The 50,938-nt window shown below is 42.6% G+C and overlaps 1 protein-coding gene across 1 annotated transcript; it reads right to left on the bottom strand.

Annotated features, from left to right (window-relative positions):
* Positions 1-5,442: 5,442 nt before the first annotated feature.
* LOC119725091 lies at positions 5,443-41,335 on the bottom strand. Its single transcript, XM_038196453.1, has 25 exons — positions 41,242-41,335; positions 39,817-40,143; positions 37,990-38,322; positions 36,910-37,248; positions 33,856-34,143; positions 30,383-30,389; positions 28,344-28,370; positions 24,348-24,403; positions 19,869-20,187; positions 19,121-19,473; positions 18,131-18,463; positions 14,373-14,648; positions 14,000-14,233; positions 13,719-13,820; positions 13,257-13,384; positions 12,929-13,069; positions 12,271-12,658; positions 9,793-9,983; positions 9,474-9,647; positions 7,896-8,020; positions 7,164-7,263; positions 6,806-6,971; positions 6,622-6,688; positions 6,210-6,492; positions 5,443-5,652 (listed from the first exon to the last, which is right to left on the bottom strand). The coding sequence occupies exons 1-25, from the start codon at positions 41,333-41,335 to the stop codon at positions 5,443-5,445; spliced, it is 5,061 nt and encodes a 1,686-aa protein (XP_038052381.1).
* Positions 41,336-50,938: the final 9,603 nt, after the last annotated feature.

Here is a 50,938-nt window from a genome sequence, read left to right as displayed (position 1 = left end):
TCTACAACCTGGTGAGGCTATACTTTCAAAAAATTAATTAGAATCCCAATTTACCTAATTAACGAAGGGACGAAATAAATTGGCCACACGTGCCGTTGTGTGTTTTTACGAAAGTGTAAATTTCTGCACTCTGTTGGGTTAATAAACTTTCAGTAATAAATACGTTGTAATACAATGAAGCGTTTTCACGAAGGGGCGAGTTTCAGGCGCGTGCAATAAAACGTTTTTACCAAAGGGCAAATTTTAAGACGCCCGCGCAGTGGGGCAAAATCAGCGCAGTGAACCAAAAAATGCATTGACTCAAGCCCGGTTCATACTTCATGCGAAAGCGAATGCGAAGCGAATTTGACGTCATAAAACATTCGTTGCGAAATTCGCCCGAGTTGAAATATGTTCAACTTTTACGAATTCGCAGCGCGAATGCTTGCCCCGACGTCACAAATTCGCGTTCGCTTTCGCTTTCGCGCAGAGTATGAACCGGGCTTCAGACCACAGTATGGCGAAATCTGCGCGTCCTCACTTTAGCGTTTTCATAAAAGGTGCGAATTTGCTAATTGGTCTTTTGGTGGTTTTCACAAACGGCCATTTTTCTTTATTGATTAATTCTGCGAAACTAATCACCCATTTTTTCTTAACGTTTGCTACATTTAGAAAGATTAGAATCTCTTCTTTCCTCTGATACCTAAATTTTGCATATTTTTCGCATTTTAAGTTTCAAATTGTTAAATAAAAAAGGGACCAAATTTAAGCGCGATTATCTCGAATAATGGTTCAGACAATGAAATACTAAATTCGCCTCTTCGATTAATTTTATGTAAAAAAAAAAATGAAGCCCCTTCCAGTTAAACTTTTTTTGTTTCAATTTGAAAACTGATTTCTTTGAGTCTTAAATATTTACAATGTTACAATTTACAATGTAGTTACGACCGGTGTAGCATGCCATGAATTTACGTTTTATAAAATACGGACTCCTTGGTGGTAGTGTAGTGTTCTTCTGAGGTCTTGGATTTCAACATTTATTTGTTGGCGAATTTCCTGCATGGTTTTTGGCACAATACAGCACACCCGGTCCTTGAGGTACCCCAAAAGATAACAAAAAGAGGGGTAAGATCTGGCGATCTTGGCGCCCTTTGTTCAGGTTCTTGCTTGCCGCCATTTTGTCCGTACTTTTTCACAATGTTTCTGCACTGAACTATCGTGTCTTTTACGCTACCTGTTTCATAAACCGCATTGACCATCAAGGCTTTTACAGCAGTAAACTGTGGCATTGCTATATATGACTGCTTTAAAATGTTGTCTTGCAATGTGCTGGCCATTAAATGACGTTAAATATCCCCTTACAATATTAGGAAACACGTGTTGGTGGAGTTTTTGGGCAGTCACAAAGAAAGGCCTGTATCCTTTGCATGCATGGCTGAACATCAGTGAAACTTGTACTGAATGTGGTCAATACCCAGATCGAATGTTGACTAAAGAAAAAACAGACTTGACATGTTCCTGTTTTTATAGGAGACAAGGACTTATCCAAAGGGACTGCATTTTTACTCACCATGTACATCACGCATTTGCCTATATCCTGTATGCTAGTGTCTTGTTTAATATCGTGCATTTACTATTTTAGGTACATACCGATTTTCGTATATATCACGCTTTTGCCAATATCATATATGCTAGTGTCTTGTTTAATATCGTGCATTTACTATTTTAGGTACCATACCGATTTTCGTATATATCACGCATTTGCCAATATCACATATGCTAGTGTCTTGTTAAATATCATGCAATTACTATTTTCTAAGTACTATATATAGCAACTTCCGTCCATATCGTGCATTTACCATTCCTGTATACTAGTGTACTTGTTTGATATCTTGCATTTACTATTTTTAAAGTCCCATACTAGCTATGCTTGTACATATTATGTAATTACTTGTATCCTGTATAGTGTCCTTTATTAGTATCGTGAATTTACTATTTTCTAAGTACCATATACCAATGTTCGTATATGTCATTCTTTACCTATATCCTGTATGCTAGTATGCTTGTTTAATATCGTGCATTTACTATTTGTAAGTACTATACCGATGTTCGTATATATCATGCATTTACCCATATCATGTTTGCTAGTGTCTTGTTTAATATCGTGTAGGCCTATGTACTATTTTTAAGTAAAATGCTGATTTTGGTATAAATCATGCATTTGTATATATTCTGTATCAGTGTTGCAGGACTCGAGTCCAGGACTCGGACTCGAGTTGGACCCAAGTCACATTTTTCGTGACTCGGACTCGACTCGAGTCACATTGGGAAATGACTCGGACTCGGACTCGACCATGATGACTCGGACTCGTGCTTGGTGACTCGTGACTTGAGTCACGTATTTTCATTAAAAGAAAAAAAATCATACCGTTATGTATTTGTGCTACGAACGTAGCATTCTTTTTCACTCCTTAGACAAAACACGGCGCCGCGGAAAATCGAATCTGAGGGCCGCGCATGCACGTCTAACGCCTGCATGAAGAGCACCAGGCCCCGGTTTCATGCCAAAAGGTGTCCAGTATCATAGAAAAGGTATTTTTTGGGGGGTGGGTGGGAATTAAAAAGAAACACATTTTTGATCTAAACAACATGTACACACACAAGGTACACTGTACAAACCGGGATATACTTCAGATTTTTTTTAAGAACATTTGAATTAGTTTGGTTAACAACTCGGTCTCAAACTCGAGGCTTGTGACTCGAGGCTCGGACTCGGACTCGAGGCTTGTGACTGGAGACTCGGAATCGGACTCGACGTTGGTGACTCGACTACAACACTGTTCTGTATGCTAGTGTCTTATTTAATATCGTGCATTGACTATTTTCTAAGTACCATATACTAACGTTGTACATGTATACCATGCATTTACCTATATCATGTACAGTTTGTTTAATATCGTGCATATACTATTTTAAGTACCATATCGATTACCGTATATATCATGCATTTGCATAATCCTGTATGCTAGTGTCTTGTTAAATGTCGTGCATTTACTATTTGTTTGTACCATATACCGATGCTCGTATCATGCATTTACCTATATCCTATATGCAAGTGTCCTTGTTTAATATCGTGCATTTACTATTTTCTAAGTACTACATGTATATAGCGACTTTCGTACATATCATGCATTTACCTATATGGCTAGTGTCCTTGTTTATTATCTTGCAATGACTATTTAATTACTAAGTACCATATACAAATTTGGTATATATCATGCATTTACTTATATCGTGTATGCTAGTGCCCTTGTTTAATATAGTGCAATACTATTTTCTAAATACCATATATCGATTTTCGTTTATATTACTCATTTACCTATCGCGTTTGCTAGCGTCCTTGTTTTATATCGTGCATTGAATATTTTAAGTACTATACATATTTTCGTATACATCCAGCATTTGCCTAAACCATGTATGCTAGTGTTTTTTTAGTATCGTGCTTTTACTATTTTCTAAGTGCTATATGCCGTCTTTGCATATATCATGCATTGACGTATATCCTGTATGCTAATGTCCTAGTCTAATATCGTGCATTTACTATTTTTTAAGTACTATATAATACCGATTTACGTATCATGCATTTACATATATATGCTAGTGTCTAGTTGAATATCGCGTATTTACAATTTTCTAAGTACAACATTATACCAATTTTGGTACATATCATGCATAAACATAATTATATCCTGTATGCTAGAGTCCTTTTTTTAATATAGTGCAATTATTATGTTCAAATACCATCGGTTTTCGTATACATTTACCTATCCTGTATAATAGTGTCCTTGTTTATATCGTGCATTTACTATTGCTGTTGAGATTTTTATATATATCATGCATTTACCAATGCTGTATGCTAGCCTCTAAATATACAATATCGGGGGGAAAAAATAACTATTCCGGTATCAAATTAATCCTTGAGCGCGAGTGGACAAAAAAGGATATCGCGTCTGTGTCCGAAATACCACGTGGCAGAAGGCCAAATTGTTTGTGGGACGCAATATGCACTATATTTTACCTGTTCCACGAGCGCGAGTGGGATAACGAATTTATCTTCAAACAAACTTAAAGATAAAACACGCAAATGGTAGGCTACACGAACTTTTCAGCGGTTATCACATTTTATACAACACCTGAATAAATCCCCGTCATCTGATTGGTGAATTGTAGATCACGTGACATATTATTATTCGGTATAATGCACGGTGCGACCATGCGTTATACCCATGCGTTATACCGTTTCACTTTACGCTTGTTCCATGACGCGGTATTTGCGTGCAAAATGCATGCTGGTACGGTGTGCGCGTTTAGCGTAGCGCGTATTGTTCCAAGAATCCAAAGAGCCAGCGCTACAGCGTTGGGTTTAAACATTTTCGTGAAGGGGTAGTTCAACATCTTTAAAATCAAAATAAATTGTAGTTTATAATTTACCAATCAAATGACGAGAATTTATTTAGGTGTTGTATAAAACAAATAACGAATGTTTTACGTTCGTGCGATGGAAAGAATAATTTCATTCGGTGACAGATTGAATGTTCTATTCCACTCGGCCTTGCCTCGTGGAATAGAACATTCAATCTGTCACCTCATGAAATTATTCTTACCATCGCACTCACAAACATTCGTTATTTGTATAATACGTGAGAGCAAAAGGAACGGCGCGCGCATTTAGGAATAGCGTGATACGCAGAGTGCTATATCAACCGTGCTATTAGGTACACTATCACACTTTTGTTGCCATGGATCCACATATCACAATCGAGGATTAAAGTTTGCTTGAAGATAATGTTATATCACAACGAATTTTTAACATAATGAAAATTATTCCTTGGACAATAGAGCATAACACAAAGGGTATAGTTAACATCTAGGCCCACAACTACTCTATCATAAATCTAACATAATAATTACACACTATATAGAATGGAGTGTTTTTCGCAAAATAATTGTTGATAATATAGTTTATGTTTAAAAAAAGTTATGTTTAAAAATGGTTTTCGATACACTTAATGAAAAGGCGTGTGCAATTAACCATCTGTGTAAACTCAACTTGAATGCAAGGCACATTTAGCCGCGCAACGCTCACAACAGCTGTACAAGAACAATAAAGCGGCTCAAGATTATAATTGGAGCGATCATTATGTGTAAAATGTAATGACAGATCAAGTGATCGATGCTTTATATACATGAAAAACGCTTTGTCTTTTCTCTCATCCATGTGTAAGCTGTAACTACTGTATTATGTCCTAAGACACCCTTGGAAAACAATTATGTACAAAGCAAGTACGAGTGAAAACCACAATCCCAAAATGTAAGTTTAGTTTTTAAACGAGGCACGTAATGAACAAGCAGTGCAGTTTACTTTTGGGTTATAAGTTTGATGTTCCATTTTTCTACTGCAAGTTACTGGTTTCCTGCAATGGAGACATCAAAGCTAGAAGTTTGGATGCTGGATGGTGAAGTAGGAACTGCTGATGTTGAAACCATCTCAGCATCGTTGGACTTTGCAGGGCGTGCGATTGTCAAACGCCGGCCAAGGCAACTCAAGTATGGAATTACGGCAGAACGAACCTCTTCTCGACGAACGCAAAACATGATGAAGACAACCACGCCCTTGGACCAAAAACAACAAAAAAAGGGTTTTTTTAATCTCAAATTTAGCTCTAGATACCATTTTAATTAAGTTAGTGAGGGTTTTCCCGGCTATTTTAAAACTTGCAACACACAAATTCCTTGTATCGATACTTTAATTTCGCCCCCGAACATCGCAAAGCTCAATTCTCAATTTGAATTTCAGAAAGCAACCACTTTGTGACGAAATGTAATGACAACAACATTAAAATGAATGACGAAAAAAGAATTTGCTTTTTCAATTCAACGCTGATTGTTACACCAGATGAATTTCACAAATTTAGGACGAATACATATGTTTATAAATAAATATTTAGGAACGCTAAATATTTGAATTATACTGAACCTTAAATGAAATCTAGTGGTGGCTTTCTGAAATTCAAACTGAAGATTCAGCTTGGCGATGTTCGGGGACGAAATAAAAGTATCGATATAAAGAATGTGTGTGGTGCAAGTGTTAAAATAACCGGGGAAACCTATTATTTTCTGCAACATTTAAGTTAATTAGAATAAATACAAGAATGATTTTCCTCGTTCACCTGCAAGGAGTTGGCCAGACAGAAGATGAGCTGGAAGGCAAAATTGGTCTCTGGTGATCCTTCGATGATGACAAGGAACGCAAAACACCAGGTCAAGCCCATGAGGGCGGAGATTCCCACGGCATTCTGGAGGCGTTTAGAGATCTGCTGGGAGCGAGATGCCTCTCTGACCTTCCGGAGACTGCGCATGACCAAGATGAAGGTGATGATGTTGTGGATGAGGATGACACCAATGGGAGGTAGGAGGCCGAGGTACAGTACAAGACCAGGCTCAAGAAAGCAACTAATTAAATATAAAAAAAAATCCAAATATAGCAGTTTCTGTGAAGCGTTGGCGGAATTTACTGTAACCAATACATTAAAATGGTCAAAGAGAACAGCCGCTGAATACAGACATGAATGTTTTACGTACTAATGCTCGGTGCCGTAGTGATGAGTTGCTGCGGCCAAGGTGATCGTCAGAACAATGAGCGGAGATCCTGGGAACAGTTGAATGGGAAAAGTGTTGATAACTGATATCTAAGCGTAACACGTGTATTCTACATTAAATGTGTTACCAGCACATAAACATGTCAAAACATTTGAACTAAACTCACCCCAAGCGATGAGGCAAGCCTTGAGCATATATCGAGGCGTGTCTTCTGGGAACACCTTCACCGTACTGACGTACATGTTCCTGGCTTCAACGGCCATCCACATCATAGTGGACAGAGTCAAGTAGTGGAGTAAAGCGGCAACAAACACACAACCACCCTCAGATCCCTTCTGTACACAATATCAAAAGTTTAGACATTTCAATCACAGTCAAAAACTAGTCGCTAGTTGTCTCGTCATGGGTCTGCAGTGCTGGGCCAATAGGTTCAATATTACGAATATTAACGATTGAAATAATAACATTTTCTTGACAATTCTCGAGGAAGTAAACATCAAAATGACAGAATTAAAAAAAAATACCTTGGCGTTGTCTACCCCTGCAACGAACACGAAATACAACATCAACAAGGAGAAGCAAAAATGGATGAAGATCTGACGAGATTTGCCGCTTCGTAGCTTCCTGAAATGATAATAAAGTTGGAAATTGTAAATGTAATAGTAGAATAATGACATGTATAGAGAGTTTTTCCTGGACAGTGAACAGTTAAAGAGGTTGTGGAATGCTCGAAGACATTTCTGTCATTTTCGGGTATATGTAGCCTAAGGTAAACAGGACTCCCGATGCAGTGTAGTATACGCAAGTCCTGTTTATTACGTCACGATTTACTGTCGCGACATTGTTTTTGGCTGGTTCTTTAATGTTAGTTCAAGGCATGCATCTGATTTTCAAAGAATAATTGTAATATGAGGCCAGGTGGCAGGGATGTGGTTTGAGCATTATTCTTCACTTAGAGATGAATACGAAGCTTTGGACGAGTATTGGATACACCTGTTGTATAAATCATGACTATTCAAGAATTACCAATGAAGATGATCCGTATGGTTATCGTAGTGTTTTGTTATATTTATTTCTTCATTTGTTAACATGTTGCCGTTGTATCATGAAGAGGGCGCTGTTCAGTGTCACTGAAATCTTACCGCTTTGGCATCCATGTAGGTTTTTTTTCCAGATTATTAAGCAACTTAATATTCAATGGTGAGAAAGGAAACGGTTGGGGTATGATAGCGTTATCAAAAGTATATTAGAGTCACCTGACAGCCAAGTATATAATCAGCGTGATAGCCAGAGCTACGATGGACAATGCACAGCCAACCTTGCTGATGATGTCAAGTGCTCGCTTAGAAGGAGTGTTAGCAGGAGTCTGACCCTTAACATCCTGCAAAAAAAGGCATATAGTTCACTTTTTTTGGAGAAAAGCAGTTCATGTGCAGGGGGCCGAGAAGACTTGAGATCAAATCGGTAATTGCTCGGGCTTAGTCCGCCTGTGCCGCCGCGTACCACCGGCGTTGACTACTGCATACTGTCCCAGGGTTACATGTTGCGCGCGGTTTATATTAACACGTAGTCCGTGGGCTAGGGGGCGGGGGGGGGGGGTCCCAATGCACCCCCAACCCCCCGCCACCGATATTTTGTTATCCTTGGCATGTCCCCAATAGGAAAAAAAGATGTTAACTGTGAACATTTAGGGATGCTTTCTCTCAGGAGCCAACTTATTGGAACCGCCTCTGATTGAGCTTAGATGCCTAAACCTAAGCAGACCTTGATCGATCTTAATCAACTTCAACACAATCTTTATGAATAGCTCGTTCAAACAAATCTTTGGTTGTCATAGAAACTAACTGTAGAGGGCGCTACAATCAAACGAAATGTATATGCAGATTTATTTTGGAGATTATCAGAAAATGTCTTATGTTCAGACATAGCAATTTACTGTTCATATTAAAAGCCACTTCCCACAGTTGGTTTTCGTGACAAACATATTTAAAAGAGCTATTCATAAAAATTAGTTTGATTAAGATCGGTCAAGGTATATGCTTAGTTTATGGCGTTTTGTTTCTTACCCTTCCAACCCTAGTGCTAAGAAAATGCATCTAAGCTAAATCAGAGGCTCAAAAAAATAATAACAGAGGTGGTGGGTTCGAGTGCACTGGGACCCCCCATAGCCCACGGACTAACGCGGGAAAGATCCCTGCATCCTCCGCCCCAACATGCGTGTACGTTGTACGTGGATTTCAATCACTGACTTGAAAAGTCTGCACCCGCGTTTGCACGCCAGACATGGAAAATGCTTGGACGGAAAACTCTGATTGGCTAGGAATCAGGGGATGTGAATATTTATATTACACCTGACATTAGCGCGTCTCGGTGCAAGTACGGTGCGTGTTCGCGTGACTTGAGGGGTGAATGCTTCACCCTGCAACACAGCCTGGAACGAATCGATTGATTGAGAGGACGAAAGCTAATCCCTGGGTTGTTTGGAGTTCCATGCATCATTATATTTTTACAATGCTGGGCTCATAAATGAATAACCGTCCGAATTCATATTAGTCCAGTCGTTAGACATGTCATGCCAGGATAGGAATTAATGTAAACACGATACACAGCGCTAGCGAGCGCCGTGCTAGTGCCTCGTCGGACAAAACACTACTATTTCACTACCTGTCCTCAAGTCTACGGGTTGGGGCTAATTGGTTAAGGAAAAACATTATTTCAATTTTATAAGAGATTTTGAATTTCGCATCGACACATATTTTGAAAAATACAACGATGAAGAGTTTTGAGATATATTTTGCTGGGATCGTAGTGATACTTTTGCTTCTAATACATACCACAAGAATGGCAAAGTTGGTGGCGTGGTAGCAATCACATCGGACTTGCTCATTTGGCGGTTGTGCACGTGCGCAACCAGCTGGTGACCAATCACCAACTCTGTCTTCAAGTTCAAAGTTCCAGGACACGCACTGGATCGTCTCCAACTTTTCAGCCGTTGCATTATCAGGCTTCTGTTAAAACAAATACACAACTAAATGTATCTTTTTTATGGTTTTTAATCATCAAAGTCTGTGTATTTGGGGCAGTGGTACATTATCGTAAACACATTTTGTGGAAAGTCTACACTCCGTTATACATAAACATTCACAAACCTACCTTGAAAATAATCACGACTGGGTCGGATAGGTTGACAAGTTCAACATTCTCCACAGTCAGTGAGACGACAGATCCAGCGACCTTACGAGTCGAGTTATTCTGCCCTTGGTACTCTCTGATTGAAGCAGACTGAAACAACGTGTCGTCAGCATAGACAAGGAATCCGACTTGCAGCTGGACAGAGCTGTTATCTACATTCAAATTGATAAGATGACATCGGTAATAGTGATTCACACAGGGAGAGTGATTAACTAATGCAATATAATCTCCAGGCTGATACAAACTGAACAATTTAATTATCTCGGAAATCAATAGCATTTCTCTGAGGCCGCCGTCGAGTCGACCATGTGACAACCTAGAACAGTTGGCGATTGACTTTCATCTGATGCTGATGCTGAACCTTTGTAGATCTAGCTGCGTATGAGCTACGACCATCGGGAAGATATCAGTTGCCAATTTTGTTTTGCAACCTGAGTATAACGGGAAGTTATTAAAACGATCGGCATCAGTGGACGCTCGAACACATCAAAAGTTGGTATAGCAAAATGTCAACGTCTCAATCGACCTGTGTGAGTTCGATGTCGTGCGCGTATCTGTATATCTTATTGTGAATCGCCGTCGCGGCGTGGGTGACATGAACATGGTTGTAATTATTCTGTGTCGAGATGCCGTTTGTTCCATCATAATCACATGATTTGACAGTATTGTGGCGAAAAACCCCTATGTCTTGGCTAACCGTCGCTCCTCTACCAGACAGGGCGAGCGGCAGTCCAGCTGATACTGTATGGGGTGGTTCGTTTGGAGACCGTATATCGCCGCGCGTAACGACCACACCGGGGAGAATTTGGCTATAGGGACGACAAATTAATGCCAACTCACAAAAGGGATAAGGAGACCAAGTTACTTCCACAGTGTTGGGTCACACAGCGACCCCTTTTTATTTCCCACACGGACTCCTTGGGGAGAGTTCTCCTAAGGGATAGCAACTTCTTCAGTTCAAGGAGGGGAATCCAAAATCACTAAGGGAGTTCCTTAAGGGAAGTCCTTAGGCTCACTAAGTTCCCGGCCAGGCAAGGGAATCCTTAGCAACTAAATTTATCGCAATTAAGGCAGTGATCCAAAAGACGAAATCTTGCCTAAGTGCTCTGAATATCTATCGACAATTATTAAACCCTATTACTTCCCGGAACTCCCGTCTAGAGAATTTACTACCCCCAAATGGTCCAATTAACCAACAGACCCAAATCCGCGTCCCAATGCGTGGTAATCTTAAAACTTACCACGCGACTCTCCTGACAGCACTACGGCTTGTGAACGACACGGAACGCAAGGGGAGGGGAGCAAGGCGGTTGCCCCCCCCCAAAAAAAAGAGAAACAAAAAAGAGGTGCGAAGCCATAATGCTGTTAATATTTTTTTGTTTGGGGGGGGGGGGACGGAAAATGCTCCCCTGCTCACGCTCGGAAAAAAATGATGAATTGAGAATATATGGAAAAAGTAAAGGACTTTGGGGGAAAAATTTGCTTTGCCCTCCCCCTGGAAAAAATCCTGGTGACGCCCATGATGGCACACTACGCAAAGCTAAGACGATGCTTACTCTCCGATCCGGCTCGCTACTGGCCAAAAATGCGCCTAGCGCACAAGTGCACCCTCTCTCAGGGTGTAGACCAGTAGATCGGTCCGAAATTGCCTACGCCGGCCAAATCACGATTTGCATGCCCTCAAAATCTTCAGTATTTGAGCATGCTGTGGGCCACGAACTTGAGGGTTTGTAAAAAATATGGGTGGAAGACGTGCACAGGACTGGGAGCTTGCAGTTCTGTGTAATTTGGATGTAATTTGGACCCTAAAAGCGCTCTATTTTGCAATGGAGTGTAGGCATCGTTTTTCAAAATGGCGATGGGCTTCAGGACTTTTTTCAGGGGTGATCATCTTCAGATGGAAATTTCTCCTAAAAGTCATCAGTTGACCCCCAAAAATTGAAAAGAAAATGAAAGATGATGAAATAAGCTTTAATTTGATGTGTGTCTCGAACACCTTGGAGAGTTGTGAGTATTTTCCCCGAATTTTTGAAGTAGGAGCATTTACCATTGGGGTCTATGGAAGTTTATTTACTGGTCTGTTACCCTCAGCTCCAACACGTACGCCAAAGTATGGAGGGCAAAATGGGCCAAAAACTGAGCACTAAAGCTGCATTTTGCTACAGCATTAAGGCTTGAGTATGACGTTTGTGCTTGAAGCCAACGTTCGTTGCGGCGCAATTTAATAAGCAAAACACAGGTCGACCCGAGGGCGGCTTTAAGGTGAAGACCGTCTTAGTCACGGCTTTTATAATAAGGTTGTCTCCGAACCCATCCTCCTCTTCAACCTGCCCCCCCCCCCCCCTCCGAATTTGTCATTCCCACTCTACCTCAAGAGAGTTTTCTAATGCTTCAGAAAAGCAACTATATATTTTGTTTAAAGCTGATGAAGCTACTTACTGTCAGCTGACCGAATCGAGTCAACGATGTTCCGTGGTAATTGAACCGATGCCACCACATCAATACCCTTAGGGATCTCATAAGCATCCATAAAGGTCTTGATCTCAGTTCCAACGAGTGAACCCTCTTGTGGTGACCCTTGTCCAGGCTGTCGTACAGATACAAAGCTGAGTCCATTTCTTGACTGCACTGGATCCAGACTGACCGCCTCGACGTGAATGGTGTCCTGACGTATACTGACCTGACCTTCTTGTCTCAGAGTCAGGGAGACCTGACGCTCTACGGACTGGATGATGGCTGAAGAGTTACCAGCATTGATATTGGGAGTCTGGGAGTCAGGAGTGTTCATTATGACATTGCTCACGCTCTCCAACACCAACTCAGTAACCTTCAGAAGGACATTTTAAACGTAAAGACGAATGCGTTTACATTGAGACTACCACTCTAAAATCGGACTCTATACAACCACAGCAGACGCTGTTCCACCAACCAGTGACATCATGCGCATATTAGTTGTCTCTCAGGAGACAAGGAGGCCAACAACAACCTAATGAGATTACTTTTACATATGAGTGTTCCCAAGACACTTAAAGATGTTGCCCCTTGACCTTGAAAAGTGATGTAAAGTTATTTATATAAAATGACGAATAATACATACCTGTACGTCTCCTGATCCTGCCCCAACAATGTTCACCAAAATGTTGGAAACCGCCTCCACATCTGCATCCTCAGGTGACGCTGACGTCTGATTGACCAGAAACTCAGCCACTTCAACCACATTTCCTGTACTAACTTCAACCTAGAAGAATAAAAAAAAAACCTATTCAGTCAACAAGAGTTAATAATTGCCTCATGTGATCTTTAACTGTCATATAAACAATGAATGCAAAAAAATTGTTACAATGAATCAAATACATTGTAACAATTTTGTTGTTGTTTGCATTCAATCTCTTTCTATGTTGCCTTTAAAGTACTTAAAGCATTACCTTCTCGACGTCCGCAAGGGTAACCTCGTTCCTATATTCACCACAACTGCTGGGTTCATACTCCTCCCATTGGAAGTACACAGGAGGATCTACAAGTGAACAGTTCCGTACGCCACGAGGTTGACCGGCTAAATGGTATAATAATGGTAGACATCAATTAAACAATACATATTTAATTGATGAGACTTAAAGGGTTTGCATGGTGGTCATTATCAATTAATAGGAGGTTAGGCCCTAGCGGTAACACCATGGGAATAACATTGCTTGGTGAGCTGTGTGGTTCTGATAAGTATCAGTTGGTTTTACTCGACGTTTTGAGCAGTATGTTGTTTGTCACAAAGAGATCGATATAATATAATATAATTAAAGAAATGTTAATAAATGAAGCTTAAATGTCAATGGCTAAATTAATCTCTAACAATTTGTATGTTACTCCAATAAATTGTCCTTGTAAATCTGTACCATTCATTGTCATGAGGGGACATCTCTCCACAGACTTAGCGGTTGACCCCGCTGACGTCACCGGCCACGTGAGATCTTCGTATGTTTCCAATTCACACTGACCTGAAGAAAACCAGATGTGCACTACGTCTCAGTAACTTGTAATGAATAATATCACGTGTTAACTTCTCAGGTACACGTATATGATTGCATTTCATACTAAACTATAGTGCTGAATCAATGCTTTCAGACAATATTTTTGCTGTTGATAAAGTTTGGTTCACGATTAGCAAATTACTGACCTTCCATGGTCACAAAGAAGGAACATTCAAGAGACACGCCATACATTGGAAACTGCTGCTGGTAGCTAACTCTACGAGTTCCTATCAAAAACTGATCACCGGGACTGGCAGTAGAGGTAAAGTTGGTTGGTCCACCCCATCCGGTCAGATCTGGTTCTATCCAGTTTACGCTGGCTTCGTTAAGACCGGGACTGGCAAAGGCAGTTATATTATTTGGGCAGGTTATTCCCACGACTTCAAAGAAAATGGAAAGCATAAATAAGATCTTAGTCTTCATTGTAGTTTTGTAACGACGATGTTTTTACAAAAACTTGTAATATACCCTTATAGTTCAGCAAAAAAAGTAAATGTAATGCATCAGGTTTTCACATACCTGTAACTGTAATTCTAAAATCGCAGATGTTCTCGTTCCCAGACTGATCTCTAGCTGTGTACCTCGCTGTAGATATCCCAACCGGAAATGTACCGTGACCAGCTTGGTAACATTCACCGGGCGGGGTTACCTGGCAGGTGAATGTCACATCGACGCTAGAATTGGAGTTGTCAGAGGTCATCGGAGGCGTCCAGATATGAGACGCCTGATTGGACGATGAGATGACTGGAATGATGACATCATCCGGACAGCCAGAGATTTCAGGTGGTTGAGTATCTGTGGCGGTTGAAAACGTACAAACGATACAGCATGTTAAGCTTTCAGTTACAAGCACTATAGGATAAAATACACCGATACCGTTTGATCAATATTATCTTGGACAGTCAGGGTGATATATTTAATTTATTGAAGTCATTTGGAAGCTTATCTTCCAAAGAAACATACACATCCCGGCTTCCACATGTGATTCTGAAGAACAATCACGGATTAACAAAGTAATTGAATGTTTGAATGTATTCGCCACGAGAAAGTTTAAAAGCCAATCCAACTGTAGGACTATAAGAGATATTACAGGAGAGTAGGTATTATTAACTTAGGGTAACTGGAGGTAGGAATGAACATTTCTCTCTAAACATGATAGTTCAAAGGTTGGAGGGAAGCAAGCACCATGCAAGGAATTCCTAAGGGATGCAGCACTTCGGGAAAAGCTTAATACAATATCATTTCGTTCTCCATCTGTGTATTGCATGAATGAGAACAGACAGGAAGCCGAATTTCTCTCTCAAACACTGCGTATTGTAATATTGTATGAAGTAAGTTATCGGGCTCAATCCGATCACCAACTTAGACTACATATTCGCGTTGGTGATCGGGCAAGGCAATCATTGCACTGGACATTGCCCAGTTAAGGTGTGAATACTTTTCAGAACGGAAAAAAAGGATCACGAAACCTTCTAAAGTCATTTGCGGTAGTTTAAAGAATATATGAGCAATTTGGTAAACATTTAAATTTAAAAAATACTGGATGTGCCTCGAGAGGGCGCCCTTTCGATCGATGACGTCATGATGCTTTCATTGTGCATTCTTCCTCAAACACTTCCATAATTTGTATGTCTGTAGTATAATGCCGCCATTTTCACGTTGTATTCAATTTTGAAGTCAATGTCAAACGATTTGTGCCCAGGAATCCAAAATATTGTCCGAGGCAATGTTTAACTGATACCAACAATGAACTTGGTACTGCATTCATTTAAAAAGTAATAGTGGAACTTATCATATGGATTCCAATATTAAACTTATATCGCTTGTAATTATTGATACCTGATAACGTCAAGATGACGTCACAACATTGATAACATCTTCTGACATAGGTCAAAGTTCAGACCGTAGTTTGGAAGAAATCTTGGTTCCTTTTGATTCGAGGCTTGTTTCTATATTTTGAATTCACCTAGATTTGACCTGTGCTAGCATCATCAGTTGCATTACTAATGTTACTGGCAGTTAAGTTGTCCACATCACAAGTAGCATTAAAACGGTTAACCATATTGAAGACACACTCTAAACAATCCACGGCCGAATTAGACCCAATAATTTTCATGGTCAAATGGCACTTCTCTTGATGTTTTTTTCAAGTCATTAAGGTCTACCTGTTTGAGGCGCTATATTGAAATTGTAGCAACCGCTGCAGTTTTTCTGGCTGTTCCCCGCAACCGAACCGTCCTAATAATTATAAGACTACGTTGATGCTAATAAGGCATAATAAAAAAAACTGGTGAAGATTGCAACCAGTCACGTTGGAATGTTATGTCAATTATCGGCAATGAAGATCCGTTCAAATCCTAAATCAATCACAATTAGAGGTTTGCGTTTGTCTTTGTAACAAACGCAGATAGGGTGATGGGACGCTAAACTTTTCATTTGGTAGTTGTAAATGGTTTAAGCCCCCAAAAATGGAACATGTGAAATTCATTTTTTTTTCGGCTGAAGAATTCTTATGAATTTGAACAAATGCATCCTTTAGGGATTGTTAGACTCCAAACACATTTTATTTACACGTTACTTCCGATTAATAACGTCATCAGTTACAAATGTGCATAATGACTCTGACGTTGAATAAATAACCTCCGAAAATAGCAAAAATACATGAACGTTTACGTGCTGTACGTATTAATGACTCTTGATTTTCGGTTAAATGACGTCCCAGCATTAGGGAACCCATCTTCAATAATGAACTTAATATCATGAATTTGGCAAAAGTAATTCCCAATAGGTACCGAATTGATGAATTTTATTTTAAAAGCCAAAAATTGATCATCTCTTATGTCTCCCTACAATAACTTGCAGACTGATGACGTCATTATATGAAACTTCGCTGAGTAATTATTAATCTGACCAAAGAATGTTTACGGGCAATTTGATAAAATATTGACAAATGTTTTATTATAAAAAAAATCAACTTGTATTGATGTGCCGTAAGAGGGCGGCAGAGCGCCCTTTAGGGCGATGGCGTAATCGTGCCTTTTTGAGTTAATCATCCCTCACTAAATATTTTCTGAATTAGAATAACTGTAGAAAAATGCTTCCGTTCTCAAGTTATTTTCATTTATCATTGCACTTCCGGTAACCACGGAAGTAAAAATCCTGGAAAGTGCCTGGGAATCACAAATGTTGCCCAAACCAAATTTTCATTAAACTGACCGGTACCTAAGACTTCAGATGTATTTTTCGAATAAAGCCACCGGATTAAGTGTTCCAACAGTACTAACAATCATTAGAATCAAAATGCTGTCAATTACTGCGTGCAGTGAGGCTGTTAAGGTCATATACGAGACGTAATTGTGCACTTTTCGATAAATGCTGTTTGCATAGATCTTCATGCCATAATACATTCAGATATGGGGCCATTTGATATCGGACCTTTTGTGACCTTTGAGAAATCAATGACCTTAACACCTATTATAGCTATTTATCAAAGTTACTTTTTTTCAAGACTATGTCATGGGTATTCATGCAATAAAAATGATTTGCAATGTGGAAACATTTCATATACAAGTACCTTCGAGAGGGCAATGACCTTTGTTTACCCTATTCATAAGATTTACTCGTCAAAACAAATCACTCTTCCAATTCTAAATGGTAGGTCTTCATGCCATGAACAGAATTGTCAAACGTGGGGACAATTCATGTTTGACCTCTGCTGACCTTCATTGAGTCAATGACCTTTTTAATACTCTATTCATTGCTAATAATTAGTTTTACTTTTCAAAAATCCACTTTGGAATTACCCAATTGTAAAGGTTGGGATATCGTGCCATAAAAAAAGAATTTTCAGATGCGATGACATTTCAAAACTGACCTCTGGTGATCCTCGACAGGTTAGTTAATTTTGTATACCCTCTTTGTTTCTGCTTATCTGATTTAATTAAACGCCACTATATCAAGAGCTTAGTCTGAACAATGCAAAAGAAATGTATTTTTAACTATATATTATTCTACAGTCTTGTAATGAATTCAGATCGAAAGGTATTATTTATTCATGACCCCAACCTCCATTTCCTATTTTTCCTGGTAAACGCAACATTAAGGCTACAATACAATCAAGGCAAAACAGCCCCTTTATAAGGTAGAATCTGCGTCAAATTCCGAGTAATTTGATTTCTTTTTCCTGGGAAGGAAGGGGGGTGTTCAACAAAGTATTGAAATAAAGGTTGTCAGGATCCCGTAACTGTGATTAATATAAAACAATAGGTTTCTGTCCTAACCTTCTGAAGGAGATGCCAAGTCGCAAGTTACTCCAGCGTCATTATTATGTCTGCAGCCGGAGGTAACATACCATCCACTGTGCTGGCATTGGTCAATACTTGATTCATTGCCATGACATACAACATTGCTCAGGAGAATCGGGCCTGATCCTCGGCCAAAGTGAGCACTGTGCCAGGCCTGGGATGCAGAAGGGTAGCCGAGCTGTCGGCAGATGACATGGGCATCTATGATGGTCCAGTCTTGATGACAGACTGTACCCCAGTGGCATTTGTAGTACACTTCCACTCTACCTTCATTAGGTGCATCCCCTTTCACAAGCCGTACTGAAACTTGAAAAAGGAGAGGGTACAATTAAATGTTCAAGATATAAGCATGATATTCGACTCTCCCTTTTCTATAAAATTACCTCAGGAAGGCCCATGTATAATTCTGATCAGTATTATATTGATGCGTGCATTGATGACTATGTCTGAAGTTTACGCTTAGACGTTAGCTCTTGTGCAAATTTTGAATATATGTATTGCGCAAATGTGTGTGCAAACAAGTGCGCACACGCGTGTACCCGTAAAATGAACTCTCTATAGTGATAAAAAGCGCCCTCTTTGTTGGTACAGTAAGCTTATACGATAAGGATGAATTCCTCAACAATTTGCCAAACGTCATCAACGTATAATCAGCCCTTTGCAAGTCCGTTTATTAGTCACAAAAAATCAATTGTGTCTGTACTATTATCAGGCTGAAAACACTGAGCTATATATCGAACTTATTAGGGGGTTAAACACTGCTTTATTTTTCACGTGACACACAGTCAGCAGCCATGTTGGAACAAACGGTTACTCAAAGAGAGCACTAACAGTTCTTGTTTCCCACGCGTTACTACATGTACAACCTTATATTAATTGTTTTATGAGTGCACTTATTAATACTTTTTTTCATTGTGGTAGAGTATTTAGTTAAACAAAAATATATCAACTCAAAATGCATACCTGGTGAAGAGGTATTGACAATGAGCTGCTCCCCACAAGTCACTCCGGCATCTTCTGTGTGACTGCAGCTGTGATTGAACCACCCACTGTGTTCACATAGGTCTATGTTTGATTCGGTGCCATTGCAAGCAACATTACGCAGGAGAATCGGTCCTGATCCTTCACCAAAGTGACTACCTTGCCAGGCCTGTGATGCAGGAGGGTAGCCGAGTTGCCGACAGATGACGTTGGCATCTTCAATGCTCCAGCCATCGTCACAGACAGTGCCCCACTGACCATCGTGGTATATTTCTATACGACCCTCATACGGAAAGCTGCCATTGGTGAGTCGAACTGGAACTGAAAATAAAACACTGAAAGGTTAATTTGCAATTAAGGTTTTTAGTAGAACCTTTGAAAACCAATTAAATTTTAAAGCAGCGCATGTTGGTAAATAAGCATACACTGCCAAAACAAAACCCCGTAAAAACACTTTCGATTCCTTGTAATTTTTACGACTGTTTATTCCGTTATTGCTAGACCCGTCCCAAAAAAAGAACGAGCCAGGGGTGGATCCAGGGTTTTTTGGCGGGGGGGGGGGGGCATCAGTAATCGCTGAATAGTGTACATTTACCCCCGTAACTCAACTGGCTTTTGAATTTTGTGCACAGGCGGACATTATTAGCAGTATAATGCGTTTGTTGGCGTAACAGTTTACAACCCCTCACTATCAACCCCACAGTAGATCAACTCACCAGGTTTGGCAAACATCTCGTTACATTTTACTCCAATATCGCCGTAGTAATACCAACAATCGAGGTTGTACCATCCAGTATGATCGCATTGGTCAATTCTTGATTCACTGCCACGACATTCAACATTGTCCAAGAGAATCGGTCCTGATCCTTGACCAAAGTGAGCCCTCCGCCAGGTCTGAGTTGCAGAGGTGTAGCCGAGCTGTCGACAGACGACATTAGCCTCTTCAATGCCCCAGTGACTAGAGCCACAGATAGTACCCCATTCGCATCGGTAGAATACTTCCACTCTCCCTTCATGCGGCGTGTTCCCATCAGCAAGACGGACAACCACTGCCACGGAAAACAGTATTGCAATGAAACAAGACATTTCGAATCAATGATACAATTAATGGAATTGAATGATAAAAATAACAAAGTGCTAACATGCATGTGGGGGACATCCTATCAAGAAGTTTGCATATTCTACAGATGCTCATGCATATCGGACCAAAAGGTTAAATTCGGTCCCCGAGTTGTTCATGGAAGCTTATTCGTTTCTTTGTTGTATTGATCTGTTGTTTACGCAGTTATTCCTGCTCTCCGAAATCTTCATTCAGGTTTGAGGGTACCAAACTGCTGGGTCCACATGTTTGTGGTAATCGGAAATATTTGTGTGCAGTTTGGTTTGAAGTTTTGGAAATTATGCCATCGCCAGTATAATTGCATGTATATTAATTTATGTATAGGTATGTTAGTACAATTATCTGAAAGTGCCATAGCCTGCAAGGGTGGTGGTTACCACATGCTTTTAAAATGTCATTCATTTAATACCTTCTCAAATGCGCAAAAACCTCCTCTGGAGTATACTCGCAATATATTTGGTCAAGGACAGGCGATACAGAACTGGTCCACTTCTGTTAATTGTGTCATTATCTGGCTGGCTCAGTTGAGTTTGGATCTGCGCTCCCGCAGTACTGGCTTGATTCTGCCATCATTGTGTTGGCCCTGAATCGGTCCAAACCCGCTGTGCTTCTAGTTGTTATTGAATCATGTACTGGCCCGGTTTTGCGCCATGTCCAAGCCAATACTGGGCAAGTATAGTTGCAGCTAACATTGCATTTGCCTTCATCCAAGGCCCAGTACACACGAGACTGACATTACACTGACTCAGTGCCGGCTCAAGACTGGCCCGATTCTGGCATCATGTTTTTGTCCAGGATCGGTCCACTACTGGCTTTCTACTGTTTGTTATGACATAATGTACTACTACTCGCCCGGTGTTATGCCATGTGCAAGCCAGTAGAACTCATGCTAGGTCGGCAGTCTACCTATATAGGAGAAGGAGAACTCTGATCGCAAACCAGGGCAGGAAGAGCTCGTCAGTCTTGGTTGACAGTCTACCAGGTGCCGGGTATGGTCTGTCTATCTGCACATCTGGAGGAAGAGAGACTTGATCTCCAACGGCATGGGCGGAAAAACGGTGGACTTTTCACCCCAACGGCCAGCATGAGAGGCGGAGAGACTTGGCGAACCCCCGTCTTAACCAGCTAATGAAAGACAACGATGATGATGACAAAGCTATTTCGACACAAATCTTATACGGCTGCCAGCTCCGGGAGTGAGCAGGAGCACAGCTGCGGGACCCGGTGCCCGTCCCAACGGGAATAATGCTTCCCCAAACCCATCTGGGAGGGGAGAGGCTGACGCGTGTGGTGGTACCACAGCAAACCTTTTGAGATGTAAGAAAGATGTAATTGTGGCAACAATGAAAACCCGGACAATCAGGGAAGTAAAATATCAACAAGAATTGGCACACAACATGAACATTCAGAATATTTCGATCACGGGCATCAAGGAACATCGAATTATTCACAAAGACCCAACTGAGACAGTGGTACACCACAAGATCGGCAACCGGTACCTGGTGACGTCATCAGCATGGCGCAATGGGGGAAGCAGCTTGTGGCGGAGTAAGAATAGCGATGAGTTCAAGAGCAAAGAAGGCGCTAACTGGAGTGAAATCGTTCTCCGAAGGAGTCATTATGGCAACATTCCAGAGCAATCCAGCCACTACTATCATATCTGCTTATCTGCTTACTCGCCCACCAGTAAATCGACGGAAGAGGTGACGAATAGCTTCTATGAGACACTCAGCGATGCGATCCAGTCAGTCCCTGCACACATCTTTCAAGCTGTTCTCGGGGACTTCAACGGACGGTTTGGAACAGACGATGTGCCCCGCTCATTCCATCAGCAAACCAATGCAAATCGCGAGCGACTTTTTGACTTAATTGAAGAATATGCACTGATAGCTGCCAACACTCGCTTTCGAAAGCCCAAGAAGAAACTCTGGACATGGCTCTCACCCCCAGACAACAACCAGGAGAAACACAAGCAGCAGATTGACTTCATTCTCGTAAGGAGGAAGTGGAGGGACAGTATCAGAGATACCCAGGCTTTCAACTCCTTCGCTAGCGTGGGTCAAATCACCGTGTAGTCTCGGCCAAGGTGCGACTCAGTCTGCGAGTACCCAAGAAGCAGGTGAAGAAAAAGGTCAAGTACGCATGGAAGGCTTTGGAGTGTTACAAGAGGTATACACAGTGGAATGGATAAACCCCTAACATGCACATCAGGCCAAAAGGTTAAACTCAGGTTTTGTTGTCTGTATATAGTTTTCCGGCTCTCTCAAGTCATCTCCGTTCAGGTTGGATCTTTGACATCGTGGTCTTGGCTCGATCAATATCCCTAGGGTGTGGACCATGCAGACGACAATACCATGGTTTGGAGCTGAAGAGCGGCATCAATGACAGGTCCCTCTTGAGGAGTAGGAGCTCTGACGTAAGCACGACACGCCCAGGTCATGGCATTTAGTACCTCTGATTAAACATTAATAAAAGTAGCTCAGAGCCTGTAAATGAGCATTACGTCAACCTGTAGTGCCCGCGTAAATAATTAACTTACTTCTAGAGTGACAAGCCAGCAAGAACATTCATTCGCAAAGTGTGATCGTAGCATTCCGAAGATTGTAACATCCAACTCTCACCCGATTATGCATTGGCGAATCCAGCGGGGTGAGAGGGTATTGAACCCCCCCCCCCCCCATTTTTGCTAAAGACTGCCATTTTGTATACAAGTGCCCTTTACACCACCGGGTTCCCCCCCCCCCCCATATTTCCAAAGAGTGCCTTTTTTGTAATCATGTGTCATTCTTTTTGTTTTTTAACAAGTGCACTTTTTGAACCAGCGGCCTTATTACGAGAACCCTTTTTGGAATTTTTCGCGAACTTCAGCAATGTTGCCACCATGAAGAGCGCCGTCTATTGTCCAATAATGTCCATGATCGTCTGGTTTGAACAGCGCCCCATGGGAAGATGGTACAAGCCCCCAGGAGGAAAAACCAAGTCTACATTTCAGCACGGACGGATGTGCGATTACCCTTTCACGAACTGGTTACCCCTCCCCTCCCCCCCCCCCAAAAAAAAACCCAGAAAACAAACAATCAAACAAAAACAAACAAACTTGCTACGACACGTGCACTGTAATGGATTGGTTCTGCGTACGTTATGATTTCTGGCATCATTATGTATTGGCAAATAATCGGTCCAGTAATGGTTGTCTTCTGATTCGGGTCACGTCATCACAAACTGGTCCGGCACCGCGCCAATGTGCAAGACTGAAGGCCAATTCTGGCAGCAAGAATTGGACCAGTTCGTGAGTTGTACCGGTAAAACGGTATGGGGTCAGTTTTGATCCAGTTCGTGTGCTGGAGATTAGCCCAAAAGGATATTCTTGCAACATTTAACATCTGCCACATAAAAAGAAACAGCTCAACCAAAAAAATAAAAATAAAAATACCACTGGCACAACCAAATAACACCAAATATGGAGCTTACTTCCTTCCCACCTCTCCCCCCCCCCCCCAAAGAAAAATGCTCAGTCATATCGCTTTATCACTATATTATACATGTTTGCCTCTCAGTTGTATTACTCTTCGAGAAAAATCTCACTCTGTTCCATTTTTGGCAGTATTACTTTACTCGATAAATTGGAGCATAAACAATGAACTAGGCCTACATCAGATACATTTTTTTGTAATAGCTAAGTAGGGCCTACAGTCTAAGTTTGCTTCACACAATCTTTGAATGTGTCTGAAAATACAATACACCTCGCATTGTTTTCACTCACACGGCACGAAGTGAGTAATTTTCAAGTATTCGATTTTTTATCTGAAAACGTCTTTTCTTTCCCAGTTGATGTAGCTGTCCGTTACTACAGCTATTCCCTGGGTATATGTACCAGGTTGGTAGGTCTGTGTACATGCACATTTGGATTAGGCGATTTCATTGAATTTGTGTTCTAGTATGTTCTGGATGATCTGGACTACCCAATATGGCCCTTACCTAAAACGTGACACCTTGACCTTGTTGAATTAAAATTTATTTAAAGTTGCTATACCGTTTGAAGTTATACCTGTGTGAATTGCATTAACTTATTGAACACATCAACTTTACCCGAAGAGGGGGTTGTTACATCACACGTCACTCCGACATCATAGTAATGACCGCAGCTTGACATCAACCATCCCCTATAGTCACACTGGTCAATGCGAGATTCATGTCCATCACATGCAACATTTACGAGGAGAACCGGCCCAGACCCTTGCCCAAAGTGGGCGTTCTGCCAGGCCTGAGATGCAGAAGGGTAGCCAAGTTGTCTACAGACGACATTGGCTTCTTCAATTCTCCAGTTGGAACCACAGACGCTCCCCCATTGGCCTCTGTACTGCACCTCAACTGCACCTTCACTGGGTGCGTTTCCATTGATCAGACGCACAGTGACTGTAATAGAAAATGACATAATAAGGACCAAAAAAATTACCTTTGAGAGGTTACCAATAACACCTAATATTATTTTTTTTTACCAAAAATATGACAAATTTTCAACGGTAACATTCTCAGCGGCATTATATTTGTTGCATCTAGCCCATATAAAGCTGGTATGTCATTTTCTGAGTCCAATGGCGGCCATTTAAGAAAAAACAACTAGCGGCCAGCTTGAAAAATAGCCCGGTCGGGCGGCAACCTCGTCCCAAGGGTGTCGAGCAGTACGCGCCCACCACTACCTGCCCTGTCACCCTGGTATTGGATCATTTGCATGTGCAAGATTTTTGCACACGTATGCAAATGAGGAATAGTCTGGTGCCTGCCTGTACGTTACATTAGCGTTTGTTTTTGTATGCGGTGTCTGGGGTAAAAACACCATCAATTCGTCGCGCCGTGAGTTACGAAAACACGATTGTTTTCGAAGTTAAAATGTTACAATCTTATCCCGCCAATATGCAGTGTCACATTTCATATTAATATGACCAAATTGGAAAGGAAAAGAGCGTTTTTGAGAAGGCGTGGACGTTATAATTACAATGATCGTGAAAACACGTAATGCACGTTGGAAATAACAACACCAACTACACGATTTAAATCCATTACAAGCAAATTGCTGTACCGAATCAGGATACAAAAAGAAAGTTTCCTATCTTTGGAAACGAGGTTAGAAATAAAGTAAGCACTGGTACGAGGTTGGGTGGGGCGGCCATTTTGGAGGAAAAAATACCAAGGACCTCCCGCTTCTTCTTCTTTTAAAAAGGTAGGATGCTAAACATGTTTTTTTTTTTTTTTAGGCCTTATTAGGTGGAATTTGCGTCGAGGAGATGAACTTTTATAAAGAGTTTTCCTCGTTTGTAATGTAGGACAATGGTTCTAAGTATATTGATGGTTTTGTGATTCACGAGAGGGGGCTATTTATTACAACATGATCCTGTGGGGTGATGATCTAAATATAGCGCAATGTATCTGGGGCTAGAAAGCTCGTGATCTCGGGTCAACAGAGAATGTCCAACATGTGCTGTCTCACCATAGAGCGTTTTCGAAATGACTGGCTTTGGCTTTGTCTTCGCTTAATGACATTTTAGGCCCCAACTTTGGGGACTCCAGCTGCATTTTGGTGCCTGTTATGCTTCAGGAACATTCAATCGGTTGTTATGAAGATAAAAGTTGGAATATTTTTGTTTCAATTGCCTCTCAGTAATTCAGAAGGAGGAGGCAAAGCCGGAGCCGCAGCCGAAGCAAACGTTTCGAAAACCCCTATAGACATCAGAGGAATCCGGTTCGCTAGTGTGACGTCATCTAAACTTAACTAGAAGATTCTGACTATTCCTAATGAATCTTAGGTCAGGTAGCCTTCGGTAATACATTGTATTACCATTTACCTCCCGACTAAAACAGGCGGCATTCCTCCTTTTTCCAAATATGTCCGAAGTTTGCTGAACTCATTTCGTCGACAATCGGATAGCGCCCGAGTATGTCCCAGTCAATATACGGTTTTATTAACTGTTAATTTCTCATTTAAAACTTTACAAACTAAGTTGATAATTAATATTTATTGCTTTCAATTAGAAAACTTGAAATTCAACGACGACTTTGGACATCAAATATACTCGGATCGTTCATACGAGGGGCGAGTTTTTTTCTGCGTCATGAACTATTTTGTATTTGACGAACGTTACCGGGATTTTCCAAAAGTCGGCGTGGTCTCCATTCGGCTCTGCCTGCTAACAATGCTATTTGGGTGCCTTACTGAAGATTCCAGGTCAACATTAGTCAATATTTTCTTACAGAAATATCAAACTGTATCATCATAACTGTATGATATTTTGAAGCAAGTGATCTTTTAAAAAATTTGATCGGAACTATATTCAAAAGCTATGTGATAAAGCGAATTCGGAAGCGAAACCGAGCTTTGAAAAAGGGCCGTCAATGTCGTCATACATATTTTTAGCCACGGCGACTGCCTGACCTTCGCCCGTTCCACCCCCCCCCCCCGCCCTGCAAACAGTACGCTGGGATACTCTGATGAATTCACGCTCTGATTGGTTAGATTTTGCGCGAACTGTGACCTGCGCGTCATCACGGTCATGACTCTGCAAGGTTTGAAACGGCCGTTAAGACTGATTTATTTAATCTTTTATTCCAGTTTAGAGATTTCGTTTTTGTTGAAAAGCGTAATAATGTAGGAAATTCTGTAAAACTTATCTGTGTTGTAGATTTACAATTCCCATCACTTGCTCAGGCTCCGTTTCGAATCACGAACGGTCGGATTGCAGTATGCAACGCTCAAAATTTTGTCCACATGGTCCGCAATGAAACAGAAATAACATCCGGTATGGAATGTGCGCATGGGGGAAGTTTTTGGATAGCATTTGCGCACATTGTCTTACTGCGGTCTTGAACAACTGCAGCCAGATGCGTTATACATATAGGTCATAGGCCACTTCCTTCACAAGATTCTGTGAAGCTCATCAGCGTATTCCAGCGTCATGTTTGCAGGGCGGGGGGTACGGGCGAATGCCTGACCTACAATTTAGACGTGAGGGTCGGGAATAATTGTCAGGTCTGGGAACCAGACAAGAATGGAACCGGAAGCATAATTTTATTCCTAGGAGGGTTAGGGGCAATGTCATGAATAATTCATGTTTATCCATGAGAACGGACAATGACATCAACAGCATTATTGTTAGTTACTCAACTAGTTACAATACATTAAAGCATTTTAAAGAACGGTTGTCGTCAAGCTACCACACAGTAGCCTAGTGGATAGCGAGATGAGCTATGGAAACAAAGATCCCTGGTTCGAATCCACGTCGTCGATGCTCATTTTCATCAGCTATTTTTCTTCTCCAAATTTATCAGTGAGATAATTTTAAATTAAAGGGAAAATAGAACGAGAACCTTAGTCTGGCAATGATTCAAAAGAAAATCTGAATTATTCATGACATTGCCCCTAAGGCCAAAAAAAAAAAAAAAGTCGGTCTCTGGTCAGCGCGCGCGTCGATTTTAAGCATGCGCGTCGATTTTTTTTTTCCAAAATGTTCCGCGGTAACTCCAACAGCGCCCTCTATTTCCGCACCTCCTCAATTTGTTTTACCAAAGAGCACCAAGGAATGGGAAATTGCACCAAGGCAAATGATCGAAAGCACCAAGGCAAATTATGGAGGCCATCAATGTACACGAGGACACCAACAAAGCAAAATAGTACCCACCTTGTCTGTACAATCCAAGCTGAAGAAACAAAAAAAAAGGAAAAAAAAAAAAAAGCCGCGTGGCCGCGTCAATTCCGGAACGTTGGTCTGACCAGAGACCGAATTTTTTTTTTTTTTGCCTAACTCTCCTAGGAAAAAAAATTACGCGAACCGGAAGCTAACGCAGATTGGGTGTTTATCACAGTGAACCTCAATAAACCTCACGGTGACAAGTGATTCCAAGACGTTAATCAATTAGTTTATTCCTTTAGCACACTTCAATTATAATGTCAATGCGTCACCATTCAATAATTTATACAATGATAAACCTCACCGTTATGATAAATTTAGGTAAACCTCGCTGCTAGAATAAACACTGATAAACCTCGCTTTGATAACGAGCACTAGTAAACATCGCTCTTAGAATAATCACTAGTAAACCTCGCTGTAATAATAAACACTAGTAAACCTCGCTATGGTAATGAGCACTAGTAAACCTTGCTGTGATAATTAGCACTAGTGAGCCTCACTGTGGCTGAGGGGTCAATTAACTGCACCCCTGATAATTATCTTGTACAATTATAATCTTCGTACGGCTCTTTGGTCAACTGCACCCTTTATAATTAGCTTATTCAATTATGATCTTATGCCTCTGGGGTCAACTACACTCCCTTATGATTAACTTATACGAGTATAACTCACAGCTTCGGGGTAGCTCACTTCAGATAAACCTCGCTTGGGTATACCTCACTTATATCTTTCGGGGTTCCTAGTTTATCGAAATAATGGTCGTCTGCACCAATGACTTAAATAACGGGCTAGTGTTCTTTCACTTAGCACAAAATAACCCTACTGAGGTCTACAATAACAGAATAGATTTATAGTTTTATACAAAACAGTCCTTGCTACTTGCTCGACCAGCTAATTACACACACGGGGTAGTTAGTAACGTTAAATAACCCACCCAATGATAATAATACATTTGTAGTCCTCTGAACGTTCACCCAGTAAACCTTCGGAAACTCAGGCTTCGCAGACTTTACAGGACCGCTATCAACCGTATCTACGCCAAAGTTGCACAGGACAACTGCATGCAGTGGCGTAGCCAGGAATGTTTCAGTGGGGGCGCTGCAGCCACGCCCGGGCCAATTGGCATTGATCAACGGCAGACAGACCTTCCGAACAGTCTTAGCTACACTACTTCCAGCCTACGGACTCACAGGGCAGCTATACCGCCACTACGCCAAATGGCACAGACAACGGAAGACAATCCTTAAGTCTGAACTAAGTCTAACTGACTGTTTCCCCAACCTTCAGATTTACTCCGGATCCGACTATTATCCTAACTCAGGCCCTATCTTAAATAATCCCAACTTCTTAGCAACACTCCACCCCAAATCTTATTATTAGATAAGACCTTAAAATAAAAAGGGATGTAAACAAAACGTCCAGCTTTACTGACCGATCATACCAGGGCGCACGCTGGGTTTCTCTCCCGCTCCGGTAAACGGTATCTCAGTAAACACTGGCAGCTCACGAGCGAATTCTTCGCTAAACTCGTCGGAATCTCACGAAGGAGCTTGCTCATTGAAGTCTCTCCCAGGAGTGCCGAACCCACGCCAAGCCACGAGGCAATCGCCCCAGATCACGCCGAATGCACGCTGCTGATTGGTTGTCCCACAATATCTAGCGCTATAAACACGCGGGCTGACGTAATGGTTCTGAGGCTAGACTTGATATCAGTCTACATATACCCCTGTTTCGTTACACTATTAATTATACATGTATTTGTTTTTAAATCAGATCCGTTTGTTAAACATGTTAACTCGTGCATACAAATTGCATAAACAATATTTTTATCGTACTTTTATTAGGAATAGTTTTAATATATTTCCTACTGCTTTTTTGTTGTTGCACTTCGCAAACAAAATTCCAGTTATTCAGGGCCTTTATATGCAAAAAGATTCTTTGAGAATTAATTTGATCATTCAGCTGACGCAATCTTTAATTGCAATTCGCCGCCACTCAAGTTACGCCTGGGCATATGCCAGACCGAGACATTTAACTATAAGGTTTTCAAAATATTGGCGATAGAATTTGGATATAAAATATCCATATTCGAGAAAACAATGTTTTTTGGTAAGAAAGCTTTGATACCTCGGCATTTTGTCCCTGCACGTTTCTCTGTTCAGAGAGACAATTCTCTGCACAGTGAATGGCGCGTGCGTACGAGCTTCCGATCTAGTTATTTATTCTTCTGATATCTATGGGTCTCACAAGTCGCCGTTTTTGGAAGTTGGGGAAGAAAACAGCATGGCGTCTTTGGAGTAGTCCTGTCGGGGAAGCTCACCAACAGAGTTAGCCCAACTGATTGAAGGAGATGCCTATAATCACCACAACTATGCCTAACTGATGGAGTCTTAATTATACTTGAGTTTTAATCATATTGAAACATAAATAGGGATAAAATACTGATAACCTGTAACCTGTGTTTCAGAGTGTTTGTGCATCAGGACAGTAGTCTTGTTAAGAGACCCCGACAAACCCCGTGATTAATCCCACGAATCAAATACTACAGTAATATAAATCAACAGAGGGCGAAACTCGATACATGTGTAAGGGGTGTTCTTAAAGGGACACTAGGTCTTGGAACAGCCCCATCGAGCTACAAAACTCACTTACATTCTCTGCCGCAGAACAACTCATGCATGCCTTCATATCATCCAGATTAGATTTTTGCAATAGCCTACTTGTAGGTCTTTGTCTTCCACAACATACGTTGTGGAAGATAACACGTCTTCAACTTGTCCAGAACTGTACCGCTCGCACACTCACAAGAACGAAATCATCTTCCCACATAACACCCATCTTGCGCAAACTTCATTGGCTACCAATCCAGTACCGCATCCATTACAAAATTCTCCTTCTTACTTTCAAAGCTCTTCATGGCTTAGCCCCACGGTATCTGAAGGAAATGGTTAAACATCGTCAACTGAAACCAGGTCTGAGGTCGTCATTCAATATACTGTTTGTCCCGAAGACTCGTTTGGCGACCTACGGAGACCGTGCATTTTCCAGCTCTGCACCGCGTCTCTGGAACTCGTTACCAGACGAGTTAAGGGCAATACACCAATTATCTCTCTTCACACGCCAACTAAAGATCAACCTCTTCAATCAGTTTCTCTCTCACACATAATGACCTCTACCTTCACACACACACACACACACACACACACACACACACAGACTTACGTTACATACCTTGGGTGGACATTGCTTTGTTTTCGTGTAGTTAAGAAAACTCGGTACAAAAAATAACTTTACTTAAACTGTGAAAACTTTTTTAACCCAATAGTGTTTCTCTTCATTCTGCTACAGATAAACCTAACCCAAAAATGCCTCTAAACCTGTTTTCCAGAAAGGGCAAAACCTTATGTGGACACGGCTTAGTCCACATAAGGTTAACACAACCTGCATTATGTGGACCTCTTTTGTTCACAAGTCCACATAGGGTATGTAACACAAACTCACACACACTGACTTTTCATTGACCGGCGCCTTGGAATGACTATTATTGTCAGATACTGTGCCGCCTTACAAATGCTTTGTTATTATCATTATTATAACGCTTTGAACGAGATGATGATAATCGGAAATAACATTTAAAAGTAGGATATAAACATCCACACAACTATCCTTTCAAAACTGGGTGTTTTTGTGTTATTCCTGTATTATGCATGCGAGAACGAATTTCGGGGTCCACTTTGCGACCCCATAAATTCGAGCTGTTTGGATGCTAGTTGTGATTTCATTCGTACGCGTGAAGTGTTCGCCTTTTGCGGACGTTGAAGAAACCACAATTTTTTACATTGGTGATTGGTCACCGCGTGCAGCAGTTCCCGAGACACACAACCTGTATAGCGTACACTGAGAACGACACGAACAACGTATTCGTACTCCGTCGTGTCCGATGTAAACAAGCAGGGTTTTTTCGTCTTTACTCGGGAATGGTAAGACATTAGGTTGGTTTCCTTTCAACCAGATGTTTGAAATAGGCTAAGTACACAATACAAAACATAAAATTTTAGGGGAGTTCAGGACCTAGTGCCCCTTTAAGAGGAACATGAAATAAAATTTTGATTGCATGATGTTCCTAACAATATTTTGTGTATGGCGGTGTTTATTTTCTGGGATAAATGGGGGAAAATAATTTTGTGAACATGTTTGGTCAAACTACTCCGCCCCACAAAGGGAAGCTTCATTAACATAAAACTTCGCGAGGGGTATGACGCAAATCAAGGGAGAGACTTGCCGCGCTGCGGGGGGCACCGGCATTGCGGCGTGCATCATAATACATAATTCCATGTCCCTAGTTCCTAATTCGTTCCTAGTTGTATAAATCTCTCTCCGCCGGACAGCAAATGGTGGCACCCTTCATTTTGCAAATGTACTATGTAAAAGTTTGCTGACCTCAGGCTCCTCACCGCCTGCACAATCTTTCTCAGGTGAGCACGTCAAATTTTGATTGTATTTTTTAACCGAGATTTTCCATATGACACAGTGACGTTATACATTTATTTTTTCCAGTTTAACCGCTTATGTTTATAGATCAAGGATATTGTTCATTTTATGTATAGTTTATTGTTAAAAAGTGTGATTTTATAGTTTGAAACTTGTCTCACGTCAAAAGTTTGGTCGTAAAGTTGTCGTGTGCAACGCATGTGCAGTGCGTTTTTACGTGGAGTAGGGTAATGTGTCGTTAGCGCACCAAAGTGTGGAAGCTACGGAAGCGTATTGAGGACATGACCGAAGAAAAAATTCTGGCCCACTATTTCGCCCGGGCGGATTACTATTTCGCCCGGGCGGATTACTATTTTGCCCAGGCGCATTACTATTCCGCCCGGGCAAAATAGTACTTTGCAAGGGCGAAAAAGTAATCCGCCCGGGCGAAATAGTAATTCGCCCGGGCGAAATAGTAATCTGCCCGGGCAAAATAGTAATCTGCCCGGGCGAAATAGTAATCCACCCGGGCTAAATAGTAATCCGCCCGGGCAAATTATTGGGCCAGAGTTTTGTTTTTGGTCATGTCCTCAATACGCTTCCGCAGTAAACAGTGTTTGGGTGTAGAATAATATTTAATCACAATGTATTACATTGGTGGTTGTGGCGGGTTGCATGGATGTCGCTAGCGATGATGGACTTTGGGGCAATGTGTGTGTATTTTCTGTGTATGATGAATGAGCGATGCTCCATGCTGGGCCCAGCGATGCGTGTTTGTGTCCCATATCCGTTTTGCCTACCGTTTCTATGGCATCCTTGCGACCTGCGCAATCTGGTTTAAAGATTTAAGAGAAGAGATTCCAGAGGATTGATGGTTTAATTGATGGATTGAATTTATTGGAAGGAATATTTATCGCTGCAGGAAGACAAGTTTAGTTGAGACAAATTACGACAAAGGGAATTAGAGTATATTGGAGACAGCTTTTCTTTTAGTCAATTTTGTTTTCATTAATATGCATTAGAAATGTACGGAGTCACTTTTAATTTATTTATATTCAACTGTCAGTGATAATTGCATCAAAATTTGTCTAATTAATAATTTTCTGTATTTTTGACCGCCTGCACAATATTTCTCAGACTTTTGCATGTCCAGGTCCATGTGCAGCTCCACAATAAAACCAGCCCCGGCTGGAGAGAAATCCTAGAAAGAATCTGCAGTGCCTACCTTTAACCCAGTTCATCTCTTCTCCCCCGCTCGGCCCCCCTTACACATGTATCAAACAAAATAACTTCTTTTTTTAGATTTTGAGGTGGATATCCTGACTTGCTGACTTAAACAAAAAGTAAAGGTAGTCATGTAGCCATCATTGCTGAATAATTAAAAATAATACAATCTTGTACCTCACCTTCTGGAGATGTTAAGTCGCACGTTACTCCAGCGTCACTATAATGATTGCAGCCGGAGGTAACATACCATCCACTGTGATGGCACAGGTCAATACTTGATTCATTGCCACGACATGCAACATTGCTCAGGACAATTAAGCCTGATCCTCGGCCAAAGTGAGCACTGTGCCAGGCCTGGGATGCAGAAGGGTAGCCGAGCTGTCGGCAGATGACATTGGCATCTCTGATGGACCAGCCATTATGACAGATTGTACCCCAGTGGCATTTGTAGTACACTTCAACTCGACCTTCATTAGGGGTATCCCCATTCACAAGACGTATTGAAACTAGAAAGAGAGAGACAGTTAAATTGAAGAGTTAAGATACCCATGATAAATGGTTGCTTCTTTTTTTGTCGAATATTACGTCAGGAAGGCCAATATATTCTGTTCTGTAAATGGAGACATGCATCTGCATTGCTGACGAAGCCTGATGCTCACGTAAAGACGATATTAGACTTGGTGCCAAGTCAGCTATTGTTCACGTACGGACGGTACCAGTTACTGGTTCCACGCACGCAAAATATCACTGTAATGCGCGAAGCCTGGTTCCCAGACCAAATGATGCTGACTTTTGATGTTCAATAACCGACTTGGCGAGAACATTTTCTATTTTCTACACAACCCATGGGAGTATTTTAAATCGCTAGCGAATTCTATGCGAGCACTCTGATTGGTTCAGATTCCAGCGTGTATTCTAGGCCACTACGAGGGTCTGTGCTTTGTGTTGTGAAATCCAAAATTCGTTATAGGGGATACACGACTCATATAAATCAAGTATATCACAATGATAAATTTTATTTCTTTACACAATTGACCAAGCTGAGTGATTCGGCCGTTAAAACGTCGCCCCATCTGCAAACATGTCCCATCGTATTGAGAAGAACTCCCCATGTAACGGAATGAACGAGTCCTCATTTGCATTGCGGTGCGCCATTGGATCTCACCGCAATAATGCACTGCATATGTATTGCGCTTCACGCATATATGAATAACGGTGGAGAACGTAACCTTCAAGTCGTTAGATATGTTGCAACCCGGCCGATTAGTACTAGTCTCATACCAACCGCGCCGTTCGAGTTCGACTGAAGTTCACGGACAAAATACGACTATCTGACGACTTGTATCAAGTCTAAGACGATAATGGATTTTATCTAAACTCAGAATAAAATTAGAGCTATGTCTGTTCGATGAACAGAACATAGGGCTTTTCCGTATTTTTTGTTGGGTGGGGGAGTTTTGTCCATATGCAAGAAGATACCGTAGTTGCAGGACTAAATTCTTCACATGATAGGACTTTAAAATGTACACTTTTTAACATGACGTCACATGTCCCGCGATGACGTCATCGTAACAACACTTGTCAATGCACATGTTTTCATTGTGGTCTTGATGTGCAACACGTTTGACGTAAATCCCGTGAAAAAAGGTGTAAAATTTTGTAAGCGGAATAAAATCTTAAATATTAAAATAAAATCATAAAAATATCAACTGATAACGTCATGGTGACGTCATTTCAAATTGTGCATACTTGTGACATTGTTTACCTATCCACAAAGTTTCATGGCGATGGGAACTTCTGTTATATGTGTTTTTGAAATTCGCGTTTTTGATGACGTCATCGTGACGTCACAAATTTAAAAAAAATTGTGTATATACCTGTTACCTAACAAACCGTATACAAAAGGAATTTTCAATTTTGCATGTTGCGTTCGTGAGATACAGCTTCAAAGTCCAAAAATTCAAAAATTCATATAAAATCGCACGATAACGTCATCATGGCGTCACCTCATTTTTTATCTATAACAAATGCTGGTCTACCGACATACCGAGTTTCAACCCAATCGGACTTACTGTTCTGTAGATATAGGACTTCAAAATATGCACATTTGTGATGACGTCACATGTCCCATGATGACGTCATCGTAACAATACCGGTCAGTGCACATATTTTTTATTGTTGTCTTGATGTGCACCAAGTTTGACATTAATCTAATGAAACAAAGTGTAAAATTGTGTAAGTGTAATACAATTTTAAATATTTAAAAATCATAAAAAAATCAACCGATGACGTCATGGTGACGTCATTTCAGATTTTGCATACTTGTGACACCATCTACCTATCCACCAAGTTTCATGACGATGGGGCCGTTCCTTATATTTGTTTTCAAAAATTGGCATTTTTGATGACGGCATCGTGACGTCACACTTTTTTCTAAAACTTACCTGAGGTAAGTTTCATTGGAATAGGACTTTGTTTCAGGTCAAAAGTGGGTCACACCAAAAACGTGTACAAAGTCAATGGGATTTGGGGTGGACCCAAAAAGATCAATAAGAAGGGAAAAAATCAGAACAAAAACAAAGGCTTTTCCGCTGTTCAGCGGAAAATCCATTAAGTCGCGCGCAAACGGGTGTACACACAGGGGGTACGTGTCCCTTTCAATGAGCTCTAAAGTTGGTGCATGGAACCCATGCGACATGGATTATGTTTTAATGGCCAATTCACCAAACCTGACAACGTAGTCATGTCAGCCCTTGGCAAGTTCTTAAAGTAGTCACACAAATGTACATGTGTTTGTCCCTTATTTCTAGGCTGAAATGCACTGAGAAATGACAAACATAAATTTTGTAGTGACATATTTGGGTGCATTATTGTCCACGTGATTCAACGACTGCAGCCATATGTTGGATTTACCAAAAGAGGGCACTAACAGTTCCGGTCTCCCACACAAAAAAAACCGCAACTTTGTTGTCAAACATACTTCAATGTAAATTTAATCTGGATTATAGAAGACCCTGTTAATTGTTTTCAGCAGCATGGTATTTCATTGGGATTTATGGTTACTTGAAAACGTGGATTATTTTGCATTTGTCAGGTTTGAGGCAGTATTGTGTATCAACAGCAAGATTATCTTGAAAGCTACTTTGAAGTTACCTTTCTTTGTTGGTAAGTATACAACCGCGGATTGTGTGATGAGTTCATTTAAGTAAGAATTGTTCATTATGGTAGAATAAGGTGCACATAGTTTAATAAATAAATCAACTCAGGTATACCTGGTGAAGAGGTATTGACAATGAGCTGCTCCCCACAAGTCACTCCGGCATCTTCTGCATGACTGCAGCTGTGATTGAACCACCCACTGTGTTCACATAGGTCTATGTTTGATTCAGTGCCATTGCAAGCAACATTGCTGAGGAGAATCGGTCCTGATCCTTGGCCAAAGTGAGCACCACTCCAGGCATGTGATGAAGGAGGGTAGCCGAGTTGCCGACAGATGACGTTGGCATCTTCAATGCTCCAGCCATCATGACAGACTGTACCCCACTGACCATCGTGGTATATTTCTAAACGACCCTCATACGGGAAGCTGCCATTGGTGAGTCGAACTGGAACTGAAATTCAAACACGTATAGGTTGATCATCAATCAGGTTTTGCCCTTCACCCGCGTATAAACACTGTGTACTCAGTGTGTTACCTCCCGAGTGATAGTTGGGGAAAAATACCCACGTGGGACTAGAACCCACGACCTCCTGCTTTCTACTGCAGACGTCTCACCACTAGACCACCGAGCTTGAGGGATAGGTTGGCAAAACCAAATATTTATTTACATCACCCCGACGCAAAACTCTATCTTATGAATACTTATAGGTTGAGTTGACATTGAGGTTTAAAAACAAACACGCACTATACACAAATCCTGTAAAAACACAGTTTTCCCCCATATACTTTTTATGACGTTTTACCTTTAGTCCTCTCACCGTCCCAAGAAAGTACTTGCTACAGGTTTTTCACTAAAATGTGGTAGCCTGACGCATTTTTTTAAAAAACCAACGGTTTTTTTTAAATGCGTGCATGCAAGGTTCGCTTATTATAAGTGCGTAATTCAAAGCCGATGATTGTGCTATCACAACCGCAATGCTTCAATATTGCTGGTTTTGGAGAGTCATGCGTCTACTCATGCGGTGTTGACAAGCAATAGGTCGACGCAGCGTCAGCGTTATTTAAAGAAATCCGTAACTGACCGACATTTTACTTTATTTTGTTGGCAACCTGTTTTACAGTAAATTTACCGAAAAGACGGACAAGTTTTCCGAGTCAATCTGGATTCTTTTGTTAAAGGCGATCAACCTACCAAGATTAGGAGAGGTCTCGTTACATTTTACTCCAATATCATAGCGGTGATACGAACAATCGTGATTGTACCATCCAGTATGATCGCATCGGTCAATGCTTGATTCACTGCCACGACAAACAACATTGTTCAGGAGAATCGGCCCTGATCCTTGACCAAAGTGAGTATTCCACCAGGCCTGATTTGCAGAGATGTAGCCGAGCTGTCGACAGATGACATTTGCCTCTTCAATGCCCCAGTGACTAGTGCTACAGATAGTACCCCATTCGCATCGGTAGAATACTTCCACTCTCCCTTCATGCGGCGTGTTGCCATCAGCAAGACGGACAACCACTGCAACGAATCACAGTATTGCAATGAAACACGACATTTTGAATTAAAATAGACCAACCCTAACCCTCATCCCAACACTGGCCCTTACCCTAATCCTAAGGATTTTAAGGAACATAAGTATTGGGGAACATCGGGTAGACCCCTTGACATGCACATCAGACCAAAAGCCTAAACTCGGGTTTTGTTGTCTACATATAGTTTTCCTGCTCTCTCTAGTCATCTCCGTTCAGGTTGGATCTTTGACATCCTGGTCTTGGCTCGATCAATATCGATCCCTACGTGTGGACCATGCAGACGACAATACAATGGTTTGGAGCTGAAGAGCGGCATCGATGACAGGTCCCTCTTGAGGAGTATGAGCTCTGGCGTAAGCACGACTCGCTCAGGTCATGGCATTTAGTAATCTGATTAAACATTAATAAAAGTAGCTCAGAGCCTGTAAATGAGCATTACGTCAACCTGTAGTGCCCGCGTAAATCATAAACTTACTTCTAGAATGACAAGCCAGCAAGAACATTCATTCGCAAAGTGTGATCGTAGCATTCCGAAGATTCTTTTTTTTCTAAATTGCACCATCCAGCTCTCACCCGATAATGCATTGGCGAAGCCAGCGTGGTGAGGGGAGGGGTGATGGGGTATTTAACCCTCCTCCCATCAATATTTGCTAAAGACCGCCCTTTTGTATACCAGTGCCCTTTACACCACCGCATCCCCCCCCCCCATATTTCCAAAGAGTGCCTTTTTTGTCATCAAGTGCCATTCTTTTTGTTCACTGTGCACTTTTTAAAACAGCGGCCTTTTAGGAGTACCCTTTTTGGAATTTTTCGCAAACTTCAGCAATGTTGCCACCCTGAACAGCGCCACCTATTGTCCGATAATGTCCCTGATCGTCCGGTTTGAACAGCGCCCCATTGGAAGATGGTACCAGCCCCCAGGAGGAAAAACCCAGTGTACATTTCAGCACGGATGTGCGAGTACCCTTTTCACGAACTGGTTACCCCTCCCCCAATCCCTCCCCCTCCCCCCCCCCCAAAAAAAGCCACTGTCATGGATTGGTACTGCGTACGTTATTATTGCCAGCATTCATTATGTATTGGCAAATAATCGGTCCAGTACTGGTTTGAATGTGTCTGAAAATATAATACACGTCGGATTTTTTTCACTCACACGGCACGATTTTCGATTTTCGAAGTATTCGATTTTTTATCTGAATTTTTTTTCCCCAGTTGATGTAGCTGTCCGTTATACTACAGCTATTCCTTGGGTATGTGTACCAGGTTGGTAGGTCTGTGTACATGCACATTTGGATTATGCGATTTCATTAAATTTGTAATCTAGTATGTTCTGGATGATCTGGACTACCCAATATATAATGGCCCTTACCTAAAACGTGACACCTTGACCTTGTTGAATTAAAATTTATTTAAAGTTGCTATACCGTTTGAAGTTATACCTGTGTGAATTGCATTAACTTATTGAACACATCAACTTTACCCGAAGAGGGGGTTGTTACATCACACGTCACTCCGACATCATAGTAATGGCTGCAGCTTGACATCAACCATCCCCTATAGTCACACTGGTCAATGCGCGATTCATGTCCATCACATGCAACATTTGAGAGGAGAACCGGCCCAGACCCTTGCCCAAAGTGAGCATTCTGCCAGGCCTGAGATGCAGAAGGGTAGCCGAGTTGTCTACAGACGACATTGGCTTCTTCAGTTCTCCAGTTGGAACCACAGACGCTCCCCCATTGGCCTTTGTACTGCACCTCAACTGCACCTTCATTGGGCGCGTTCCCATTGATCAGACGCACAGTGACTGTAATAGAAAATGACACAAATATGACCAAAAATATACCTTTGAGAGGTTACCAATAACACCAAATATTATTTTTTTTAACAAAAAAAAATTAAAATTGTCAACAGTAACATCATTCTCAGTGGCCTTATATTTGTTGCATCTAGTCCGGACAAACACATTTAACAGCTTCCCCTGAGTGGGTCTGTGATCGGTCTGACTGGGACTGGGCTAATTACGCACAATAAACCAATTGCCTTATTGCCGTATTCGGAAGTGCGAGTACTCGTACTCGTACTCGTACTCAGAAGTACAAATACTCGTACTCGTACTCGGAGGTACAAGTACTTGTACTCGGAGACCCTTTTTGTACTCGGAGGTACAAGTACTCGTACTCGTACTCGGCAACCTAATTACTCGGCAGTACTCGGTACTCGAAAAAAGTATTCGACTACAACACTGCCAAATTTGAAAGGAAAAGAGCATTTTTGAGAAGGTGTGGACGTTATAATTACAATGATCGTGAAAACACGTAATGCACGTTGGAAAAACAACACCAAATACACGATTTTACATCCATTACAAGCAAATTGCTGTACCAAATCAAGATACAACAGAAAAAAAAGTTTCCTATCCAGGGCTTACTATTAGAAACGAGGTTTGAAATAAAGTAAGCACTGGGACGAGGTTGGATCGGGCGGCCATTTTGGAGGGAAAAATACTAAGGGCCTCCCGCTCCCTTTTTTTCAAAAAGGCTGGACGCTAAACATGTTTTTTTATTTTTTTATTTGGCCTTATTAGGTTGAGTTTGCGTCGAGGAGATGAACTTTTATTGAGTTTTCCTCGTTTGTAATGTAGGGGAATGGCTCTAAGGATATTGTTGGTTTTGTAATTCACGAGAGGGGGCTATTTATTACAACATGATCCTGTGGGGCGATGATCTAAATATAGCACAATGTATCTGGGGGCTAGAAAGCTCGTGACCTTGGGTTTTAAGCAAACATACATTACTCATGGAACAGCAAACACTGATAATTAAAGATTAACATTTGAAATAACTTTAATGAAATGCCATATCCTGTACCATCACGCATTCATCACCAGTATACAAAGCTTAACCGATAGAACACAAGACCCCGGATGTCATGACCTGAATTGTAAACAGGACAGAGGTCATGACATCCAAGCCAACAGTGTGGGGGCGCTGTTCCATTGTTATTACTGTTTTAAGCAAACATACATTACTCATGGAACAGCAAACACTGAACATTAAAGATTAACATTTGAAATAACTGTAATGAAATGCCATAATTAGAGGATTACCAACCTTTCTTAATCATATTACATTTCTGTTTGTCTATTTGCAGACCGTGTTCATTGTTGAAGTGACCAAAACAAAGAGACAGCGTTCTTATTTATGAACACGGAAGCCCTAAGACACAACAATGCCTGTTGTATCATGCCCCATCCCCGGCTGTGACTACGCCACTCAGGATTTCGATGCCGCTATCGTAGCTGCACTCCTCACTGCCCACAGCGCTGTACACACCTCTGGACATGCTGCCAAGGTTGAGAAGGTCAAAAGGCCAACGATTGCCGCTGCTGGCTCCAGTGAAGAGTGGGCTTATTTCAAGTCACGGTGGTCAGATTACGTCGATGCCACCAAGATAGCCGGCAAGGACAAAGTAGTACAACTACTTGAATGCTGTGATGAACCCTTGCGCAAGGACCTCACAAGATCCGCGGGTGGTAGCCTCACCAACAAATCTGAAACTGAGGTACTGGCTGCCATAAAAAAACTTGCTGTGCGTGAAGAGAACACTATGGTTGCCAGAGTGACACTTCACAATATGCGTCAGGATCGTGATGAAACAGTGCGCAGCTTCGGAGCTCGCCTACGTGGTCAAGCAGGAATTTGCAAGTTCCTAATAAAATGCCCTGGCTGTGACATTGACGTTAACTACACAGAAGCAATCCTACGGGATGTACTCACCCGAGGCATCGCAGACCCTGAAATCCAGCTTGATCTCCTTGGCGATAAGAACCAAGACATGACCCTGGAGGAAGTCTTCCAATTCATTGAAGCTAAAGAGGCAGGCAAACGGTCTGCATCATCACTACTAGACTCACACTCAGTGGATGCGACCAGCAGCACGTACAAAAAAGCCAAGCAAGTGAACCTCAAGGAGAAACATGACCCATGCTCCTACTGTGGCAAGAAAGGACATGGGAAGAACGCCCCGGCCCGCGCTCGTAAAACCGAATGTGCAGCATATGGCCACAGGTGTGGGCATTGTGATAAACACCACCACATGGAGAGTGTGTGCCGCAGTAAGGCCAAACCAAAACATTCGACACCCGCCCCTCCTGATGACCGTGAAGGTGCTGTCTTTGATGCCTTATGTACCATCTCTGATCCAGTACAACACCCCAATGGGTGTGCATTTGACGAGTTAGTTACTGTCAATAACTTGGAAAAACCACACCAAGGACTGAACATTCCCCTAGACCATCACATATATGACAACCTCTCCAACACGTGGCTCAGGAAAAGATCAACGCCACAACCTTTCATCGATGTAACCATCAACATTGTACCGGAAGACTACGCAGCCCTCGGTTTTGACCTTCCCACTCCCACCATGACTTGCTCTGTCCCCGCCATGGCAGACACAGGGTGCCAGAGTTGCCTCGCCGGTATGAAGGTCATTCACCGCCTCGGTCTACGTAAATCTGACCTCCTCCCAGTGACCATGAGGATGCACACCGCCACCAATGGAGGCATCAAGATCCTTGGGGCCACTGTACTCCGCTTGTCAGGCAAAGATGGACGGGGCCGGGTCATTGAAACCAGGCAAATGACTTACGTCACGGACAGTTCTGACAAGCTCTTCCTCAGCAAAGAGGCCTGCATCGCCCTTGGAATCATTCCGGATGGCTTCCCCTCGATGGGCGTAACTCAGAAAGCATGCAAGCTGGACACGACAGCAGCCCTACAGGAAGACCACACCTCAGATTGCCATTGCCCTCGGCGTCAGCGACCCCCACCACCCCCAACGAAACTGCCGTTTCCTGCAATCGACGCTAACCGTATGAAGCTACAACAGTATCTCCTTGACTACTACAAGTCGAGCACATTCAACACATGTGAGCATCAGACTTTGCCTCTTATGGACAGCCCCCCCATGACACTGATGGTAGATCCCAACGCCGAACCGGTTGCGCATCACACACCGGTACCCGTCCCACTCCACTGGCAGGATGCCGTTAAAGTTGGGTTAGACCATGACGTGCAGTTGGGCGTGCTTGAGCCAGTTCCCATCGGCGAGCCTGTCACCTGGTGCCACAGAATGGTAGTTTGTGCAAAGAAGAATGGCAAACCACGACGTACTGTCGACTTCCAGGCTCTTAATGCTCATGCCACGCGGGAAACGCACCACACGCCATCACCCTTTCACCAGGCTAGATCAGTCCCAAGCGGGAAAAAGAAAACCGTCTTCGATGCATGGAACGGTTACCACAGTGTTCCCATCCGCAAGGAGGACCGACACTTGACGACATTCATAACACCCTGGGGTAGATACCGTTACAAAACGGCCCCTCAAGGGTACATTGCCTCCGGCGATGGATACACGAGGCGGTATGACGAGTTTGTGTCAGACATCCCAAACAAAACCAAGTGTGTAGATGATGTCCTGCTTTGGGCTGACTCGCTAGCAGACTGCTTCTTTCAAGCTGTTCAGTGGCTCGACACCTGTGGACGGAATGGGATCACCCTTAACCCTGACAAGTTTGTGTTTGGTGAAGACACTGTAGAATTCGCCGGGTTTGAGATAACTCCTGACAGCGTCCGGCCTTGTAGGAAGTACCTACAGGCCATCCTGGATTTCCCAACACCCAAGGACATCACTGATGTACGTTCCTGGTTTGGGCTTGTCAACCAAGTTTCGTACGCCTTCAGCATGGCTGAGAAGATGCTGCCATTCCGGCAACTTTTGAAACCTAGCTCATCATTCAAGTGGGATGAGAACCTCCAAAATGCATTTGAGGAATCGAAAGCTGTGATAGCCAGCGAGATCGAAGAGGGCGTCCAAATCTTTGACCCGAGCAAGCCTACGTGTTTGGCAACAGATTGGTCCAAGAATGGCATTGGCTTCTGGCTACTACAGAAACACTGTTCCTGCACAAAAATGGAACCATTCTGTTGTCACTGGGGATGGAAAATCACGCTCGTCGGTAGCAGATTCACACACCCTGCTGAATCACGCTATGCCCCAGTGGAGGGTGAAGCCCTTGCAGTCGCTGATGCCCTAGATAAAGCCAGACACTTCGTACTGGGATGCGAAGACCTTATAATTGCTGTTGATCACAAGCCCCTCTTGAAGATCTTCACTGACCGATGCCTGGAAGACATCCCTAACCCTCGCCTAAGGAACTTGAAAGAGAAAACCCTGCGATACCGATTTCGCATGATCCATGTGCCAGGCATTAGACATCGTGCCACAGACTGTATCTCGCGTCACCCTACTGGCGAGCCTGTCAAACTGATCCTCCCTGACGATGTAGCGTCCATTGATTCCGCACCCGTCATCTTGGCACATTCTAAACGTCTCATGGCTGGCCTGCGCACCCCAGCAACACATACAGACACCATCGAAGAATGCATCTTCTCATCTGCTGTGTCCTCCCTAGACTCACTCAGCCTCAAATCTGTTACGTGGGACAGGGTTCGTACCGCTACAGCCAGTGACGACAACATGCAGGGCCTTGTTGACCTCATCGAATCTGGCATACCTGAATTCCGCCATGAGCTCCCTAGACCCCTTCGCGAGTACTTCCAGTTTCGGGATAGCCTACATACCGTTGACGGCGTGATACTCTACAAGGACCGTGTCGTTATACCCCTCTCTCTGAGGGAGGAGGTGTTAGCCAATCTACATGCTGCCCATCAAGGGGTTACCTCTATGACCACAAGAGCCGAGGCATCTATTTTCTGGCCTGGTATCACCCCTGCCATTGCAGCCCTTCGCGCTGGGTGCAACCATTGTAATCGGATTGCACCCTCTAATCCGAGCGCACCACCCACCCCCCTGACGCCCCCGGACTACCCATTCCAGTGTGTTTGTGCCGACTTCTTTACCTACAAAGGCTGCAACTACTTGGTAGTGGTCGACCGTTATTCCAACTGGCCGATTGTCGAGAAGCCCTCCCATGGCGCAGCTGGGCTCATCAATTGCCTACGACGCACCTTTGTCACCTTTGGTATTCCTGATGAGCTGGCCTCTGACGGTGGTCCTGAATTCACGGCTATAGCTACACGTCACTTCTTGAAGGACTGGGGTGTACATCATCGCCTTTCCTCAGTAGCTTATCCACATAGCAACTGTCGTGCTGAAGTTGGTGTCAAGACCGTAAAACGTCTGATCATGGACAACACCAGCAGTAATGGTGACCTCGATACTGACGCATTCCAACGCGCAATGCTCCAGTATAGAAATACTCCCGACAGAGACACCAAACTCTCCCCGGCAATGTGCATATTTGGACGCCCGATTCGGGACTTCATCCCCATACCACCTGGCAAATACAGGCCCCATAACACTTGGCGTGAGACCTTGGCGGCTCGAGAAGAAGCTCTCCGCAATCGCCACATGACAGGTGCCGAGCGCTGGTCCGAACACACCAAAAGGCTCTTGCCCCTCGTCGTGGGTGACCACGTCCGCATCCAGAATCAGACAGGGCCACACCCCCTTAAATGGGACAAAACTGGCATCATAGTTGAAGTCCGCCAGTTTGACCAATACGTTGTGAGGGTTGATGGTTCAGGAAGAGTGACCCTGCGTAATAGGAAATTCCTGAGAAGGTACATTCCCGTACAAATACGCACACCACGATTGACAATGGATGATGACATCGGAGTGCGTCAGCCGACAGTTCGCCGGATCATCCCACGCCAAGGCATTGTGTACAAGACAAATCCGACCAGTCACGAGGAGGTTCATTGTCCACCAAAGCCGACTGCTAACCCAGTGCCCAAGTCGACACACTCCCCCACCGCAACTGGCGCCACTCCACAGCGACTCTCGTTGCCCTTGGCACATGCTACAGACCCTGGCACATCGCCCAGAATGACCCAGGACCCTCCGAGTCAAGAACGTCGGCCCCTTGTTGATGCTCCGCCCCCACCTATGGATGAGTCGTCACAAGCCAGCAGGCCCAGCGGCCCAGTACCTTCGATGTTGCCTCCCCAGGTCATTGGTACCAAGCCCGCTACCCCTCCCGCAGTCGACACCCCAGCTGCTGCACCCAGGCGGTCCGGTCGCAGTACTAACAAGCCTGCCTGGCATTCTGACTATGATATGTGATCCTATTAATTGGATCATACTTTACCCTTACGTTTCCAGTTTTTGGTGTTACAGTTTAGTCTAGATTAACCGTTAATAATGTTCTTGATTCATGTTCTGTCTAGATTAACCGTTAATAATGTTCTTTATTCATGTTCTCAGTCTTTGTCACACCAAAGGACACATAGGAACATTTTGTGCCAAAGACTTGGGGGAGATAGAGGATTACCAACCTTTCTTAATCATATTACATTTCTGTTTGTCTATTTGCAGACCGTGTTCATTGTTGAAGTGACCAAAACAAAGAGACAGCGTTCTTATTTAATAATAGGAGAGACAATGTTTAACCAGAACACCAAGAAATTTGGTAAACATTAGCATGTCAATTCCAAATACTGGCAGTAAAGCCAAGTAAACAGTAAGCCAAGCGTATGCTATGCATCTAGTGATATGTTAACAGACCACCAAGTACAACTACAGTATGCTACACTTCTGCAGTATGCTCATATTTCACTTATGACCAAACAAGTTATTAAGAAAGTTTTGTTGAGTGTAGGAGTGAACATAGTGGTCATAGAAAACTGCTGGGCATTCTCAGCGTCCAATTTTCCTGGCTACATCAGGATCACAGCCTGTGTCAATTGCAACTGTAGCTGCTGTGGGTCGGAAGGATTTTGCACTGAAACCCCGACCCCCAAGTCCAGCCAGACCTATAGCGAAATTAAGCTGATCTGCAATTGATCCAGCTGACAATGCTCCGTATGGTCTCTTAAGAGTGACGAACAGTGGGTCATCCTTGCATAACAGCCGATGGCTGTGAGATTTGCGGATGTAAGTGTGCAGGCAAGAGACGTATGGTCCACCCACTGATTGTCCGCTGCTGGGATGGTAACTGAGAAGCCTTTGCGGTGAATGTCATTCTTGATCCCGAAGAACTGGATTGACAGTGTTCCGTTCTCGTGGAAAGTAAGCTGACTTTTGCGCATAACCATAGGTTTGCTAGGTCCATTTTCGTTGAACAGTACACCCTTAGGTGCAAGGTCGGACGGCCTCGCCATAACCGCGAGTGTCAAGAGAGTTATTGCTTTCAAGCGTAGACGCTTAAAAGTCCAGTCCTTCATTGTCACCCCAAGATTGGAAGAGACTGACAAAAGGCTGTATTGGCATGACCAGTGGCGTACGCAGGATTTTTTCAAGGGGGGTGTTTCAAAATTGGATGTCGTCATTTATGACGCTAGAAATGAAGATGGTAAATTGTGTTGGCGCCAGAAATATAAAATAGTATCAGTGGGCTAAACTTTACGCTAAAATAAAAGTCAGGAGTTTGTGTTGGCGCCAGAAATAAAAGAGGGTATATTTGGACGGGTTAAACTCGAAGGGCCGGTAACCCACGACCATCAGTTATCTTTTTGAGCTTAAGCATAGTAAATCGGGAAAAAAATTTTCTGTGTCTTTAGAGTATGATGAACATATGAGTAAAGGGGTCAATGTGGGCAGTCCCCTCCCTCAACAGCATTTAAACCAAAAAAAAGAAGAAATTCAAGAAAAAAAGTTACACGGGCTGCGGAAGTGCTAGGATCTGTTCTTGTTATTGGCTAAAATCACTCAGCTTCGTCCCCTGGATCTCATGATTCTCATCCGTTGGGAATCTTTGTGTAAACCGCCCCCACCCCTAAGGCCAAACTTCAGATACAGAAAATTCAGAATTGGATTTTAGATGCTCTGTGGTGCAATCTGAGGCGATTCCTGGCCACTTCCACCGTTTAGAAAACGTTTTAAACATCGAAAATTCCATTTAAATTTGTTATTTTTTTTGTTTTGTTTATAAAGTTTGTTACGTACTCAAAGTTGAGAACCATGTTCCATCTCCGTATTTTTTCACAATTTTCTATTTTGGAAAGGGATTTATGCCACTTGTAGAGCCATTCGCTGCTGAAGATACAAAATGGTGGGGGCACCGCTAGGGTGAAAATTATAGCATAGAGGGAATTTGAATCCCGGGACATACCGTTATTTCGTTTTACCGTTTTGGATTTCCTCAAAAACAAAAACAGTAAACGAATCATCGACCGTTTTATCGTTTTACAGTGTTATAAAACGACAAGCGGTATTAAGATAAATACAGTTTCTCCGTTTTATAAGTTTATTAAAATTCATTATAGCATAACGATCAATGATTTTTGTTTTACAGATTACACAAATACAGACTGTTTTTTTATTCCAGTGTCATGGTTAACAGTCCGTGGTGCATTTTGTGGCGGTGGGCAAGGGAGTGGAGGGGGACCATGTTTTACACGAAGAAGTGTTACCTCGGCATAATTAATGCGTGATGTGATTCCTGGCGCGGACCCTGACCCCTTTCTCATGCGATTCAGTCAAGTTGGTGGGGCTTAAAAAGTTCCAAGCAAAATGGCGCTGGAAAACTTCAAGGGAGGACATTACTTTTCACAATGGAAACAGGATGGTAATAAGACGTTTGATGAAGTTGCAGACATTTTGAAGGAAACTGGGGTTCAAGTCGACGCGGCTCTTCAATAGCCAATTCGCAAATTTTGTCGTGAGAACGAAATGTAAGGAGCGGGGCCCAGGCAATGACTCGATCCCAAGGACGCATTAATTAACATTCTGGTGTATTGCTTAATTTGCCGAACCTAAAATCAAAAAATGGTCGGCAAGACTATTGACCGTTTTGTCATTGTCATGATTTTGTAAAACAACACTCTAAAAATAAAGCAACTAACCGTTTAACGCTTTCTACAATTAAAAACAACAACAAAACGTATTTTTTGTGTGTGACTTAATACCGTTTGACCGTTTTGCAAAACTGTAAAACGAGAAAACGGTCAATGGTTCGTTTACTGTTTTTGTTTTTGAGGAAATCCAAAATAGTAAAACGAAATAACGGTATGTCCCGGGATTAATTTGGCCGGAGGACCAATGCGAGCGCGGAGCGCGAAGCACTTACGGCGTGGGGTCCGGGGCCCGCTTAAGGGCCCCCGGAAATTTTGGATCGTTGATGCTCTGTGGTGCAATCTGAGGCGTTTCCTGGCCACTTTCCCCTGGTTTTTTTAGCAGAAGTTTTTTAAATTATGAGGGGATATTTTGTTTCATTTGTTTCAAATACATATAGGTCTATATACTCTTGCTTTTATAAAGTGTCTTCTGTATTCAAAGCTTAAAGTTGAGAACATGCACATAATTTGTAATTGTTCCGCGCTCGGTCACATAACTCTCTTTTCCCTCCATATTTTTACATGGCAAAGGGGGGTGTTTAACAGCCAAAACACCCCCCCCCCTGCGTACGCGCCTGGGCATGACAGATGAACGTGTCATTGGAGCAGTGGTACCACTCTTTTCAAGAGCGGTAATCAGTCTATGAAGCTCGGCAGAGTTTGTCGGATTGTTCTTGCATGGAGAAGCCTAATAAAGGGCTGTCAAGGCAGCCATGGTGCTACGCAAAACTGACCGTGGCTTCGGGGATGAGTCCGCCACTAAGCACAGAAACTCTGCTAATGTGGCAGTGTCATATGGTGGATACTGCAATTGTCTTTCCACACAAAATTTGCGAAGTCTCTGTAATTGGCGGTCATATACACGCAGAGTAGTAGGCGCCCAGCTGAGTATGCATTGTGAGCTGGCCCTTGGTGACCAGTTCAACAGTTTTAAGTGACTGCTCCAGACACTCGCCAAGCCATAAGTTGCCAGTGGGCATTCTTATAGCGGTTCTGGTCTTACTCCCACTGACCACACAGTCCGTTTTGAGTTTGGGAGGGATATGGGTGGCGCTATTGACATTTCTTGAAGCGTTTGATACCAGATTTGTGCTGGCCAACATGGTGTGATCAATGTTGCTGTTGCGTGTTGCTGCTTGAGTGTCTCGATCACTTTTGGGATGAGTCGGAAAGGTGGGTTTACATAATTGTTTTCCGACCCCCAATTGTTCTGAGCCATAGCATCCACTCCCTCCGATCTTGGATAGAAGAAGCGACCGTTGTAGCGGGGGTAGCTGTGTGTTGAGGATTGTTGCACAGCGATCGATGGTGTGAGGGCCCCATTTTCTGTCCAGCTATTGGAAGAGACCCGTGTGAAGTCGCCATTCGTACCGCGGGTTGAGTCGGGAGAGGGCATCGGCCAAACTGTTGTCCCGGCCTGCTAAATATCGTGCGGCGATGGCGATATTGTGTTGAAAAGCTAAAGCCCATATCGCTGTTGAAATATCTGACAAGTCCTGTGCCGGTCCCCCGAGATGGTTCAAGTAGGCCACCGTGCTGATGTTGTCGGACACAATTTCGATTGACTTCCCCTTTACTCTGGGGGGAACGAATGAAGTGCCATAAGTACTGCACACTTCATTTCGCGATATTTGGAGGGCATGTTGCTCAACCTTTTGTTCCAAAAACCTGCTGCTTTTTGTTCGAGGATCCATGCTCCCCAACCTGTGGACGATGCATCGGTAAACATTTGGAGTTCCA

The sequence above is a fragment of the Patiria miniata genome, unplaced genomic scaffold (genome assembly GCF_015706575.1).
Source record: "Patiria miniata isolate m_02_andy unplaced genomic scaffold, ASM1570657v1 HiC_scaffold_18, whole genome shotgun sequence".
Taxonomy (NCBI): Eukaryota; Metazoa; Echinodermata; class Asteroidea; order Valvatida; family Asterinidae; genus Patiria; species Patiria miniata.
This window is presented reverse-complemented; position numbering and strand designations above follow the sequence as displayed.

What these genes read in the sequence shown, in the direction of transcription:
- LOC119725091 (XM_038196453.1), bottom strand. Translation starts at nt 41,335, where the DNA reads ATGGAACAGCGCCCCCACACTGTTGGCTTGGATGTCATGACCTCTGTC. An exon ending in TTTTAGAATTACAGTTACAG is followed by an intron (nt 14,234 to 14,372) that starts GTATGTGAAAAC and finishes TTTTCTTTGAAG; the next exon opens with TCGTGGGAATAACCTGCCCA. An exon ending in CAGGGGTAGACAACGCCAAG is followed by an intron (nt 6,972 to 7,163) that starts GTATTTTTTTTT and finishes TGTGTACAGAAG; the next exon opens with GGATCTGAGGGTGGTTGTGT.